The sequence below is a fragment of the Gastrolobium bilobum genome, unplaced genomic scaffold, assembly GCF_033153095.1.
Source record: "Gastrolobium bilobum isolate Gb01-03AN ecotype WA unplaced genomic scaffold, APGP_CSIRO_Gbil_v1 utg2530, whole genome shotgun sequence".
NCBI lineage: Eukaryota > Viridiplantae > Streptophyta > Magnoliopsida > Fabales > Fabaceae > Gastrolobium > Gastrolobium bilobum.
Genome location: NW_026899712.1, coordinates 722,846 through 794,201, shown reverse-complemented (window position 1 = coordinate 794,201; position 71,356 = coordinate 722,846). Strand labels below are relative to the sequence as shown.

Genomic DNA, 71,356 nt, shown 5'->3' with positions numbered 1-71,356 from the left:
CCAATTTTTTTCGATTTGGATTAGATCAGTTTTTTGAAAATTATAAAATTTATTTTATTACTATTGTGCAAATAACGTCTTTTTGTATATACTGGCTTTGTAAAAAAAAATTGAAATACAAAAGCATCAATAAACTATAATATAATTTATTTTTTTGGGCAATGACATACAAAGCTCTACACATGGAATTTTGTTGATGATATGTGACTAAGTTTTTTCTTGGGTTTAGTTGATGGGTTAATGGATCTTGAGTTTAGAAATTTTTGGGCTATGATCGGGTTTGAGGAAAGGCCCAGTAAATAGAGGGGAATTAATATATTGGATCGGTTTGAATTGAATCGGTTTTCATCAACCAATCCGAAATCCGATCCAATTCAATTAAAATTTGCAGTTTTTTTTTAGTTTTCGATTTATTCAATTATCGGTTTTTCGGTTTTTTCAGTTATCGATTTTTCGGTTCTGCCACTGCGGTTTGAATCGGTTGTTGAACACCCCTAGTTTTAACTAAATAGAAAAAATAGATTAATTGGAGCAACGCGCAAGGTGATTAAGACATTATTAATTTAATCACAATATTTAAAAGAAGAAAACAACTTTAAGTTAAGTTTAATACTATGGAATGATATTTATATAAGAATCCACCACTAAATTTAAAGCATACAAATACACACTAAGTTACAAGGATATATTTAGAGAATGTTATACTTACTACTTTTACTATCTGATTAGTTATTGTTGGAGCAATTTGGAATCAACTATAGTTAATTTTTGTTTTATTTTTTAATCGTTGATTTCAAATTGATCTAACGGTAACCAATCAAATAATAAGAGTAGTAAATCTAAGTATAACCGCCCTTACATTTGGAGGGGATAGTTTTTTATTTCAGAAACAAATTTCTGTTACTTATAATTTTTTTTAAAAAGTAATAAGTTACGTTGTTAAAATAACTGTCATCTGTCGTACGAATGAAATGATGAGCATGAGCACTGTGAGCGGTCAAGGTGAGCGACGTCTGGGTTCTTTACTGGAAAATTCCGTGGAAGAGGAAGACTTGCTTCGTAGGAGTATTAAGAGGAATAAAGAGGGAGATGAGAGATTCTCCAACTCCATGTCGAGAGTTCCACGTCAGGAACCATGGATGAGGGAGAGACTCGTCCACAAAATAAATCATGGAGAGAAATGCTACTGGAGCATAACAGGGAACAAGATTGTGATGAGGAGTTTGGGATGGAGGAAGAGGAGTGTGATTTTAATGAGGGTGATACGGAAGATGGAGCGAACGAATGGGGAATAAAATGTATGGTGGAAGAGGATGGAATGCTCCATTTCTCTTGTACTCAGAAAGCACGCCAGAGGATGAGAAGTGTCTGGAAGTTAGCCCTGATAGTTAAACTTCTAGGAAAGAAGGCAGGAGTGACTTTCATGAAGAGAAAACTGGAGACGCTCTGGGCGCAGCTAGGTTCCATCACAGTGTGTGATATAGGGAACGATTGCTATGCGGTGCAATTCACAGCAAATGAGGATATGGTTGTTGCATTAAAAGGTGACCCATGGATTATTCTAGGGCATTATCTAGCCGTTAGAACTTGGGTTCCTGATTTTAACCCATATGCAGATACCATTACTAAGATTGCAGCATGGATTCGATTGCCTGACATTCCGATAGAGTACTATGAAGGTCCATTTCTGAAGGAGGTTGGGGATAAGTTAGGGAGGACCTTCCAAATTGATAGAACTACAACTAATCTGTCTAGAGGGAGATATGCTAGATTATATCTGGAGTTAGATCTTTCTCAACCTTTGAGAGCGAGTTACAGATTAGAAGGGAGGCTTAAACAGATTGAATATTAAGGATTATATTTAATATGTTTTGCGTGTGGTCGCTATGGGCATAGTAAAGAGCAGTGTCCATCTAATTGTGGGGATACTGTATTGGATAAGCGTCAGGATGAGGAGGTGAATTCAGATAATCCACAAGGAGGAGGGAAGGCGAAAGAGGTAGATAAGGCACCACCGTCACTTGGGCCTTGGATGGTGGTTCAGAGGCAAAGAAGGGCACGACCTCAACCAGCAGTTTCGTCGAATTTGAAGGGAAAGGCAGTTACAAGTGCTAATACTGTAGCGGTTTCATGGAAAGGAAAGACGGGTACGAATGCAATTGATGCAATGATTTCATTAAAGGGTAAGGCAGTTACACATTCTGATACAAAGACAGATGGAAAGACAAATGGCAAGGCTAGCCACGTGGTAATGAATAGAGCAAGAGGAGGCATTTCAAAAATTTTAAACTCGGAAGCAACTGATAATAGTGTTATTGTTAGTATGGGGCCCACGTATGTTAAAAAATTTGAGGCAAGTACAGCATTAGCGCAGAAGGTTCATGGAAGAGGTAAGAGAGAGAAAATACAACTAGTTGAGGATGAGAACCGTTTTACGCTTCTAGGGGACAAGGATATCCAACATGGAAGGGAGGATGAGATAAATGAGAATGGTGATTGTGAGAAACTGAACTACACCATGGAAGTAAATGAGCCTGTGTTTGATAATATATCCAAAGGTGGGATGATGAATGAGAAGGTGGTGGAAGAGGTATCCCAAAGCCTAGAGCATTTTGGGATGGATGTAGATAAGACTAAGGAAACTCTAGAGAGAGCAAGGAATACAAAGGACCAGCCTTTGGCTAATCTTCATGAGATTGGTATTCCCAAAGTTCCAGATTCTTTGTCAGAGTTCCAGATGGTAGAAGAAACTCAGTATAATCAAAAGATGATGATAGACTCAGGCCAGCAACAGATTGAGGGTTGTGCAGAGGAAGGTTCAGGTACCCAGCAAACCTGAAATATCCACACTAGTTTTTAATGAATTTTTTCGTTTGGAATTGCCGAGGAGCGGCAAAGAAACATTTTCGAAGCACTGTCAACTTTTATTAGAAAATATAGTATGGATTGTGTTGTCATATTAGAGCCTAGAGTTAGCGATGTCAAGGCTGCTATAATTATCAAATCAATGGGGTTTTCAAACCATTACATTGAGGAAACATCTGGGTTTTCTGGGGGTTTATGGTTACTTTGGAACATGAGAAGCTCTCTTTGGGGGTATGATAGCAGTTACCAACATATTCATTGTAAGGTGGAGTTGCCTGAACAAGTTCCATTCCTGTTTACAGCAGTATATGCTAATCCTCGTATTGATAAAAGGAAGGAGCAGTGGGATAAATTTCGTCTCATTAGTCAGCAGCATTCTAATCCGTGGCTTATTGCTGGTGACTTTAATGAGATGTTCGAGTGAAGAGAAGCGTGGTGGGGCTCCAGTGGATACTAGTCGCATTGCCTCTTTTGTCGAGGTCTTGAATGATTGTAGCATGATTGATCTAGGGAGTTCTGGTCCTTTTTTTACTTGGAGAGGGCCTAAGTTTCTACACTTGGATCGAGTCTTTAAGCGCCTTGACCGTGCATGTGCAAATGGGCAATGGCGAATAGCGTAGGAAGAAGCAGTGGTAAAGTTGCTGCCTAGAGTTACATCGGATTATAATCCTCTTTTAATCTCGCTCTTCAGTAAACGAGATAAGTGAGAGGAATGACCTTTCAGATTTTTTCCAGCTTGGCTTGATCATCCAGGTTTTATTCAAGTTCTGTCAAAACAATGGAAGAATGATGCGCACACCAATTGTAATTTGATGGAACTTACTCCGATCCTTAAGGATTGGAATAGGAAATCTTTTGGTAATATTGAGTATAGGAAGAACAAAGTTCTCAATCGGTTGCATATTATCCAAATGAGGTTAGATGCTTGTCCCAACCGTTTCTTAGAGAGACTTGAGCAGAAGCTAAGGAGAGAGCTTGAAATTATCTTGGAGCAAGAAGAGCAGTTGTGGTATCAGAAGGACAGAACTGCTTGGATTGTTGATGGAGATCGAAATACGAAATATTACCATGCTTTAACAGTAACGAGGAGGCGTAAGAGCAGAGTTACAGCTCTTAAAAATGAAGCAGGTGTGTGGTTAAGGGATGAAAAGGCTATCCGTAGAATGGTGACTCGATTCTACCAAGTTCTTTTTTCAGAAGAGGTGCAGGAAAGGCCTTGGGAACAAACTTTGGTTACTTGGCCGAAACTGGAGGATCATGAAGTCAGAGCATTAGGAAGACCATTTGTACATGTTGATATTAAAGCAACATTTTTTTCAAATGGGAGCCCACAAAGCACCTGGTCCTGATGGATACCCAGTGGCGTTCTTCCAGAAGAGTTGGAGTTTGGTGGGTAATAGAGTGTGTGAAGATATTCAAGATTGTATTCGCCATACTGATAAAATTAGGAGTATGAATGAGGCCTTTATTGTGCTTATTCCGAAGGTACTAAAGCCAGAAAAAATGGGGCAACTAAGACCGATTTCTCTCTGCAATGTGTTCTATAAGGCAATAACTAAGATGCTTGTCAACAGATTGAAACCTATCATGAGTAAGGTAATTTCTCCGTTTCAATCTAGTTTTGTTCCGGGTCGTGTTATACATGACAATGTGATTGTTGCCAGTGAAATGACTCAATCCATGAGAAGATTAATAGGGAAGAAAACGTACCTGTCTATAAAGATTGACCTAGAAAAGGATTATGATAGGCTTAGTTGGCAATTCATTTGCAGTTTCCTTCAGGAAACTGGCCTTCCGAGCTGGATTGTGGATATTATCATAACTTGTATCTCTTCCACTCAGTTTCAAGTTTTGTGGAATGGATCAAAATCAGATAAGTTTGTGCCATCGAGGGGCATCAGACAAGGGGACCTTGTAAGAACCCGCACCGTTAATTAAGGAAGTTAATTAATTAATTAAGAGAAATTAGGAAATAATTCCATAATTGACCCTAATAATTATTATGATGCTTTAATAATTATAGTAAGTGAGTAATAATGCTGAAAGTCGCTTTTCTGACGAAAAGTGCAGAGACCGGTTCTGCTACTCGGTATAAATGCGTACCGATAAGTATCCCGGAAAATTATAATAAGTGTATGAATATTCCTAGAATATTATATTATATAGGACTAGTAAAACAAGTTTCAGGTCAAAATAATGAGAACTGGTGCCAAAACTGATATTGGCTATGGAAAAGCGCGTACCGAAAAGGTGTTGCGAAAAAAAAATAAAAATATGATAAATCTTAGAAAAATGAGTAGGTTCAGAACCCTAAGTTTGGGATTAAAATGGTAAGCATAGCTATTATTGCTAATACAGTTTGATTTATCTTAAACCGCCTATATAAGCTAAGTGGCACAAAGACCTAGGTCAATTCTGATTGTTCCTACGTGGGTTTTGGAGGCTCAGCTGCTGCCTCCCTTATTCTTCACCATCTCATAGCTTTCTTCCTCCTTTAACCCTCCAAGTTATCATCTTTATGCATAGTTCCTTTACCAAAATAGTTTAGGTGTGTGAAACCTAGTCTTGTGAGGGTGTGAAGTCACTCACTTCTGAGTTTAGGCTGCTGAGTGGAGGGTTTTTGTGGTTGAGTTTGAGAGTTGGGTTGGTTGAGGCAATTGTCATAGCATCTTAGGCTTCAAGAAGCCACCTTTGAGTGTAAAAGACCTACCTTGTGTTGCATTTTCGTGGTTCCTTAAAGTCAGTACCTTGGAGCTGTGTTGGAGGCTCCAAGTCAGTGCCATTTTTGGAGTTTTGAGCCTTGGAAGGTATACCATGATCACTCTTTGTCTTTTGATGATTTTAAGCTTGTTTAATCGGTTAAAAAGTAAAACTTTGATCATTTGAATAAAGGAATGTGTTTCTGAGTCCTAAGCATGTTAATAAACATCTGTTTAAGGAGTTCTTGGACTCCAGATGGAGTTTGGATCATTAGAGGTCAATTATACCTTAAAAACTCAGTTTTTTGCATTCTGTCGAAGAAATATTCGAATACTTTTCGGGCAGTATTCGAATACTTTCTGAAAAAATGCAATAATCGAATACTTCGCGAGATAGCAACGACCTAGTTTAGTAAAATTGCGATATATCGAGCTACAAAGCTCTAAATTGAGTGAGGTTTAGACCTATGTGAAGCTAACACATAGGGATAACACCATGTAAATTTTCAGATCCATTGGATAAGTGGATTGCTCTCAGTTTATGTGTGAAGTTGCGACCCTATTGTTGGAAATTCAGTTTGTTGTAGGAACTTTGCAAAATTCATAACCGAAGTTATACAACTTCGATTGAGACATAAAATATGTTGTTGGAAAGCTTGAGATGTCTAGTTTAACATATTAAAATCTTAGAGTATTTTCTAAATAGTTTGCAACTGTAGTTTTAAACTGGTAGTCGAATACTCCTTGCAGGAGTATTGGAATACTTTTCTGGGAAGAAAAGTATTCGGATACCGTTGAAGAAGTATTGGAATACTGGAAAGTATTCGAATACAGTGGTTTGGTATTCGGATACTGTGGTATTCGGATACTGGGGGGAAAAGTATTCGGATACTTGGTAGTATTCGAATACTTAAATGAAAGTAATTGAATACTTTCTGGAGAGCTGGAGTTTTCGAATACTACTCGTGGAGTAACCGAATGCCTCCTGCAGAAACAACATGATATGAGTTAAAATGAGTATGAAAACCTTAATCACTTAGTGTAATCTTGAGTAATGATTATTAATGATTAAGTATTGTATTAACAGATTGTGATTGTGCTGTTTGTGAGCCTTGAGCGTGTGTGGACTCTTGGTTTGGATAGCTAGCTTACAAGGTAAGCTTTCGTGTCCTCGGTTTAGCCATTGTTGGTTCCACCATGTCCCATGGGGGGATGATTATATGCATGATGTTGTTTTCATGATATACTCATTTGTTGAAATGCTATTGAACTGTTATATGCGAGTGCCCTTATGATATGCATGTGGTGTTCCACCTATACGGTAAGCCTGATTATGTGATGACATACGAGACGGTGAGGCTGTGGGTGAGGTGCAAGCGTTGTTGCTTGTACTATTGTAGGTTGTAAGCGTATGTACATCCTGCATTTCTCTAGCCAGTAGAATAGTTATACACACATGGCATGAATATCTGTTGCATTGCATAGTTTTGGAACTTATATTGAATCACTGCTTTTAGAACTTATATTGCACATGTAAGTGAGCTTGGGTTGGAAGATCCTTGAGGACCCCTTGTCTTACTGAGATTTCTTGTTTAGAGATCTCACCCCACGTTTGGGACGCTTATTTCAGGTTCAGGTAACTTGGGGGCTGATGCCTCTGGCGGTAGGAGGCCGGAGCTTAGTTGATATATTTATGCTGTATGCTGACATGACTGGATTTGGGTGCTGTTTATGTTTTCTGTCTTTTATGATTATTGAGCTGAGACTCTTGTTGGATGTGTTGTCTTATTTGGTGAGCATTGGGTTTATCCATGCTGCTTTGATGTTAGTACTGGTTAGCTTGAGTTGCATAAACTATCAGGGTTGCCCGGTCTACGTGTTGTAGTTCCGGGACTAGAGACATATTTATGTTATTTATTTAATTGAGGTATTTCAGTTAGTTGTCTTTTGCAATTTACATACAGGCGATATTTTGAAAATGGTTAAGTAATCAAGTTGGTAATGAATAATGACGTCATAATTGAAAAGAAAAAGATATTTCGCATTCCTAAATTAAGCGTGGCTTAATATGATGATATGATAACAAACCGAATATATACGGGGTGTTACAGACCCCATCTCACCCTATGTCTTTGTGCTATGTATGAAAAAACTTACTCATCTTATTGCTGAGGAAGTTAGAAGTAGGAGGTGGAAACCCATGAAGGCAGGGAGACATGGCCTATGTGTCTCACATCTCATGTTTGCAGACGACTTGTGCTTTTCGGAGAAGCATCACTGTCTCAACTAGAGGTGATTCAGAGTTGTCTCAGCAAGTTTTGTGTTATGTCCGGACAAAAGGTTAGCATGGAAAAAATAATTATTTATTTCTCCAAGAATACAGGTGAAGGAATTAAGCAAGATATTCTCAAAGCTAGTGGGTTTCACCAGGCTAACTCTTTGGGTAGGTATCTTGGTGCTATGCTGAATCATGGGCGTGGAAGAAAGCATAATTATGATGGAGTTTTAGATAAAGTTAGACAACGCCTTGCAGGATGGAAACGTCAATATCTTTCCTTTGCAGGGAGGGTTACATTAGCAAATTCTGTGTTGAGTACGATCCCCATGTATCATATGCAACATGATGTGATTCCTTCTTCAATTTGTAATGAATTAGAGAAGATTCAAATAGGTTTTATTTGGGGAGGTTATGATCTTAAGAAGAAAAGCTCATCTTGTGTCTTGGGGGCAGATTTGTCGTGCTAAGAGTTTGGGGGGACTAGGTGTGCGTAAGATTCAAGTTCAGAATGAAGCTTTCCTCATGAAGTTAGTTTGGAGAATGTTGAGTCAACAAGATAACTTATGGGCTCAGGTCTTGGTTGGTAAGAGGGGCTTGGACTTAAAGTGGCAGGCTTGTAGTAAGCAAAGTGATTCATCTCTTTGGAAGGGATTAGTTAAAATATGGAATGATGTTTTACATGGTATGCGATGGAGGATTGGTAATGGTAGAGACATTCTTTTCTGGAAGGATCGTTGGACATATTTAGATCAACCTCTACAGAACTTAGTTGATGGTAGATTGGATCAAGCTGAGATTAGTGCCAAACTTGCTGACTTGATGGATGAAAGCACGAGCATGTGGAATTGAGAATATCTTAACTCGAAGTTTCCTAAGGAAGCTCTCAACCAAATAAGACCGTTCATCACTCCTTCTCCTGAAAAAGGGTCGGATGTCTTGGCCTCGGGTAGGAAAGGTTGTGAGAAGTCAATTGTTAGTGCTGCCTACTATAAGAAAATGGAATTTGTCGGCATGATTAATGATCCTATTTGGAAATTTATTTGGAGCTGGATTGGCCCGCCTCGAATAAGCTCTTTCATGTGGTAACTGGTGCATGAGCGTTTGCCTACAAATGAGCTTATCTCGAAGTGGGGCGGGGCTCCCTTCTGTCCAAATTACCCTAATGAAGTGGAAGATGCTTTACATGTTATGCGTGATTGTTTACACGCTAAAAATCTCTGGACGGATTGGTTGGGGCATGGGGACACTAATGAGTGTTACTCCTCATCACTACAACAGTGGATTAGGAGTGATCTGGAAAGAAAATGGTATCATGTACAAGCGCATGACTGGAGAGACATATTTATGGTTTCTTGCTGGTTTCTCTGGAAGTGGAGGAATAACTCTATTCATGATAATGATTTTGTCCGTCCTTCTAATCCAGGTATGGTGATTTCTTTGTATATTTCCCAGATAAAATCGGCGTTCCTTTTAAATACCAGAGGAAAGCCTACTCGTGTGACACACAACCCATTTTGAAAACCTCCTCAGATAGGGTGGTGGAAGTTGAATGTGGATGCTGCAGTGTGTCTTCATTCCAATAGTGCTGCTTGTGGTGGTTTGATTAGAGATGAGAAGGGTAATTGGATTATAGGATTCACCTACCACAGCTGAGTGCTGGGCTATTATTAAAGGCCTGGAGGTAGCTTGGCGGATGAAGGCTACGCAGGTTGAGGTTGAAAGTGATTCTAGTATGTTACAGTGCTGTGTGTTACTTTTCTTTAAGGGTAGTTTTGGTATTTTTTAAAAAGACTAACTCTGTTAACTTTAACTTTGGATGGAAAATCAAATTAGGGGAGTAAGTGATAAATTTTTTTTAAGTAGAAGTGTAAATGATTAAATTTTTTGGGAAGGGGGGTAAATGATTCTAAAGAAACGTATGGGGTTTTTTTTTGAAGTTTTTCCTTATTATTATATATTTATTTATTTTCTGCTACATTATTTCATGTTAAAATTAACATCTCATACACTTTTTGAGTAAATGAAAATATATACTACCCAACCATATATTTGTAATTTTTTAAATTTTATAAAATTAAATTTATGCTAAATCAACTAGATGATTGAGTTTAAATTTTTATTTAATAATTCTAACATCATTATTTTGAATATATTAAAATATGAAATATTTGATTAACATGATATAAAAGATCAACATGATATATGGTTAAAATTTAATGATTAGATCAATAAAAGTTATTCATTAGTGTAATTGTGTCAAATCTTGCACCAGTATGAATTCATCTATCTATACCCAATTATAGGATTTCATCCACAGTATGAGAAAAATGGAATGCGTTCGTTATCTCTTGTTGGATAAACCCTTGCAAAACTAGTTGCTGAATGTACAAGTTGTTCAACTTTTAGAGCATAGTCTGAAGAAGACATGTTCATTGTAATTATTATTGCTAACTACACGTGGTTACCCAAAGACAATTTTAGAGATACTTGTTTGAAGGGAACGGTGGCAAATTTGAAGTAAAATGGCATATATCCAAGATATGTGCATTGGCATCTGATCAAAACCTAAATACCGAAAGAAAGTACTAACTATACAAATGAGGCATTTAAATTCTGTAAAACTCGCTCCATCAACAAAAACAACATTTGTAACCTGTACAAGAAGGCTTGCATGTACAAGAAGGCTTGCTGCATGTACAAGAAGGACAAGAAAAACAATGGAACCAATTGCAACAATTGCCACTCGAGTTGTAAGTCAATTCAGATGCTTGTTTAGATTGGAAACAACAGAAACAACTGGAAGTAGAGTTGCTACTCGCTTCTGATTGCTCTTTGTATGATTGCTGTCGAGGAGTATCTGTCTTCACAGAACTAGTTCTTTCTGCTTCTGTCAAACTACAATAATTCCAAACAGATCAAAATCAATGTGCTAGTTCATTTTAAGCTGAAATTTAAAGGACATTTTTGAGAATCTCAGGACAATTATAATGTCTTAAAGCATGCGCAAAAATCATGATAGATAAGAAGGACATACTTAACATCAAAAGGAGCTGGAATGTATAAGGAAAATTGAAGGGAAAAGGAGCTATATATGTAGCATTAGCCCAAAGAGAACAGCTATAGGTTTTTTAACTTGATGCCTAAATATGTGACACAGATGAAGAGAAGGAAACATACATAGGGGAGGAATTTGTATGGCTATAGTTCCAACAGTAGCAGAACGCCAAGCCACAATTGGAACACTTAGAGCTTGGCCACATATGGCAGCAGGTTGGTGATATAGAGTAGCAGAATGGCCAGCTACAATTAGAACAGCAGCACAATGGGCGAGAACGTTTCTTTCTGCAATGAACAAAGGGGATATTCCTCATTGACTGGATATTAGTTCTGAGATTTTATATACCTATACATGCATGTCCTTGTAAGTTACCATGCTCAGAAGATAGTGAATATATACTTGTCTATAAGTGAGTTGCAAAGGACATGAGAGAGCAGAACCTAATTATGAACAGACATAAGCATGTCCAAATTAACATATGCATATTTTCTTCCTCAGTTAGTTCATATTGAAAAACTAGCATTGACTTGTAGGAAAAGAATGTACAAGCACTAAAGAATAAAATGGACTCACGTTGGGAAAGCAAAAGACTGTGTGCTGGCTCCACTCCTATGGGAAAGGCTAGACACATCGGAACTGGACAACTTGCAACTTGCAGCTTGAGATAAAGTCTTTATTTCGTTTTGGTCATCAGTGAACCTTTCTTCTAACTTGAAAGCTTCTTCTGATGTTTCTGTTGTTTGCAGGTTCTCTACGTCAAGACTCTTTCTGGCAGTGTCTATCTCCTCTACAATAACTGCTGGGGTTCGGCTAAACAGACTCAAATCACCAGACTTGGTCAATTCATCTGATATGCCTAAGCCACCAATCATGAACGAATTTTCTCTGGAGAAACTATTCTGTCCTACATGAATGCTAAATAATGACTCATTAGAAGCAATACTCCATCCCAGAGGACTAGAACTTCTTTCGAAGACTGAAGATGGAATCCTGGAATGATCATATCCTCCAGATCGATCCATCACTTGGATAGGAGGCCTTACAGTTGGTGACATATCATTTTGGTTGAGGATCACATTATAAACATCATATGTTGATGCGGGAGCTGGAGGCCTGTTGCCAACTTCAGATTTGGGAGAGCTCTCATTACTATAAACATAATTTTTTCCAGAGTTTGATGAAACTTCAGATGCACCAGACTTGGAGAACTTCAATGTATCCATTCCAAAGAAATCATATGATGATGATTCTGATGAAGAGGAAGAGCTTGACCTTCTAGCTGAGGCAGATATGTTTATAGTGCCATTGATATGGGTGTCAGAGTAATTATTATTCTTATCACTTTCATCTATAGTGAAGAAATCTATTTGCCTTTCTGAACCAATACTGCTTCCACTTCTATCAATTACCTCAGGGTTTGAACTTTTACTACTTGGACAGCCATCAGTAGTTTCTGAACATATTTTTGCTTGCTTATCTTTTCTGCTATGATCAAATGTCTCTGTATACATTTATGAACACTCTCAGCTTCCCCTACTTTCAATGACCCTGCATGAGTTTTTGAATGCTTAGAACTTTGTCTTCCTTGTCCCAAATCAATTACTGAATTTACTTGACTTTTAGAAGGTCATAGTATAGCATCACATTTCAGTGTCAGGAAAGTAAAATGTAAACTTGAAGTAAATTTCCAAGTTAATTCCATGAGTGAAGGGTTGCTAAGTGTTGTAAATATTAGGTCTTTTATTATTATTAGTATTTATTGTATTGGGTCAAGCCCATTAGGTCAAGAATTAGGTTTTTTAGTCTCTATAAATAGAGACCCCTTTGTATCAGATTAATACACAATTCAACAATATTTCAAATACCCTTTTCTTTCAAGTTGGTATCAGAGCTCTCGATCCTGAGGGCTCTGCTTCCGCGCCTATTGTCTTTAGAACAAGAACCTTTTATTCTTTTTGTCTCTCGCTGCCATCAGCCGCCACCGGATTTTTTCCGGGGACCTCTTGGACCGAGAAGATCTCTGTTATACTGGATCTCTGTTACTGTTCATCGTCTTTGTTACTGCTCATCGTCTCCATTATTCTTCATCACAAGACAACATCTGTTCATCACGATTGGACCCTTTCCCGGTGGTTTTTCAACTCCGAACAGACCCAGAAAGAACCGCGCTCACCGGACGACCACCGCACGCGCCCACACGAGCCGCCCCTTCAACCGCGAGTGAAGCCCACGCGCAGCCAATCTCACCGGCGCGTGAGACCATTTTTCCGGATCGGACCACCGCGATCTAGATCGTCCCTTCATCCTCTTTCTGGATCTGTGCTCCTCTTTTTGATCAGACATCGTTTGGTATTTATTTGTGATTTTTTGGCTTCTTGGAGCTTTTCTTTGACCATTTTCTGTGCAGTATGGCCTCTTCTCAAAGGAGTTCTTTTTTAAAATTTTATGATGGTACCTCTTCTAGACCTAAGAGAGATGATCGATGGTGTTCTTATTGTAAAAGAACAGGTCATATCAAGGATTTATGCTTTCGCCTTTATGGAAAGCAAACTATCTTAGAAAAGATGGCAAGGATGCGTGGTCAAGCGCATTTTACTTCTTCTGAAATAACCCCTGCACCTAATGAGACCCAATCTGCATTTCGTCCAGATGAGTTGGAACGACTCCGAACCATTCTTGATTATCTGAGTAAGCCATCTGATACTAGTGCTTTGGCTATGACTGGTATGAGCTCCAAAACTTATTCTTTCATTTCTTTATGTAATGATTTTAAACATTCTTGGGTTGTTGATTCTGGTGCTACTGATCATATGGCTTGTTGTGCTGACTCATTTATTTCTTATCATCCTACCATTGGAACTCATACAATATCCATAGCTGATGGCTCACATACATCAGTTGCGGGTTCTGGTGACATAAACTTACAGCAGTCCTTACATCTTAAGGATGTTCTTCATGTTCCTAAACTCTCCACGAATCTTCTTTCTATTCACAAAATTACAAAAGATTTGAATTGTACTGTAACCTTCTTCACTACCCATTGTGTTTTTCAGGATCTCGCCACGGGGAAGACGATTGGTAGTGCTACAGAGCAAGGTGGGCTGTACTATCTGGTGTCACAATCTCCCGCAAATAAAGTAACAGATCACACCTTCATGTCTCATGGTCAATCAACTGCTGATTCTTTAATTTGGCTGCATCATAAGCGTTTGGGTCATCCTCCATTTAGTTTACTCAAATCTTTATTTCCGTCATTGTTTTTGTCTAAGTCTGTTGAGTCTTTTTATTGTGATGTTTGTGAATTTGCTAAGCATCATCGTGTGTCTTTTCCTTCTAGTATTACTAAGAGTGTTGAACCTTTTGATCTTATTCATTCTGATGTTTGGGGTCCTTCTAAGGTCCCTCATTTTTCTGGAAATAAATGGTTTGTTTCTTTTATTGATGATTGCACTCGTGTAACTTGGGTTTACTTGATGCGTGAAAAGTCTGAGGTACCACAACTGTTCTTTCAATTTTATAAAATGATTGAGACTCAATTTTGTAAAAAAATCAAAAGACTAAGGACAGATAATGGTACTGAATATGTCAATCACTCTTTTTCCCAATTTATACAAAATCAAGGTATGATTCATGAACTTACTTGTGTAGACACCCCTCAACAAAATGGGATTGCTGAAAGGAAAAATCGTCACCTTCTTGAAGTTGCTCGTGCCTTACTGTTTCAAACACATGTACCCAAATGCTATTGGGGAGATGCCATTCTTACAGCAGCGTTCTTGATCAATCGTCTACCCACTCGGGTTCTCGATCATGTAAGTCCTATTCACTCCATGACTTCTTTTTTTCCTTCTGTTCCAACTTTGCAAAGTCTTCCTCCTCGAGTGTTTGGGTGTATTGTCTTTGTTCATATTCATAAACAGCATCGCAGTAAGTTGGATCCTAGGGCTCTTAAATGTGTCTTCCTTGGATATGCTCCTGATAAGAAGGGCTACAAGTGCTATCACCCTGGAAGTCGGATTTTTTTTGTTTCTATGGATGTTACATTTCAGGAATCTGAGTCCTTTTTCCAAGGTCCTCATCTTCAGGGGGAGAATAATTCACCAGAAGACTCATCACCTTCCTTCTTTGAATCTTCAGTGTCTACTCCTTCACCTGTGTCAGTGTGTCTCTTCCTCTTGTTCCTGTTCCTAATGTGTCTATGTCTGATCCTCCTGTGTCTGATCCTCCTATGACTGATACATCAAGTACACCAGAGATACGGAAGATTGTAACACCTGAATTGGTATATCAAAGAAGGAAACAACCCACATTGCCTCAACATCAACCTCAATCGTCTGAACCACTGGTAAGTCCTGAATCCTGATCATGATGTTAATACTTCTGATGACTTACCCATTACTACTGCTTCTGATGATTTACCCATTGCTTTAAGAAAAGGAAAAAGATATTGTTCCAAGAAAACTTGTTCTTCCTGTCCCTCTTGTACTCAATACCCTATCTCCCATTTTGTTTCCTCTGCTAATCTTTCTGTGCAGCGCAAAAGCTTTGTTTCAGCACTAAATTCTACTTCAATCCCAAAATCAGTACATGAAGCTTTGAAAGATGGGAATTGGGCTCAAGCCATGCAAGAGGAGATGAATGCGTTGGAGAAAAATAAAACATGGGAGGTTATTGATAGACCCAACGGAAAGAAAGCAGTAGGGTGCAGATGGGTTTATGCCCTGAAATATAATTCTGATGGCACTCTTGAGAGATACAAGGCTCGATTAGTCGCCAAAGGTTACACTCAAACCTATGGCATTGATTATGAAGAAACCTTTGCTCCAGTTGCAAAGATGAATACAGTGAGAATCTTGTTGTCCCTTGCTTCCCATTACAATTGAGATATAAATCAATTTGATGTGAAAAATGCTTTCCTCAATGGTGAGTTAGAAGAAGAAGTCTACATGGAAATCCCGCCTGGTTTTGATTCTGTGAAGGGGAAAATAAAGTTTGTCGATTAAAAAAGGCCTTATATGGATTGAAACAGTCACCTCGTGCTTGGTTTGGAAGGTTTACTAAGGTTATGATGTGACCTTAGGATATAGACAGAGTCAAGGAGATCACACTCTTTTCTTCAAGCACTCCCAAAATGGGAAGCTTACTGTGCTCCTTGTATATGTTGATGATATTATTATCACAGGTGATGATTTTGTGGAGAGATAGATTCTGCAGACACGACTTGCCTATGAGTTCGAAGTCAAAGACCTTGGGAAACTGAAATATTTCCTAGGGATAGAAGTAGCTCATTCAAGCAAGGGAATTTTTATCAGTCAGAGGAAATATGTTTTGGATCTTCTCAAAGAAGCAGGGAAGCTCGGGTGTAAACCCTCTAATACTCCTATTGAGCAGAATCACAAGATAGGCTTTGAAGAGGAGAGTCCTCCAGTTGATAAGGACAATATCAACGGTTAGTTGGAAAACTGATATATCTGGCTCATACTAGGCCAGACCTAGCTTACGCTGTTAGTGTTGTCAGTCAGTTTATGCACGATCCAAAGGAGAAACACATGCAGGCAGTAGAGAGAATTCTCCAGTATCTTAAAGCTACTCCTGGTAAAGGATTGTTATTCCGACGTGATGGTAATCTCTCTTTAGAAGTCTACACTGATGCTGATTATGCTGGATCCGTGACTGACCGTCGTTCTACCACTGGTTATTGCATGTTTCTTTGCGGTAACTTGGTGACATGGAGAAGTAAGAAACAAGATGTGGTTGCCAGATCAAGTGCAGAAGCTGAATTTCCTGCTATGGCTTAAGGCATTTGTGAGTTACTGTGGCTGAAAATTGTACTTGATGATCTCAAAATAAAATGTGAGGGACCTATGAAGCTGCTATGTGATAATAAGTCCGCTATTTGTATAGCTCATAATCCAGTTCAACATGATCGGACTAAACAAATTGAGGTCGACCGCCATTTCATCAAAGAGAAACTTGATAGCGGGTTGATTATCACTCCATACATTCCCACTGGGCGTCAATTAGCTGATCTATTGACAAAGGGACTTCCTTCAGACAGATTTCAAGAACTTACTAGCAAGCTGGGAATGATAAATATCTATTCCTCAGCTTGAGGGGGAGTGTTGTAAATATTAGGTCTTTTATTATTAGTATTTGTTGTATTGGGCCAAGCCCATTAGGTCAAGAATTAGGTTTTTTAGTCTCTATAAATAGAGACCTCTTTGTATCAGATTAATACACAATTCAATAATATTTCAAATACCCTTTTCTTTCATGTCTAAGTCATATATATATGTTTTTTTTTCTTTTTGCTAAAAAAGAAGAAGTAAGAAGACAAATACAGAAAAAGAGGAAAGGGAAAATGGTGTTACAGGATTGTTATATCATACAGGCTCTATTAATATTCAATGAAGGACAAATGAATTCTACAAAAAATACAACACTGAAAATCTGGAATGTCATATTAGGCTCAACTCTAAGAAAACACAGAAGACCTTAAAACTAACATATCTGTTCAGCCTAATGCTAAATCTTGTCATTTACATATCAGCAAACTATATATGAAAATTTTCCCATGTAGACCCACCCCTCTTTCTGGTTTGAAAATCACAATAATAATAAAAAAAAAACTTTGAAAATCTATAAGTTAATGCAGAGTCCAGAGCTTCATAGCTAAACCCTGAATGTCATTCAAGTATCCATTTTCAACATACATTTCAACAACGCAAGAACATAAAATGTCATAATATTTTATGTTATCCCATTATGTTTCCTTCTTGGTTTCTTTCTCACATTGCTCATACCCAGGATGAAATCTGTTCAATTTTCCCCCGCCTTGTTGATTCATTCATGTGCCACACAAAATCAGAACCAACTCCAAACACAACAACACCCATAAATAATAGAGAAAAAATAAAATAAAAATTCTCAACGTTAAATACATAAAAATATAAGATAAAATCAAAAAAATTGTAAAAACCATGTGATTTAAAAGTAACCAAAAAAAAAAAATCTAGTAAGAATTAGAAGGATTTTCTTAATTGGATCAGGAAGGTACCTGAGAAATCATATGACTGAGAAAACCATTTTGTGACAGGAAATTTTTGTTTTTATTTTTTTATTTTTGGACGTTGAAGATTGCACTTTAACGATAATAATCGGTTGAATTTGAAGGTGGCGAAGAGATGAAACGAAATCGGGGACAAGAAAACAAAGGGAAATAAGAGATTAGGGTTTTGTGGGAGAATCGAAGTAACGAGAAGTGCTGCGATGTTATCGGAGATTTCCGATTCCATTCTGTTAATAACTATTTGTCCGTTTCGCGCCATCTCTGTGTCAATCGTTACACGTCCAACGGCCAAAGCAGGGTCACGTGATTTCCAGCCTATGGATAGGATATTTTCATTAATTTTAATTTCTTTTAGTAACTCATTAATTTTAATTTATTTACTTTTATGAATGTTTTAAGGCTTTAATGCTTCTTCTGCTGTGTAGATGAAAATTTTTATAACAACATAAAAAGTCAGGAAGGATATGTATGTGAATCATAGTTTTTTTGTTTTTTGTTTTTTTTTTTAAATATCAGGATCCGCATGGCATGCAATGTTTGATGCAAAAAATTTCATAATCGCTGCAGAAATGACGAATCCATGTTTTGTTTTTAAAATTTTGCATGTTTTTAAAAATTAAAAAAGAAAATGATTATTTAAAATTTTATTTTATTTCCTTTTTGAGGATGTTTTGAATCAAATATTTTATAATCGATCGATCTGATTCATGAATAAAATCTTTATTTCAAAAGTTATATAAAATGTTAGTTTGATTGATACGAAAATTGATTTTATATTAATTTAAAGGTTATCATTTATTATGAATTAATAATTAATTAATGAGTTTGATTTGAAAAATGATAACCGTTGATTGACAGAAATCAACGGTTAAGATGTGGTCGTAACATTGTGCGTAACATTATTTATGTGTCACAATATCCTATCCCTTTAATATAATAGAATGATATCATTTAATTTATGTCACTGGTCGTATATGCAGTGATGGAACCAACGAGATTAATGAGTCGTGGCAAAAAAGTTTAGTTGCCGTCAATTAATAAATTTGAGCTGATGTGCCCCCGCCATTACCCATATAATTTATTTATTATATGAATTTAAATCATAATTATTCTCTACGAAAAGTAATTTTGTTCGAGCTGAAACATTAATATTATGATGGGACTAACTGTTTCAAAGGAGATTTTTTGTACTGATAAGGACTTGAACCCAAAATTTTACTTAAATAGAATCAAGTATGTACCAGTTGAACCAATCCCATTAATTAATAAGAAAATTTATTAATTAATGTGATTACTGAAATTGTATGCCATAGAGCTCGTATGCTATATTGCACACCCCAAACTTCCTTTTAGGGTTTTTTGTGCAGTTTCGTGTCGTTCATCATTTTATTTATTTATTTATAGTTCTCTTTTATTAAATTATTCAAATCTCTCCTAATTAACCCATTCCTAGTAACGTGATAATTCTCTTTTAGTTTTATAAAAACGACATCAAAATAGTTTAGGGTTGGAGTTGACAATCAGTTTTAATTAAAACAATAGACCTTTACTTCAGGATGGATGACAATAGCTGACTTTTGCAGTTCAATAAAGTAACTTCTTATGTGTACCAAAAAATAGTGTTTTAAAAAACAATAGACCAAAATAGTTGAAGACCTAAATTTTCAGATTTAGTAAAAAAAAGACAAAGATAGTTGGACTTAAAAAACAAAAATAATTTTATTTATTTATTTATTATATTTTTATAATTTAACCTAATTAAATTTTAAATATATTTGAAATTGACTAAAATGAAATTTATTTTATTGTACTTAAATATATATTTTTATTTAATTCTTAATTCTAATTCTATTTTATCTTATTTATTTATTATATATTAATATTTAGAAAATATCAAATTTATTTAATATTGACTAGAAAATAAAACTGATTTTATCATGTTTAAATCTATTTTCTATCTAATTTTTGAATTCTAATTCTTTTCTTTGTCTCTTATTTTGTTATTTCTTAATTTATTATATTTATTAAAATTTATTTCAAATCTATTTGAAATTGATTAAAAAAATAAAATAAAATAATTATATTTAAATATTTTTTAATTTTAAATCTAAATTTTTTATTCTTATTTATTTATTATATACATGTATATTTAAGAAAAAGATAGCCCTATTGTTAGTGTAATTTTTTTTATTTTTTTTGCAGTAACACATAGAAATGTAGGATACATATTTGAATTTAACTTTTATACATGTGGCCATGTGGGAAACACAAAATTAGCTTTATAGACCCAAGACAATATTATATATTACAGAAAATCATTTCTGGATCTGTGTCAGAAATTATTTTTCTAAACATAAACATTTGAAAGACAGACATTAACATGGAGTCCTATCTTATTTTGTGTTTGTGGAAGAAAATATGCAAAAAATTGGTCCTATATACTATGTTGGAAATTCAACTCAAGTATCCAACAAAATAGACCAAAACTGTGCGTTTTGAAGTCAAAACCATATTTAAATTTCAGGCTTATAAAACTAAAATGTAGTGGAAGACCACATATGCCATGTGAAAAGAAGCTCTGGCTTGGAAGGTCAAAGTCCTTCATAACCATTTATTTCCATAGCCTCAACTCTCATTGGGCCTATAGAAATATGTGGCTCGTGTTATTCATAAAGTAGAATGATAAATACCCCACAGGTACAGTACCGCTCCGTGCACGTATACGCAAACGACCAACTCATTTGGCTGACTACGTCGTGGGCACAACATCTAGGAATAGTTAATGTTTTGTATTTTATTCCTTCAGTTACTTTTGTTCAGTTTATTTGTAACCTCCCTTGTAGTTATGAATGAAAGAGGAGATTATTTTGCAGTAACGTTTATTTCTTTTAAATTTAAACAAGCTTATCCTTTTTGCTAAAAAGGAGACCTACCATTTGGTGCTTTCATTGAGCACAGTACTCCATCTTCATCCATGGCAGAAGGTACCCGTTTTCGAAAACTGGAGGAGGCACAAGAAACACATACTACTCAGATTACCCATCTCACACAACAATCCAACCAAACCGTAACACAACTGAATGAAATCCAAACCACTCTCACTGCCTTAATGGGTCGTTTTGATCAAATTCAACTTCAACATTCCAACAACCCACCACCACCACCACCCCCTCCTCCACCTCCACCACACTTTCCTCCGGTTATGCAGCCTCGTCCCTTCCGCCTAGATTTTCCCCGCTTCGATGGCGATAATCCAACTGGTTGGATATTCAAAGCATCACAATTTTTCCAGTTTCACCAAACTCCTCCATGCCAGCGCCTTCAAATTTCCTCCTTCCATATGGATGGACCAGCACTCGCCTGGTTCCAGTGGATGACCCGTAACTCACCCTTCCAAAGCTGGGACAATTTTACCCAGACTTTAGAGACCCGTTTTGGTGACTCCCCTTACACAGATCACATGGGATCCCTTGATAAACTGCAACAATCCAGTTCAGTTGCTGCTTACATTTCCAAATATGAATCTCTAGCCAACCGCACTGATAATTTAATGCCAGCCTTCCTTCTCAACAACTTCATCTCTGGTCTAAAACCCAATATCCGACGTGAAGTCCAAGCCCTTAAGCCACAAACCATTATCGAGGCACAATGCCTCGCAAAGTTTCAGGAAGATAAACTTTCAGATCATGCTTCCTGTCCACACATGTCCTCCTCTTCTCACCAACCAGCCCCTGCATCATCCTCCAACCTTACTCCGCGACCTCCTCCCCCTGGTGTTCGCAAGTTAACTTCCGAAGAGATGAAGGTGCGTCGTGAACAAAACCTATGTTTCAACTGTGACGAGAAGTTCTCTCGTGGCCACAAATGCAAGACTCCTTCTACTCTCCTTCTCCTTGATGATGACACATGTAACACAACTGATGCCCTTGATACTCCACTACCCGAACCAGAAATACAACCAGCCACTGAACCCGAAACGTTAGACATCTCCCTTCATGCATTTTCTGGACAGAACTCTCCTCGTACACTTCGCTTAGTGGGCTGTATCACAGGGATATCCGTTCAAGTTCTCGTTGATGGTGGTTCAACACACAATTTCATCCAACAACGATTGGCACACCACCTTCATCTACCCGTGGACACCACCAACTCCTTCCATGTTACAGTTGGGAATGGTGAAACACTACTATGTTCTGGTGTTTGTCTCTCTGTGCCACTCTATCTTTCCAACCACTTGTTTCCAACCGACCTTTATGTTCTTCCCCTGCATGGTGCCGACATCGTTTTAGGGGTACAATGGCTTCGCTATCTTAGCCCAGTCACATTTGATTACCGCCACCTTACCCTTTCCTTTAGCCTCCACTCATCTCCTATCACCCTCACTGGCTCCACTAATTCCCCATCTACTCAAGTTTGTACACCCACTATCCGTCGTGATCTAGCCACCTCCTTCATTGCCTCCGTTTACAAACTGGATATCTCAACCTGCACTCCATCTCCTACTACCTCGTCTCCTCCATCCGATATCCAAAAGCTACTCCTTCCTTTTAACCATCTCTTTAACCCGCCTACACACCTACCACCCCATAGGCCCCAAGATCATCAAATCTTGCTTCACCCAGATTCAAACCCAGTAAATGTCAAACCCTATCATTACCCATATTTTCAGAAACAAGAGATTGAACGCCAGGTACGTGCTATGCTGCATGATGGCCTTATTCAACCAAGTGTGAGTCCTTTTAGTTCTCCTGTTCTCCTTGTCCGCAAAAAAGACGACACTTGGCGTTTTTGTGTTGATTTTAGAGCACTCAATGCAATAACCGTCAAAGATAGGTTCCCTATCCCCACCATTGATGAATTGTTTGATGAACTTCATGGCTCTCGCTTTTTCTCCAAGTTGGACCTTCGTTCCGGATTCCATCAAATCCGCATGCATACTGACTCCGTTACTGCCACAGCCTTCCGCACACATGAAGGCCATTATGAGTTCCGTGTTATGCCATTTGGGCTTTGCAACACCCCCTCCACATTTCAGTCCACCATGAATTCAGTTTACCGAATTCTTACGTTGATTTGTTCTTGTTTTCTTCAACGATATCCTGGTTTACAGTCCAACCTGGGAGGCACATTTAAATCATCTCCAACAAGTTTTCTCTGTGTTAGAAAAAAATAGCCTCCATATCAAGCTTGCAAAATGCTCTTTTGGTCAGAATGCTATACATTATTTGGGCCACATTGTCTCGGCACAGGTTATTTCTGTGGACCAAGATAAGATCCAAGCTATTTTAGATTGGCCTACTCCACGTACCACAACAAAACTTCGATCTTTCCTTGGTTTGGCCGGTTACTACCGCCGTTTAATAAAGAGGTATGCTTCCTTAGCCGCCCCACTAAGATCTTTGCTTTGCAGCAACGCATTTCTTTGGACTGATAAACAAGATAAAGCTTTTCAATCTCTGAAGAATGCACTCGCCAACGCCCCTGTATTACAAATGCCAAATTTTATAGCACCCTTCTGCCTTGATACAGATGCTTCAGGTGTCGCTCTTGGCGCGGTTTTAAGCCAAAATGGCCACCCACTTGCATACTACAGCAAGCTTTTCTCTCCTCGCATTCGAGCTGCCTCTACATACATCCGCGAGCTTTGTGCCATAACCGAAGCTGTCCACAAGTGGCGCCACTACTTGCTAGGACGCGAGTTCATCATCCATACTGATCATTATAGCCTGCAACACCTCCTTACCCAATCCATCCATACACCTGAACAAGAAAAATGGCTATACAAATTACTGGGCTTCCATTACCGTATCGTTTACAAGCCAGGGAAGACCAATGGTGCAGCTGATGCGCTCTCACGCTGCCACGACTCCTCCCTTCTTGCCTTATCAGTGCCAATCCCTGCCATATCTGCCCAAGTCATCACGGCTTTAGCACACGACGCCACTGCTGGCAATTTGATGGCTACCGTAAGCAAAAATCCTTCCCAATATCCCCATTACCATATTACTAATGGTTTGTTGTTCTATAAAAACAGAATTTACTTGCCTTCCAGTTCACCTCTATGCAAAGATATGTTTCATGAGCATCACACTAGTCCTTTTGGTGGACATTCCGGTTATTACAGAACTCTTCGACGCTTAAGCCAGGGTTTTTATTGGCCGAAAATGAAGCTGGATGTGAAGCGCTGGGTAAGAAGTTGTCTTGTTTGCCAACAAACAAAGTATACTACTTCTTCACCAAATGGTCTCCTCCAACCTCTTCCCATACCAGAGCGCGTTTGGGATGATGTTACTATGGACTTCATCACTGGTCTTCCACCTTCGTATGGGAAGTCATCCATCATGGTTGTGGTTGATCGCCTTTCCAAATATGCTCATTTTATCCCAATGCCATCTCATTTCACAACACAATCCGCCGCTGCAGCATATGTCCTTCATGTTGGCAAACTTCATGGCATCCCAAAGACTATCACAACCGATCGTGGATCAGTTTTCCTCAGTTCCTTCTGGCAAGAGGTCTTCATTCACCAAGGAACCAAGCTCCAAATGAGTTCCGCATATCATCCACAAACGGATGGACAAAGTGAGGTTGTCAACCGGTGCCTCGAGCAATATCTCCGGAGTTTCACCATGGATCAACCATCATCTTGGTCCAAATATATCCACTGGGCTGAATATTGGTACAATACATCCTTCCACTCTTCGGCTAAAATGACACCTTTTGAGGCTCTATATGGCCGCAGCCCTCCTACTATCCCTGATTATATTTCTGGTGGTTCATCCGACTCCAACGTTGACCGTGTTCTCCGTAACAGGGATGCTCTTTTATGCTTACTTAAAGATAACCTCTGACGTGCTCAACAACGCATGAAAGCTTTTGCGGACACCAGTCGCACAGATCGCGCATTTAATGTTGGTGATTGGGTACTGGTGAAACTCCATGCTTACAGGCAACATTCATTAGCTTAGCGCAAGTCCTACAAACTGTCCAGAAGATACTACGGGCCATTTCAGGTGCAAGTCCATATTGGGCAGGTTGCTTACAAGCTGTCTTTACCATCCACTTCAAAAATACATCCTGTATTTCACATTTCTTTGCTCAAACCATTTCATGGTGAACCAACAGACGCTGCCCTCCCAAGTCTTCCTGACGACGAGCTGGAGAACCTTGGGGACAAGGTTCAGCTTGAAGAGCGAGGGGATGATAAATACCCCACAGCTACAGTACCGCTCCGTGCACGTATACGCAAACGACCAACTCACTTGGCTGACTACGTCGTGGGCACAACATCTAGGAATAGTTAATGTTTTGTATTTTATTCCTTCAGTTACTTTTGTTCAGTTTATTTGTAACCTCCCTAGTAGTTATTTGCTTTCATTGCACGTTCTGATTGTGATCCTTATTTCATGGGATTTAGTTAGTGGGTCTTTGGTTGTTTTAGAGCATAAATAGGAACCGTATTATGAATGAAAGAGAAGATTATTTTGCAGTAACGTTTATTTCTTTTAAATTTAAACAAGCTTATCCTTTTTGCTAAAAAGGAGACCTACCATAGAACAACACAATAAAGGCCTTATTAACTAAAACAAATTCGTTAAAACCTTATTTTCAATCCTAAAGTTTGACCAAAGTTTCAATTTAGTCCCAATTTTTTTGTCAATTATTTCAATGTCATCCTTTTTACTAATTATAATATCCATTTGATTAACGAAAAATGACGGTTTGGATATCACGTGATTAACTGGGATCGTAATATTGTTTCATATTGTAGATTTTTGTTCAATTATATTAACATAATCTTTTATGTTTATGTCAATCATATTCATCTTCTTCTTTTTCCCCAAAATCAGGAAATCGAGTTTTCAATGGATGGAGGTCTCTTTGTAAAATAGTGTCTCAAATATGAATTTCGGTTGTAAAATAGTGGCTTAGTTATTGGTCTACTGTGATTAAAAAGCACCCAAGTAGGGTTTTTTTGATTTTTTTATCCTTCATTACTTAATTAATAATTATTTTGTCCTTTATCCAAAAATATCTACTAATCTGTCCTCTTTAATCGATTAAGTTGAAGATTTAATCGATTAAATGGTCAAAACTGACAAAAATAATTAACTTGAAAATTTAATCGATTAAATCTTAGTCGCATATTTGGCAAAAATGACAAAAGGAAACCGTTTCAGTGACACACTTGCACTGATCCATTTCTCTCTATCTCTGGCTTGGTTTGTCGGTATTTGTGTGTTTTTATGTGTATGCATCCATGATACCAGCTTATCGCCATTCAGTATCTTCTCTTATGCCTCTGGATCTTAATGAAGATCAAAACCATGAGCTCTTCACTCCAAACCATCAAGTTTCTTCTTCATTTTCTTCTCTCACATATCTTATTTTCTATAACCCGCCGGATCAAGATAAAAAAGGATCTTACAACGAGGAACCAAAGCACTTACAAAGTGATGAAGAGGTGATACATATATATTAATTAACTAATTAAGATTTTTCTAGATAGTATTATTATATAGTAGCAGAATTAATCTCTTTTATTTTGATACCTTTGATCATGTACTCTTTAGGGTGAGAAGATTATTCCTTCTAGCGGATCATGGGATCATCACTCAGTGGCTGAAAAGCATGAGAGTAGCAGTGAACACAAGATGACAATTTGGAAGAAATAAGAAAGAGATGAAAATCTTCAGTTTGGATGTCTATTTGCTATCAGAAGTCATATATACAAAAAAGGCAAAGTAGTCTGTGAAAGCCATTTAGTGGCTTGCATACGGATATTAACAAGAAAGAATTGGTCCATCAATTATCATCATGTTGCAAGAAAATTTAATCGATTAAAAATCTTCAAAGTCAACCTTTTTTTTTTTTTTGTCTGTTTTGACCATTTAATCGATTAAATCTTTAAGTTAATCGATTAAAGATGGACAAATTGATAGATAGTTTTAAACAAGGGACAAAATAATTATTAATTAATTAATGAAAGACAAAAAAAATCAAAAAGTCATCAAAGTAGTGTGGTTAAACTTCTGCAATTGAATAGTTTATAAATTTTAAAAAGAAGACGGAGAAGCATATGATTGATATAAACTTTAAGGAATATTTTGAAATAATTAAACAAATATCTAGAACTAATATGATACAATATGATCCCAATTAATCATATGATATCTAAGTTATCGTATTTTATTAATCAAATAGACATCGTTAGTAAAAAAAGATAATATTGAAACATTTCATTAACATTTATAACGAAATTAAAACATTTATAACATACTCATTAATTGCTAATCATATTAAGTATCTTGCAACACTTTTAAAATTTTATAAGGGGTTCGCTTTTTATGCAGTTACTGCAGATAAGTTATCTGCAGTAAGTCAATACGACATCGTTTTGGGACAGAAATTATGGTATTTTTGTAATTTTAATTTATTTCAAAGTTATAATAGACTTTATATTTATAATTTTTTAAGATTTCAATACCAAAACGACGTCGTTTTGAGAATAAATGCAGATAACTTATCTGCATTAACTGCAGAAACATTTTTTTCCTTTTATAAATCAGTTAAAACAAGTTATAATGATTATCTACATAATTAATAGGGAAATAATTTTCTTATGATGTAGGAAAATAATTATCTTATGTTATAGAAACAAGATTGCAAGATTGATAGTCTGTATGGTGACACTATAGGTGTTCACTGGTCTAGGCTTTGTGCCTAGTTTCTTTTTGTTGTGTTTTTGTTTTAATTTCCTATTATTTCCAAAAAAAAAAAAAAAAAAAAAAAGAGGAGAGGAAAAAAAGAAAAAGTGAAACCCACTCATCTTTTGTGCGTAGAAAATTTAATTATCTCATGCAAAATGAGATAAATATAACCCTAATTAATATGATACATGTTGATGAAGTAGTGCGTTTGAATTATACTTTACAAATGACGGTTTTGGATTTGAATTATATTAGTTGTTGTGACTTGTGAGGAGTTGGTTGAATAATTTTACAAGATTTCATATAATCAAACTCTCTTTTTTTCTTCAATAAACTTACGATGTCTAACACCAAACATTTTTAAATATTCAGAAAAAAAAGAAAAAAGAAAAAAGGAAAAAAAAACTGTCTTTAGAAACAGGTTCACGGTGATTCACAGTGTACATAGTTATATTGATTTTCTTCTACATTTCTACTATCAGAGAAGGGAAATGCTTTTCGTGCAATCTTACGTTAACCACCTTCCACACCTACGAAACATAGTCTACATTCACACGTGCCAATCTGATCATCCAAACCTCAGGTAAACTACACTCACAACTTTACTGATTTTTTTTTTTTTTTTCTGGGGTTTCATTTTTTTCCCATTGTTTGCTGGTTTTGCATCTTATTTGATAGAAATCACAAATGGGGTGGTGGTATATATGCAAAAGATGAAATCTTGTTTGAAACTCGGGGAAATGGTTGATGCTGTTAGTAGAAAATTAAGGAGGGAAGATGAGTATTGTTGCTATTAAAGTTAGGATTTTGAGTGTGAGATTTACTTCAACTGTGGAGAATTGAACTAATTCACTTTGTTTATGAGTTGGGTTGAAGTCGTTGATCTGAATTGTTACTTTGACTCAGCGCTAGCAATAAACAGTTTACTCATGGAAAATGTTTTGCCAACAAACTCAACCAGATACCAATAGCTGAATTTCATGATTTTTCCGTTTTATTTGGGAAGAGGAAAAGCTCACACGAGTGGACCAAGCTTCTACGGACACAAGAACCCATATTCATTTTCCCCCTTTAAAAGGGTATTGGGTTTTTCCCCCCCTTTAATTATACTTTCCTTTTCTTTGATTGTTTCCCTTTTTTTTTTTTTATTGATTATTATCTAGGTTAAGGTTTTGTTTTATTATATTCAATTCACCTATTAGAAAAAGCATATGACCTTATTTTTTTCTCTCTCTTTCCATTGTCCCTGATGTCTCATCTTCAGTGATTTTCTTTTGGGATATATGCTTCTTCAACTAACTAGCACATTTGTTCATCTTATCTTCCAATTTTAGGTTTTAATTCAAGACATGCACAAAGTCAAAATCACATCAGGTGGTAGACATGGTTCCTTATTCCAGTTATCACCGGCATATCAAGGTTGTGGTGGAAATGAAAGCTGAATTGTGAATAATGATGAAGACTACATCAGCTAAAAATAAAACTGTATCAGCACTGCAAGTCTGAAAAGTTTAAAGCAATGGACGAAACACAAGGCCAGTATTGTTCTTCTTCCAGTTTACCTGAATCTGCTTTATATCATGGCAGTGGTGGGAGGTCTTATTTCAATGGACAAGTGAATCTCGGGGCTGGTTTATCAGGCCTGAAGAAGAGAGGTCATGGAAGTCGCTCTTGGATAAAAATTGGTCAGGATGGAAATTCTCAGACTTTGACACTTGACAAGGCTACTATTATGAGACATTGTTCTTTGCCTCCCAGAGATCTGCGACTATTGGATCCAATGTTCATTTATCCTTCCACCATATTAGGACGGGAGAAGGCCATTGTAGTCAACCTTGAGCAAATCCGGTGTATAATCACTGCTGATGAGGTCATCCTCATGAATTCATTGGATGGCAGTGTTGGTCAGTACAGGTCAGAATTATGCAATCGGCTTCAGAAAGAAAATTCTGGTAAGGATTGCAGCTTTTATTGCTGTAACATATGCTTTAGGAGCTAGAAAGACTGGTAGGAAAAATGTCTAATAAGTATCTAGGTTCGTTATGACTATATTAACATACCTAACGGTTTTTTCTGTTGTATTATAGCACTGTTAGGAAATAGGAATGGATGAAGAATAATGAGGGAAAGACATTGAGTGTTGTGAACTGTGATGTCTTTTCTTTTAAAAATTTGAAAGCCCAAATTGAATATAGTACTTCTTCTTCAGCTTTCAGTAGCTATTGTCACGTCTTTCTTAAAAGCAATGTTTATATTTGCTATACTTCCAAGGTTTTCTGAGTTTTTTTAATGCTTTTTGATGGAGGTAACTACTGCAAGAATTGCTTACTGTGTCTACCATTTTTGAACAGATGATCTACCTTTTGAATTTAGGGCATTAGAGTTGGCTCTAGAATTGACATGCACATCTTTAGATGCTCAGGTATGAATTGACCAGTAACTCTATTTCTTGGGGAATTCTCCACATTTTTGGCTGTGAATCTGTGATAGTATATTTTCTAGCTCTGTATTTTTTTTACATTAAAAGTGGTAGCAATGAGCTTATATGCTTGCCAGTATTTTGGTTAAATTACTACGGGATATATAAAAAAACCACTCTCCATTAAACCCCAAATAGCGAGGGCGGGGGTGAGAGTAATCTTTGTATGCAGTTTTATCCTTATATATTTGCAAATAATCTGTTTTCCGGATTTGAAACCGTGACCTTTTAGCCACAAAAGAGCAGTACTACAACATATATAATGTATTTAAAATTATTTATTTGCTCAATTTCATTAACCATCCTATGTCCATCATGAACATATAATTATAATTGACTCCCCTTTTTCCTACATCACTTTCTACTCTCATTGTTTATGCTCACTTGAAAAAGGGATCAAACATATTGGGGGATATTGTAGCCAATGATCTTTGATTGTCTGGATAACAAACATAAATACAGGTTGTGGTTGCTCTCACTGCTCCCCTATCTTAATCTTATCTTTGGACCATGTAAAGAACCAATTCAACCAAAAATCTTAAGTTATTGGGTGAGGCTACATTAATGGTTTTATATATCTCTAACACGCCCTCTCACACGAGAGCTCATTGGGCTTGAAGGGTGGATGATGCATCAGGCCTAGCCTACCTATGCTAAGAAACTTCACAATGCTTAATTAATTATTAATTAAATGGGGAGTGGTGAGGATCGAATCCGTGACACCAAGACTCTGATACCATGTAAAAAATCAATTCAACCCAAAAACTTAAGCTATTGGGTGAGGCTACATTAATGATTTTTTATATCTCTAACAGACCAAGAATTGTGGCATAAAATTCAATGTCTCAAGACTATGTATAACTTGGGTTTTAAATTTTTTATTCGGTGTTTGAATTTAGGTAATTGTGTATTTATGTTTCGAAATGCCACATTATATAGCTTGCTAAAATCATAAGGAAAAGTCCTTGGATAAGCTACCAGCCATATATGTAAGTAATAAAGTTGTCAACTCAAATCACTTATATTAGTAAGGATCTTGATTTGATAGGTAAAAGAACTTGGAATGGAAATATATCCCGTGCTAGATGAACTAGCCTCATCTATCAATACTCTCAATCTGGAACGTGTTCGAAGATTTAAAGGTCATCTCCTTGCTTTGACTCAGCGAGTTCAGAAGGTTGATCAACGTAGAATTCTAATCCTTCATTATCATTCTTATTTTTCTAGCTTACTATCACATGCAACTAGTAACTTATATTTAAATCCCAGGTACGTGATGAAATAGAACATCTCATGGATGATGATGGTGACATGGCTGAGATGTGCCTGACCGAGAAAAAGGGAAGATCAGATACTTACCCTTTAAATGATTGTTTTCAAACTCTTACATCATGTAGTGGTAGAGTTATTTCAAAATCAGCTCCTGCTTCACCAGAGCGGTCAGTTAGTGGCATCCACATGTTGCAAAGGGCTTTCAGCAGCATTGGAAATTCTAGTAAACATGGTAGTTTAATTGGTTCATCTGATAATGGGGAAAGGATTGAGCCGCTGGAAATGTTGCTTGAAGCCTACTTTATCGTCAGTGATAATACTCTTAACACATTATTGTCGGTATGAGAATCTTGACTCACTCAGAGCTGTAGTATTAGAATTTACCCACTTTGCTTATAAATTACAGTATAGTTATGTTGGATACCTTAGTATTTGCTAATATAACCAAGGTACTTATATAACATTAGCTTAGCACAGGCATGCCTTCAGTCAATCAGCTACTGTGTAGGAAAACTACTTATGTGACAACCCTAGTTCTGATTTTTGCTAATGAGTAGTAGCCATGATGACTTTATGCATAAATTAGTAGCATCCGCTTTTATTATTTAGGTGCGGTGCTTTGTGCAGTCGCTAAGTATATTTTCCTTTTGCTGGTAATGCAGCTCAAAGAATACATTGATGACACGGAAGATTTTATCAACATAAAATTGGTGAGCTATGATTAACAACTTGCAACATTCTGCTGTCCATTCCTTTGTTTCTTTGATGTTCTAAATTGTGTAAACCAGGGAGCGTTACTTTTTACTCTATCTATTGCAGGGAAATATTCAAAACCGCCTAATACAGTTTGAGTTGCTCCTTACAGCAGCTACATTGATAGCTGCAGTATTTGCTGCCGTGGCAGGAGTATTTGGAATGAACTTTGAAACCACAGTTTTTGACTATCCATCTGGATTCAATTGGGTTTTGGTAATTACAGGAATTGCTTGTGCATCGTTGTATTTGGCCTTCCTATTCTATTTTAGGTACAAGAAAGTTCTTCCAGCATAAAATTCAACAGCAGTAAATTGATAGTGCATTCTATGAAAGCCGTATTGGTCTTAGATTCAAGGCGACTGGGCCGTATACACATCTACTTGTTTGTGAAAGATAATCTACCCACTGCTTCAGCATGGCTAGATACATTGAAGTTTTGGCTATCTCATCAATCAAGATGCCATAGTTATACTTGGGCAACTATCCATGGTGCAGGCCAAGATGTCTCTATAATCCCGTGTTATTTTGAAGGAGTCATAAACCTTCCCATCTCTGCTCTTCTTGTACTCAAACAACAAATTTGAATGATCAAATGCAGTTAGTTTTACAAATCCGTGATCATAGTCTTTAAAGATACTCCATTTGGTTTTGAGGGAAGTAAAAGTTGAAAGACTTGCCCCAGCACCACCAGCAACAATATGTATTGTCCCATTTAATGTTCCCTTACAGTGATGTTTCTCTTCATTGGTGCAGATATTCTGTTACAACATGTAAAAACAAATAGTAGTTAGTAGAGAATATGCATATTCACACCTAGTTGCAGGTTTAAATGATGCTATTTGTGGCATGTGAAATGGTAATTGAAGAAAGGCCGTGATAATGTGCATAGTAGGAAAACTAACTGTCCATTAAATTTATTTCATTTTTCTCAAGAAGAGCATAGTAGAGAAATGAAATTGGCATTTTAAATACTTAATTATGGGTGTTGTGTTATTAATGTACATGGTAGCCCTATATTCACCAAAATTTGTAAGTTTGGATAAGTGGAAAAGGTTGAAGGGACCTGGTATATGGGGCATGTCCTCTCATAATTGTGCACGTGGCCATAGATGGCAATGTCCACCTTGTATTTTTGCCAGAGCCCTTGAAGGCTCTCTCTCCCCATTGGTTCAGCAAATGATCCCTCTTCTGCATAACAGATACAAGAAGAGTAACCAAGCACCCTATGTGCAAGGAATATTAGCCATGGCTGTTTTTGTCTGTCAACTGTTGCCAAACAATGCTCAATGAACTTGTATTGTTCTGTTCCTTCTCTCCAATCATGTTCAGTGTCAGCAATACAGAAGCGGAACATACCATAGTCAATTGAATACCTGGTAAAAGAGTATAGAAATGTTACATGTTCCGGACACGTGATGAAGTATGTTGAGCATTGTCAGCCTAAAGCTTTGATTCCAAAAGCATTGGTGGGCTTTATTAGAACGTAAAAATGAGTAAAACCTTAATTTAGTTCCTGAAAGATAGAACATCTGATCATATTAGACACTGAAAGATGAAAATTATAATATGAATTTTGTTGGTTCAAATAATTCTTGATGCCTTTAACTCATGGACTAATTGACCGACAAAATGCATATTTTAGGGACTTCTATGTGATAATTTTTAGCTTTTGAGGGCTAATATGATTTATGTTATATCTTTCAAGCACTAGTTTGGCTATTTACTCTTCTTGAATGAAACCCTTACTCCTTATCATATATTTAGTTGTATTAAGCATTATTCACTTCAATAACCTTCTTTCTGCAAGGGAGAAACCCTAACATGTACTAAATTAATTGATTATCATCCAAAATGCTTAGAGGTGAATTGTATCATACAGAACTGCTTAATTATAATCAGGATGGAATTACAAACCGCTACATTGCCATACCAGAACTTAGCCCTGTTTGAAGCAGGGACATAGAACATAGTCTCTGCCAACACACCACATTCTCCTCCAGAATCCATGTTCTGATAAAAGGATCCTGTCCCAGGCCAGTCTCGCTCATGGTTTCCACTGTAAGGACAACAGCAGCATAAGATTTCAATGTCATTTAAAAAGAAAAAAAGATGAAGCACTACTTCCTTGACTAATTTTTGGGTTAAGCTATTAAAAACCTTGCAATCATGTAAGGCACAGTTGATGCAATTGGCTCCACCTGTGCTGTAAATTGATCCCACTGGGAAATGTATCCATTTGCATAAGATATATCTCCAATATGGAAAACCATGTCAATGTTTTCTAAGTCCTGGATAAGCTGCTTGGTAGTGTTAATGGAGCCACGTTGGAAATTGTTGTATTCATTGGAACCATCCACTTCATCCTGCATGTTGAAATATGTATCAAATACTCAAAGAGAATTGCAAAATAAAAGGGTTATGGTTCACATTGAGGACACAATAGGGTCTCAAACCTTCCCCATATCACCAAATATGACTACACGTTGTAAAGACTTCTGCCCAGGAAAGGGAGCTGATCTAAACTGATAGGTTTCGCTCCAAATGTATGTACCATTGTTTAATTTGTGTCCTATCTTGTACTCATATCTGCACAATCCACAGCAAGCACAATCAACATTGATTCTATTTAATTGAACAACAATCATGACATCATTATAACAGACTCACTAATTTTAAATAGAAAAGATGACGCAACACAATAGGTTTCATTCTAGTTAGGAACTCAATAACAACAAAAATAGTTTATTTATTTTTACAACTATTGTTAAGGCCTAGAAGAAACCTATAGCAGATAATGACAATTCAAAAAAATAAAAAATAAGCACTATCCCACTAGGGGGAGTTGACCCATAATACATAATATCAGAGAAAAAAACTGTTAGGAGAAGAGTAAAACAAAGGATTTTTACTAAGGCAGAAGTCGTAACTTTTACATTCAAACAATAGATTTTTAAATTACAAAACTTGTAACTCTACAATAAAGACACTTAACATCACAATAAACTCCCATAATTTCAGAAACTTAAAAACATAAAACTGACATTTAACGTTTGCTGAATTAAACCCATTAAAAACTAAATTGATTGCTGAATTAAACCCATTAAAAATTAAACTGACACATAACTCCACATTTAACGTTTATTCAACAAAACTCCCACGTAAACTTAAATGCTTCTGCCATCCTTCATGCCGATCAATTTCTTGTAGTTGTCAAGGAGTACCGTCGGTAGTGGTTTCGTGAAGATATCCGCGACTTGCTCTTGACTGGTCACGTGTGTTAGCTCCACATTTCCTTCCTTTACTTGATCCCGGATGAAGTGAAATCGGACGTCAATATGCTTGCTTCTTTCATGATTTACCGGGTTCTTGGCTAGCTCTATAGCCGACTTATTGTCAATTCGGATCACAGTTTGGCCGACTTGTTTTTCCTCCAGCTTGCTTAGCAAAAAATTCCTGAGCCACATTGCATGACAAACACACCAAGATGCAGCTACATATTCAGCTTCACATGTCGACAGTGTCACAATAGGTTGCTTCTTTGAAATCCAAGTGAATGCCGTGTTGCCCATGAAAAACACATAACCAGCCGTGCTCTTTCGATCATCTACGTCTCCACACCAATCACTGTCAGAATATCCAATCAACTTGTATTTTGCCGAGCTCGAGTAGTGTAACCCGTGTGAAACTGTACCTTGAACATACCTCAGAATTCTCTTTACCGCCTTCCAATGTGTGTATCTTGGCTCCTCCATGAACCGACTTACTATGCCGACACTCAACGAGATATCCGGCCTCGTGCACGTGAGATAGCTTAGGCTTTCCACCAAACTTCTGTACTTGCTTGCATCAACACGGTCTCCTCCATCAAACTTAGAAAGTTTTGAACCGGGTTCCATTGGTGTTGAAACCGGGTTGCAATCTTCCATCTTGTACTTTTTCAAAATCTTTTTTGCATAAGCCTCCTGTGACACGAAAATTCCCTTCTCATTTTGTTTTACTTCCAAACCGAGAAAGAACTTCATAAAACCGAGATCTGTCATTTCGAACTCTCTTGTCATTGTGCTCTTGAACTCTTGTATCATCTTGGCATTGTTTCCCATAAAAATGAGGTCGTCAACATAAAGAGCCACAATTAACAAGTCTCCTCCATTTTTCTTGACATAAACAACATGTTCATATGGACATTGTTCAAGTCCATTCTCCTTGAAATATTTGTCAATACAAGCATTCCATGCTCGTGGTGCTTGCTTCAACCCGTAAAGTGCTTTCTTCAATCTCAGCACCTTCTTCTCTTCTCCTGCCTTCATGTAGCCCGACGGTTGTTCCACATAAACTTCTTCTTCAAGAACACCATTCAGGAATGCCGACTTTACATCCATTTGATGTATTGGCCATCTGTATTGAGCAGCCTGTGAGATGAGTAGCCGAATTGTCTCCATCCTTGTAACAGGGGCAAACACCTCGTCATAGTCAATTCCAGCCTTATGCTTATAACCTTTTGCAACTAGCCGAGCTTTATATCGTTCTATCTCCCCTTGAGCATTCATCTTCTTCTTGAACACCCACTTCACTCCAATGGGCCGACTTCCTTTTGGTAGCTCGGCTAACTCCCATGTGTTATTTCGGTCAATGGCTTCTATCTCCTCATCCATGGCGTCTTGCCATTTCTTATCTCGGATGGCTTCTTCAAAGCTTATATTTTCAGAATCTGCAAGAAGACAAACAAAATGTACCTCACTTGTTGACTCATATATGTCTTGTATGCTCCGCATCCTGGGTTGTCGTACCTCGTCTTCATCATCAGAAGCTTCAGGACTTGCCGGGTTGATAATTTGTGTTGTGATTCCGTCTTCAAAGTTTATCTCAGATGAATTGCTCCAGTCCCACTCATTTGCTTCATTGAGCTTTACATCTCTGCTCACTATGACTTTCTTGTTGACGGGGTCAAACAACTTATACCCCTTTGTTTTTTCATCATATCCAATAAAAACATATTTCTTGCTTTTATCCTCGAGCTTGGTTCTGAGCTGGTCCGGTATGTGTGCATAGGCCACACTACCAAAAACTCTGAGATGAGCCACTGAAGGCTTTTGACCGCTCCATGCTTCCTGTGGTGTTTTGTCATCCAAGCTTGAATGTGGACATCGGTTCCGCACATACACAACACACTGCACAGCTTCCGCCCAAAACTCCTTCGGCATCCTTTTGTTCTTCAGCATTGACCGAACCATGTCAAGAATAGTCCGGTTCTTCCTTTCAGCCACGCCATTCTGTTGTGGTGAGTATGGTGCTGTTAGAAACCTCCTTATCCCCTGTTCCTCACAGAACGACATAAACGCTGTTGAGGTATATTCCCCACCTCTGTCAGACCGCACCGATTTGATATAGCTTCCTGTTGCTTTCTCAATCATCACCTTGAACTTTTTGAACACATCAAACACCTCAGACTTCTCCTTCAGAAAGTAAACCCAAGTTTTCCGTGAGAAATCATCAATAAAGGAAATAAAATACTTCTTACCGCTGAAGGAACCCGGATTGATGGGTCCACACAAGTCGGTATGTATTAGTTCCAGAGGTTGATTAGCCCGGAATCTTGCCATCTTCTGAAACGTGGTCCTGGCATGCTTGCCAAGTACACAACTCTCACAAAACTTTCCTTCAAAGTTTATGTCAGGTAACCCGTCCACCATCTTTTTCTCTGCCAACTTGGTTAGACCACCATAATGTAGGTGACCAAACCGGAGATGCCAAAGTGACGCCTTATCTTCTACCTCGGCTTGTAAACATTCAACCTGTACACATTTCAAATTCAGTTTATACATACGATTCTTACCCATTTGAACTCGGACTATCATTCGACCTTGCTCATCTTTCAAATACAATACCCGGTCTTTCATAATAACCGAGTAACCTTTCTCCATCAGTTGACCCATGCTTAAAATATTGCTTTTTAGGTCGGGTACATAGTACACATCTCGAATTGAGCCAATTAACCCGTCATTTTGTAGGAAACAGATCGTACCTCGGCCTTTTACCTCAACCTTTGAGGCATCCCCGAACGAAACATGTCTGGTTTCCACTTTTATCATCTCCTTGAAGAAGTGTTTATGTCCGCACATGTGGTTGCTCGCACCCGTGTCAAGATACCACTCCATGTCATCGTCAGGACTTCCTTCACTGTGTGTCATTAACAAGACACCATCCTTCATCTCGCCTTCTGTGGCTAGGTTGGACGTCTCCTCCACCTTTTTCTCCTCTCTGCATTCTCTTGCGAAATGTCCGACTTTGCCACAGTTGTAACACTTGTCCGAGTTACAATCTTTCGCATAGTGACCAAACTTTCCACATTTGTGACACTCGATGTTTGAATAATGTGACCGACCTCCTCGTCGACCTCGTCCTCGTCCTCTCCAGTTTTGTTGATTTGACTGTCCTACCTCATCACCATACACTTCTTGACTTCGGCCTCGACCTCTACCACCACGGCTAGTACCTCGTCCACTGCGGCCACGTCCTCTACCTCAGAAACTTTGAGAATAGAGCATCTTCTCATCTTTAATTGTTGCTTTGGTCTGAAGTACCTGCTCAAGAGTTTCCTCCTTCTTCTTCTTTCTTTGTTCATGCGCTTCAAGGGAACCCGCCAACTCGTCAATGGTGAGTGTAGACAGATCCTTGGACTCCTCTATCGCACAAACCACGTTTTCGAACTGGTCTGTCAAAGATCTCAAGATTTTCTCTACCACTCTGGTGTCAGGTATATCTTCTCCATTCCGTTTCAACTGGTTCACAATTCCTTGAACCCGGGCAACGAACCCGGATACTCCTTCTGTGTCCTTCATCTTCATTCCCTCCAACTCGGCACGAAGGGTTTGAAGCCGGACTTGTTTAACCCGGTTAGCTCCTCTATAGACATTTGCCAAGATGTCCCAGGCTGCCTTTGAGGTCTCACAATTTGCTATCTTCTCGAACCCGGATTCGTCTACAGCTCGGAAGAGCATGAATAACGCCAGCTTGTCTTTTGCACGTGTCTCTTTCAACGCTTTAGTTTGAGCCGCCGAATAGCCTCCAGTATCCTGTGGTTCTACAAAACCTGCTTGAACATTCTCCCAAGCGTCCTGGGATCCGAGAAGAGCCTTCATCTGGATGCTCCAATTCTCGTAGTTCTCCTTCGTCAACTTAGGTAGTGCCATATCACTCCCCCTTTCCATAGCTCTGATACCAATTTGTTAGGAGAAGAGTAAAACAAAGGATTTTTACTAAGGCAGAAGTCGTAACTTTTACATTCAAACAATAGATTTTTAAATTACAAAACTTGTAACTCTACAATAAAGACACTTAACATCACAATAAAAACTGATGGCTTCAGAGTGAAGTTCTCACAATATTAATGAAAAGGTAACCTGCGGTTAAGAAAGTAAAACAAAATTGGAATTGGAATATAAGATTCGTGTAATTGTTGGCATATACCTTGAGAGGTGAGCATAAAATAAGGAAATGTATACAACTAGGCCATTATAAGCTAGAAATAACATACATTCTGTTGGGCCACAATTCTTTCAGATAACTGGTGTGTATGTATCCTGGGTCACGCCATCCCACTGTTCTTGCTGGTGCACCTGTTCATAAATTGTTAATGTTAGTGTGCCATGAATTTAGGTTTAGAAATAAGAATATACATTTTAAGACAGGTACACTAGAAAGTAGAAAGTATGCCTTATTTAAGTTCTTCTAAAAACAAAATTATATAAACAATTTCTACACTCCCCCCATTTTTTTTTTAAGTTTTTATCATGAATATTCATATATCTAGAAATTATGCCCAAAATTCTTAAATGTGATGTGCCAACATTGTTGATTCCAAATCCTAGGGTCAAATACTTCGTAATGCAGAAGTTCCAATTACAAGATAAATCTCAACTGTAAAAAATTCAAAGGTAAGACGTTAGCTTACCACACAAGCTATCACGAGTGAAAGTCAGTGTGCCAGCAGGTGAATGTATATGATCCTCTCCTTTTGGACCCCATTGAACAAAAGGTTCAGCATCACTGATCCCATATCCACTTGTCCATGTTACAGTCATCTGTTTTGAGTTCAAAATGGTACTGTTTCAATTTGATAAAATGAAAGAAGAATTTAAAGAAAATAAGTAAATGGAACACAAATAAATTAATAAATAACGTAAAAAAGATAATAGAAACATGCTGAATGCTTTCTTTCTTCGTACACCATTTGCTCATGTAGGAAACTTCCTTATCCTTGTTATGTCGTGTGTGTAAGTTTTATGCTGTCTGGGACAGAAGAAATTGAACTTACCTCGTTCCATAACTTTCCCAGTGCCAGGCGAGGGTAAACTGGTGCATTTGGATTTGCAAAAGCTATTTTATCTGACACTGCCACCAGCTTTGGCTATCATGCGGTATATAGATACAAAGAAGAGATTGCATTTAGCTATATCATGATAGAGGTTAAAATAAAAAGTTTCAGAGGGGCATAAAAGCATTACTGAATTTATAGAATTGGAAAATCTGATCCAAATTACTGGTCAGAGGATTATTACATAAATATACTAAAATCCAAAAGAAACGTATGCCAGCGATAATACTAGCATTGAAGGGTGGCAATCTGGTGAATCAGTGAGTTCAAATGTCTATGAGCATGGCATGTCTGTGACAGTGTGTGTACAATGATAACATCGTTCTTATCCAGTTCAAAGTAAGAAGTAATGTATAACAAAATTCATCTGGTGATAGTTTCCATAATAAGAATCCTTTTCTTCTAGGTAAGGGAGGGGTGGTCTAGCAGTAGTAATTCAATCCATACTGTTGAGATATATAGTCCCACATTGGTTGTATGTGCAACTAATGTGGAGTTTATAAGGCCTTGGACACTCTCATCCTTTAAGCTTAAGTTTTTGGGTTGAATTGGTTTTTTAACATGGTATTAGAGCCTCGCCGCCCCCCACTTTCTCTTGTGGCGTTTCTTAGCACAGGTAGGCTGGGCCTGTTGCATTGTCCACTCTTCAAGCCCAATGGACTCTTGTGTGAGGGGACGTGTTGAGATATATAGTCCCACATTGGTTGTATGTGCAACTAATGTGGAGTTTATAAGGCCTTGGGCACTCCCACCCTTTGAGCTAGCTTTTGGGGTGGTGACCTCAAGGTTCTTAACACATACTATCTATACAGTAAATTACTGGATCAGTAATCCGAACATATATATGGATCAGTAATCTGATCAAAATAAGCTTGGTGCAATATTGCCTTATGAATAACAAACAGAAAAAGGGAAAAGAAAGGGATAGTTCTCAATCAGCCCACAAAGTAGCCAGAAAAAAGATATGTTAACTTGTATCCATTGTTTAAAGAAAGAAAAGAAAAAAAAGAAAAGAGGCAAGTATTATATCATGGACCAAGAACACTTCAAAATCATTAGCTCATAAAATTTGGTTTGTGATAGAATCATAGAATATTGTTGAGATATATAGTCCCACATTGATTGGATGGGCAACTAATATGACCTTTATAAGGCCTTGGGCACTCCCACCCTTTGAGCTAGCTTTTGGGGTGGTGTATCCCAAGGTTCTTTACATGGTATCAGAGCCTCACCGTCTCCCGCTTTATATAGCCCATAGAGTTACCTGCCCTCACACTTCTCACCAAAATGGTGTAGTTGAGAGAAAACATCGTCATGTTGTAGAAACTGGCTTAGCTCTTCTAGCCCATTCATCACTCCCAATGAAATATTGGGACTATGCCTTTACAACTGCATGTTATCTCATAAACAGACTCCCTTCATCTGCTATTAATTTTGATATCCCATACACCAGATTGCTCAAACAGCAACCAGATTACAAGTTTCTTAAAAAATTTGGGTGTGCATGTTTCCCTTTCCTTAGACCTTACAACAAACACAAGTTGGAATTTCGATCAAAAGAGTGCATCTTTGTTGGTTACTCACCAATTCACAAGGGATATATCTGTTTAAGCCCAGAAGACAGAATCTTTATATCCAAGGATGTATTATTTCATGAGTTTCGTTTTCCCTATAAGGAATGGCACAACACTACCCCACCTTCACAGTCACCTCCTTCTACTTCTTTTCCATTAAATATTCTACCTCATCCTATTCATCCTACACCAACCGACACCTATTCTCCTCACACTAGTACATCAGCTTCTGTCAGTTCAGCATCTGCCCACAATAGTGTCCAGTCCAATTCCCCAACTTCAAGTCCTTCCAGTTCACCTGTCTTATCTCCTCATGAGTCATTCCACACTGAACTTTCTCATCACACTGAGTCCAGTATTTCTCCTACTCCTAGTAGCTCCTCTTCAAATAACTCCAACTCACTCTCGAGTCCAGAATCATCACATTCTGAATATGTACCTTCTGGTTCACTAAGCTCACCCTCTTCTGCACATTCTACCAATACCAGATCAAAAACACTGGCCAGAAATACAGCTTTGCTTACATATGCTGAACCCACATCTGTTAAACAGGCCCTAGCTAGCTCATGCTGGCACCAAGCCATGCAATTGGAATATTCTGCTTTACAACATATAACACTTGGTCCCTTGTCCCTTTACCTCATGATAGAAAGGCTATTGGGTGTAAATGGGTGTTCAAGATTAAAGAAAATCCTGATGGCAGTGTGAACAGATACAAGGCAAGGCTAGTGGCAAAGGGGTTCCATCAAAGACCAGGGTTTGATTACAATGAGACATTTTCTCCTGTTGTCAAACCAGTTACTGTTAGAGCTGTCCTTTCTATTGCTCTCACCTATGGCTGGCCTCTAAGACAATTGGATGTAAACAATGCTTTTCTCAATGGAGTCCTTGAAGAAGAAGTGTATATGGTTCAGCCTCCTGGTTTTGAAACTGAAGATAAATCACTGGTTTGTAGACTTCACAAGTCTTTGTATGGCCTTAAACAGGCCCCTAGAGCTTGGTTTGATAAACTCAAAGGCTCGGTTATGTCTCTTGGATTTTGTGCAAGTAAGTGTGATCCTTCATTATTCATTTACAAGACTGGTACAATGAGAGTATACATGCTTGTCTATGTGGATGACATAATTGTCACAGGGAACAATTCTGCCTTCATGCAGCAGATTATTTCTCAGCTTAACTCCACATTTGCCTTAAAGGATCTAGGAGAATTAGACTATTTCCTTGGCATTGAAGTCAAGAGGGATTCTTCTGGTTCTCTCTCTCTCAATCAGTCTAAATATATAAGGGATCTGCTCTCCCGAGTTAATATGTCTGATGCTAAGCCCATCTCAACTCCCATGCCTTCTAGCTGCAAATTATCCAAAATTGGCAGCAATCATTTTGAAGATCCACACCTCTACAGATCTGTTGTAGGTGCCTTGCAGTATGCTACAGTTACCAGGCCAAATATATCCTTTGCTGTTAATAAAGTCTGTCAATTTATGAGCCAACCGTGTTTGGAGCATTGGAAAGTTGTTAAACGGATCTTGAGATATCTCCAGGGAACCCTCACTCATGGTCTTCACTTTCAAACAATCAAGTCAGCTTCTGGTTCCTTTGGACTTACAGCATTTTGTGATGCTGATTGGGGTGGGGATCCTGATGATAGAAGGTCCACTTCAGGGGCTTGCATCTTCCTTGGTCCCAATCTGATTTCATGGTGGTCAAAGAAGCAATCCATTGTAGCCAGATCATCTGCAGAAGCAGAGTACAGAAGCATGGCCCTTGTTTGTGCAGAAATTTTGTGAATTAAGTCTCTTTTTCATGAGCTACATCTGCCCCTTTCTGTTCCTTAGGTTCTTTGTGATAATTTGAGTGTTGTTGCTATAGCTCATAATCCCATCTTACATGCCAAAACAAAGCATCTAGAACTTGACCTACACTTTCTTCGTGAAAAAGTTGTGGCCAAAGATATCTTGGTCAATCATATTCCTGCTACTGATCAGATAGCTGACTCTTTCACCAAGCCATTGCCTTTGATGTCCTTCTGTAACTTCAGGAACAAGCTTAGAGTCTTGAACTCAGCATTGACTCGTCAATCCTCCTAAGCTTGAGGGGGAATATTAGTGATACTGATTAGCTGTAGTGTAGGATACACTGTACATGTCACACACCATATTATTTCTCTGTAAGTTTGTTGAGTTTGTTAGACTTGCTGAGTCATCAGTGTAATGCCTTAGTCCTATATATAGAGCACAGTGTGATGTACAAATCAATCAACTATTCATTTTCTCAATATTAATTACAAATGTTCATCTCTCTGAACTTTCCCTACTTCTCTCCTCTCTCTACTTTCTCTCTCGTCACTCCTATGATGGAACTCTGATATGGTATCAGAGCCTCACCGTCTCCCGCTTTAAAGTGAAATTAAAAACAAAAATAAAAAAGCACAAAAGGTAAACCAAAAATGGGCCTGTGCAATTTCCACCCTTCTAGCCTAAAGGGCTCTTGTGTGAGGGGGCGTGTTGAGATATATAGTCCCACATTGATTGGATGGGCAACTAATATGACCTTTATAAGGCCTTGGGCACTCCCACCCTTTGAGCTAGCTTTTGGGGTGGTGTATCCCAAGGTTCTTTACAAATATTAACATCCACTAGCTAAAGCAAGTTCAAACTAAAGATGGGCTTACGTTTGACAAGCCACCAGAAAACAGTGCAAATGAGAAATCTGATCTCTGATTAATCAGCTGAAGCTTCAATAACCCTTTTCCAGTTACATTGTAGTTGGGATTTGAATAACTTGCATATTGATACTGCACAATAGAGGAAACATCACTTCAATTTTTTCTTTCATAATTTCTCTGGCTTCAAGAAAATGAACTGAAAGAAATGATTTTGGTAAAGTCATTATCATTACAAGAATATAGTACAGGTTAGTGGTTACATCCACACATGTACCTTAATAGGCGCAGAACACAATACTGGTGGATAAACCCTAGGATTTTCTTTAGGACACGTAGAAGCACTGAAATGTACAAAACAGAAACAACTTTAGTCGGTGAAAACTAAACAATCAAGTTTGATTGTACAAGACAAGAAATTAATTATGACAGTTAAATAGAACTAATAAAGAACCCCAAATTGTGGAGACAATACTTAGGATATGACCTTATAATGAATTTTACCTAAAGTTGGCAGGAGAGAATACTCCAATCCAATCATCAATTGATGGAATTGGAGAACTGTACTCCAGGGTTACCCATTCTGCAGTTTGCCCCTATAAAAGGATCAAGTAAAACTTGCATCAGCAACAAGAAAATATGCAAGACGGCAAGTAGAAAAATAATATAGAAGCAAAAAAAAAAAAAACTAGAGAATTTACAAATTACACCAGTGATGAACTTACATTGGACAACATTGTTAAAACTTACTTGTAGTCCAAGAACTGAAGGAGATGCTTCGATGTAAGCAAGGTCAAGAAGGGATACCGTTGCTTTATGAACAGCAACTTTTGACAGAGGCTGATCTCCATGTGAACACACCTTCTGGAGCACTAAACAAACCAGTAGAAATGCCAAGAAGATAAACTTGGATTCTCCCATTTCAGTTTGCTGTTTCAGCACGATCTCTGATTAATTACAGTAGCCCACCACACCATATGTATGTCGTTATAACCAAAGTTATACAGCAGTGAAGATAGACTATACTCATATAGTAAATGCTAACTCCAGTTCCAGAAAACTTGCCTAAACTATATCAAATTTCTTGTATATTATATACTACTTAGCTTTCCACCAACCCACCCAAAAAGTAAAAATTACAAAAACAGAAAAAAAAGGTGGCAAAATAGAATATGCAAAGCAGGTGCAGGATAATAACAACTACATGTGGTTAAGTTCACCTGTTAATAATCTGAATTTGTTTGTTGAAAGCTAGAAAGAGGTTGTGATTTGTTGAGGGAGGGAGATATTTCATAGGATATTAGTTTAGTTCACAGGATAATAGTTTACAAGAGGAATCTTGGGAACAAAAATAAAGATGCCATTCTAACCCTTTTTTTTTTTTTTAGTAAAAGCCACTCTCCGTAGCTGAGTTGTGTCAGCTACAGTACATTGTTCATTTCTCCGTTGCCTAGAAGTGTTAATGTTGACTACGTAGTTTTATATAAATGATCAAAATTAATTTATTTATATCTAATTTCATTTATTCATATATGATTACATTTGTAAATATTTCTCTCAAACTATATCATAAACAAACTCTCTTGTAAACTTTTATAATAAGCCTTTGTTTTCTTCCTTTTAATAATAGAGAAATATTTTTCTTATGTCGTTGGAGATAACTATACCATGTTATACACTCATCAAAATTTGTGCCAGCTTGTTATCAAAAAAAAAAAATTTGTGCCAGCTTTTTTCTTTTCTTTTTTCTTTTGTTTTAAAGTGTGAACCCCACATATTTATCTTACACATGAAAAAACTATCTCAACCAACATGAGATTAGTGTCATGCGTGACGTGAATGAATAGCAACGCGGTGCTGCTCTACTTCTAAACCTTAAAGTTAACCGGCAAGATCAACGTATGTCAACACAACACTAAGGGGCCGTTTGGTTCGGGTTTTCTCAAGATAATCCCAGGCAATACAAATTGGAAATTTACGAAGCCAACATTTGGTTCAACTTTTTTTAAAATTTCCCCAGCAAAGTGAGTTGCCTAGCTTTCACAATTCTTTGTAAAAAAAAACGAGAAACACAGACGAAGATTTCCACTTTAAATATAGTATTGTGTGATAACCAGGCAAATAGGATACAGAGAACTTCATATATGACTGAACTACCCTTCTGATAAATCAGAACAAGACTGTTGAAGGTTGCATATAATGACTTTATAATTATTAAGGGGTTAGTTTTGTAATTTAAATCATTTATCCATCAATATTTTATCCTCAACCAAACATAGACTTCAATAACTTTAATCAATTTGCTTGGTAATATTTTTCCCAACCAAACAACTTTTTTTTAACTTTCCTACCCAACTCACTTTCCAACCATTTCCCTCATTTCCCTAGTAATCACATTTCCCTAGTATTCAAAAAATTTCACCTGAACCAAACAACCCCTAAGTAAAATAAAATTTTAATCGTTTCATATTCACGATTGTATATATAACTTTGTCTAAATTTAACAACAAAATATTTAAGTATCTAAGCTTAGAAAATAGCCATTCAATATATCCATTAAATAATATATAAAACATGAAATACGCATGCAATATTATACAAAAACATAGTAGAAATTTATATGGAAAAAATACGTATCATTTTAAATGATGTAAAATTATGTCATTTTAAGTGAGAGAAAAAGATAAATAAAAAAAGAGAGAAAGTGGACAAAAAAATATAAAAGTGTAGATCCCACCTCTTTGTGAAAGTGAAATGATATAAATTGTGTCATTTAAAAGGACAAACACTTTTCCCAGTTTATATTCATCTTTAAGAGCTTTTGGAATGCTGCACAACAACGTGACTCTATAACGAGTTATAGATAATTGAAAATAAAAGAACCGTGCAAATAAAGGCTGAAGACTGAAATGAGATGGAAAAAGAACCAACAAATGGTAAACAGTTGATAAATAAAGGCTGTAAATAACGATGATTCTAACAAATACTCTCAGTTGTCGCATCTGTTGCATTATATATTCAAAAATTTCAAAGACACTTGCCCAAAAAAAGGAAGTGACTCATAACTCCACTTGGCAAAGATATTCTCCAGCTGATACTTCAATCACAGCATCTCTCACCACTTCTATTGACAGCAACTTGATTGCTTTAAGTGAAACATATAGTTATTGACCTTAGTACAAAGTCACTAGAACCTTATCACTGGAACATCAACATAATTGGTGTTTATCTTCTGCCAAACTCTGATTCAAGGGAGAGGACATACAAAAAACAGTGACCATTTATTGATGCACGTTAACAGTTTCTCATATCCTAGAGAACCTCGGTGACATTGAATGGCATAGCACACCCGAACTAAGCCTTAGATATTATAAGTATAGATGTATGTATATCCATTCTGCCCGTGAAGCCCATGAATTCAAACCAGCATCAACTCTGAAAATGTGAGAGCAAAAACAACACCTTAAATTAGGAGAGTCATGGAAAACCAGAGTTAACACTGATGGTTTCAGACTGAAGTTCTCACAGCATTGATGAAAAGGTAATTCATGATGATGAAAGTAAAACAAAATCAGAATATCAGATTTGTGTGAATTTGTTAGCATATACCTAAAAAGGGAAATACAGAATTAGAAAATACATGCATGATAGGCCATGAGCTAGAAATGACATACATTCTGTTGGGCCACAGTTCATTCTGTTTGAGAAAATTTATGATCCCAATGGTAGACTAAGCACTTGTTGAAGGATACGAAGCACAGACTCTTAAGGAAGGGGCCATGTCTATGTTGGACACCTGTTTGCCGCGACTTTGGACATGCGTCAAACAAAATCCAACACTTAATAATGCATGTGGAGTGGACACAACTAATTTTGTTGAGTTACTGTTTCTGTGTCCATATCATGTCTCATATTTGTGTCAGTTTTCTTGTTTTTTACATGAAAGGCATTAGATGAACTTGCACTTTGAAGGGATTAAGTTTGATGTCCAGTGATTGGCTCCCTTTGGCCAACGGGAGTTCTGAGAGATAGTAATGCAACCAACACTTCAAATTTTATACTTGAAAAGAAAAATATCGTAGAAAGGGGTATGCCTCATTTCCTTCTGTTCTATTGGCATGGGTGTATGAGACTTGTAAGAGGTAATAAAACCAATTCCTATGCATGCAGCCTGCAACTAACAAGTTAAGCTTTCAGAATGCATTGATTCTCACCAGGGCAACAATGCATCTTTGACCAAGTTGCCAAGATTTTGATCTTTGTCACTATTTATATTACAGCATTAGGTAAGGTTGGTCTGTGCTTTGTATGCACTTCAAGCCAAACTTACAGGGCTTTTATGTGAGAGGACATCTTGGAGATAAAAGCTGGCCTGCACCTAACAACTAAAGATTTTGGAATGAATTAATTCTTGACAAGAACAATTTAGAAACAAGGTAATACAATTTAAGACTGGTATGGTACAAAGTATGCATTTTTAAAAATAAATAAATAAATTATATAAACTATTTTTCTCTACTTTTCCATTTTTTTTTTTTTAAAGTTTTTATCATGACCATCCCTATATCTAAAAGTAAATAATCTCTTTTATGTGTTGTGCTAAAATTGTTGATTTCAAATCCTAAGGTTGAATACTTAAATGCGGAAGTTCCAATTACAAGAGATCTCAACTGTGTAAATTCAAAGGTAAGACTTTGCTTTACCACCCAAGCTATCACAAGTGAAAGTCAGTGTCCAAGTGGGTGAATATATATATGACCCCATCCTTTGGACCCAATTGAACAAAAGGTTCAACATCATTGGTCCCATATCCACTTGTCCATGTTACATTCATCTGATTTTTAGTTCAAAATGAGACTTTTAAAACAAACAAAGCATTTAAGAAAAAAGAAAAGAAAAGTAAATGGAACAGCAGCGTTATGATGATTTCTTTCTTCCCATACATTTGCTTATGTAGGAACTTCCTTATCATTGTTATGTCATGTATCTGAGTTTTATGCACTAGAACAGAAGAAATTGAACTTACCTCATTCCATAACTTTTCCAGTGCCAGGTGAGAGTAAACTTGTGCATTTGGATTTTCAAAAGCTATTTTATTAAACATTGTCACTCGCTTTGGTATCATGCAATAAATGGAAACAAGTAAGTAATTGCATTGTGTTAGGAACTGGAGTCAAGAATTAGGAATTGAGAGTGAACAAATTGAATCTTTATTGCTTGTAACTCTACTATGTCTGATGGTATTTAATATGCCTTAGGGTTACCGGTCACTTGAACCTTCATAAATGGTTAGGAAGAAAGCAGTCAACCTATAACTATGTTTTTCATCTTTGGAGAATATTGAAATTATGTATGTATAAGCAGTTCATAGATCCAGTGTGCTTAGACTTCCTATGTACAAGAAGACAGCTGAGGACAACAACCAACAACAAAAAAAGGAAGAAAAAAATGATTTACATTAGCCCAAAATGCAATAATTATCTGGATAAACTTATTAAAAGAGTGTCAATTAATTGCTTTGCATAACATCAGAAAGAAGAGAATATGACCTTGTTGAGCAGGACCCACCAAGCCCAAATTGAATGTTGTTATCCAAGAAAATAAAAAATTGAAGTGCTTCAAAGTTTGTGAAATTGAGACTCACTTCTTGAAAGAACATGTAATGTTGAATCCTTCCTCAACCGTTGTTTTGAGTTGTTTCTTCCAGACGTGATGGTTTAATCCTTGAGATAAGAAGTAGCCAGTGTTTAAAGTTCATGCATTTAAGCCAACCCAATTTTTGAAAGCAATAAGTGATTCCATTTTTCTGAAACTTCTTTTTCTTAACTTTGCCACTTTGAGCTTTTTATGGGTCTCCATGAATGCTTGTTTGTATCTCCACTTATCAACAAAAATTTTCATCTCATTAGATTTCTCCACAACTTGCATAACAGCATCAAAGAAACCTCCCTTGACCATAGCATACAGGAATGCATCAACCAGATTGTGGTCAAATTTGATCCCCTTCTGCCCATCTGCTGATAGCTTTCGCTTAACCTCATTCCACAACATCAGTACAACAAAATATTTCTCTGCCAACACATACCCATTAATCAGGGACAAGTATGTCTGGTCATTTGGCTCAAATTGCAGGAATATCATCCTTCTGAAAGTCCTTCTTGCATCTTCTAGCCTCCCAGCTTTACAGAAAGCATGGATGATAGAATTCCAATCATGAGTACCTACTTCAATCCGAGGATCCTCAACTACCTCATCCAAGAAAGCTGCCATCAACTCAGGTCGATGATTCTCCATCAAACCCGTCATTATAGTTAAGTAACTCCCTTTCAAGTCAGGAATCCTTGCCTCTCTCATGTCCCTAAACAGCGAAAATGCTGACTGAAAATCTTGGCTAGACATGGATGCTTCTACCAGAGCATCATAGGTTTCCGCATCCAACTGAAGACCTGAACTACTGATCTCCATCACCAATTGAGTAGCCTCAGCAGTTCGATTTTCTTTGCAGTAAGCCTTCAAGATTGGTACATAGACCCCAAGACCCACAGAGCCTCCCAGAGCATTTATTTCATCAAGAATGCTATGAGCTTTGTCTGATAGCCCAATACTAACACATGCATTAACAATACCATAACCTATAGAGTTATCAACTATGATATTTGAAGGCTCTAGCTTCTGAGCTTCAATAATCAAATTAGCTAATCCTTTTATATTTCCCTTCTGAAGACATTCCTTAACTACTGCACTGAAAGTTTCTCCACAAAAATTCCAATCTTTGCCATCCCCATCATTCAAACTACTGAGAATAGTTGACTCCACGGAAGCTAAATTGCCTGACTTAACATACCCATTAATCAAATTAGTATAGAAACCCTTCTTATTTGAGCAACCAAACCCAGCCATTAAAACTTCTAACTCATTTATCTTTTCTTGTAACCCCTTCAATGCATACAAATAACCAAGAAATCCAAAACTCAATTCATCTGGTCTAACACCCAGATTTGACATGGCTCCAACAACTCTCTCAGCATCACTCAATGATTCAAGCTCACAACAGCAACCTTCCAGTGCTGCATTACAAGCAGAAACATCAGGTTTCATGAATTCCAGCTTCTCATCCAAAGCAACCCTACAGCACTCTTCAAAAACCCTCAAGAAAGCAGCAAGGTTACCATTCTTCCTGCAAATCTCAACAAGAACATTGCCCCAAACAGAAAAAGGAACAAAAAACCTGTTCTTGAACATGCACCTGACAAGGGCAAAAGCAGGGGCAGCAGTGTTGGCACACCTCATGGAATCAAGCATGACATGAACAGTATCAAAATCAAGAACCATAGGGTTCCTCTCCATGAGGTAGACCACAGAGGCAAAAGCTCTCTTGAGGTTGTGAATGTCACCATGAGAGGACAAGTGGGTGATGAGGGAATTTGTGAGGGGCTTAGTGGGGAAGGCTTGGTGAGTGGTGAGGGCCTTGAAGGACTTCCAAGCCTCATCAGTGTCACTTGTGATTAGGGATTTGTGAAGGGTGGTTTGCAAGGTGGCTACTTGGTCATTGGTGAGGGATTGTGGTGGGCAAGTTGGAAGCTTGTGGGGTTCTTCTTCACAAATGGGTTGGTTCTTGTTCTTATTCTTGTTCCTGCTGAGGGCAAACACTGAAGGTTGAAGAAAGGAGTAAAGGCTCGGGATTTCAGGTGTGGATGACAATGGTCTTTGGGGAATAAAGCACAAAACTTTTTTGGCCATTCTTGATAAAGCATCTACCTTGATCCAATGGGTTTTCTCAGTTTTCGTTTTCCATTTGTTTTTTTTCTCCCTGTTTGCAATTGATCAGCAGGTTAGAGATTGTCGAGAGTTCATGTCCTTCTTGTGTCGTTTTAATATTTGTGATTTCAAAATTATATAATTTTCTTTCATTTTAATGTAACATGTGTATTGCATAGGGTTTTTGACATACGGTCGATGTACCCACAAAAATACGTGTAGTGTTTATATTGAAAATAAAATATACAAAAAAAAAAATCTTTGTCGTATCATATATGGTGTTGTGTTAATACAAATTTGATTCATATTTTTTTATTTTTTTAAATTTGACCTATTTTTGTTGTCAATTACCATTTTGACCTATGGTTTACATGTTATTCGTGTTGTATTATATCAATCTATAAAAAATTAATATCGCATTCATATTAAAGATTCTCACATGAATAAAAATTTATGTCGTGTTTATGTTATGCATTTATATCATATCAAATTCGTATTATGCGGATCTATTTTGATATCTTTTTGCATAACTGAGGAGAGAGAAAAAAATTGTACATAAAAAAGAAGGTAATCAAATATAAAAATATAATTATTTTATTTAAAATAGCATAAAATTATGTCTTTTAAAATTATAAATATTTTTCCTTTAAATGATTTAGATTTTCACTAACATGTACGTTACTTTTTTTTGTTTTTATTAAACAAATATAATTTAAATATCCAATATCGTCTCATCTTAATTAGACCAATAAATTTAAAATTATGTAAATGATAGTTATAAATTTTGTTTTTAAATAAAAAATTATATTAAGGAAGGATAGAGAGGTTTACCAAAAAAAAAAGGAAGGATAGGAGACCTCATTAAAAATTCATGATTAGATTATATATTACCTGGAGGAGACATGTGAATTGAGCTCAATTCACATCAAAATGGATAAAAAGTTTGATAAGTGTATTAACCTTCATTGGCATCCTTTGACTTTCTTTTCCGAAGAAATGTCATTGAACATATTGTTATATATTTAGTAATAAAAATATTAATGGAGAAATCACAAATGATATTATAATTCTAAGGAAAGAAAAAAGGGGTGATATTTTAGTTATGTTAATTACTGACATGATATTTTTTCCTTAGATCTTATTATTCACGTGAGTTTTTTTTTTTTTTTTAAACATAGTATTTTTAAAGTTAACTATACACATTTTTTGGTGCTTTGTTTTACTAAGTTTGACCTTATGTTTGGATTTTCTTATTAATGAAATGGAATGGAACAAGAGAAAAAAAATTGAATGGTGCAGGGGAGGAATGACAAAATGTTGTTCTCTTATTTGAAAGATTAATGAGGGAATTGAACCAAACTGAATTACCTTATTTGAGATTTTTTTTTTGATACATTGAGAATTAATTATAAATTAACGGAATAAAATATAAAATACTTATATTTGACTTGTAAAAGTTTGCTTTTCTATTTAGGAAACAAAACTTGGTTTTTGAAAGGAAGAGAATGAGACTATATAAAAAGGCCTCTTTGATTTCTGTTTTATAGTTTTTATTTTTATTTTTTAAAAAAAATTTATTTAATAGTGAATGTTTTGCGACAACAATTCTAAAAGCAATATTTTCTTTGTAATTTTTAGAATAGAAATTAGATAAATTATAAAGGAAAAAAATTTCAAACCATCCTTCCTAAGTAACAACTAGAGGTGTTCATTAACGGATCTAAACCAATTCAAATCGCGGTGACCGAACCGAAAAATCAATAACTGAATAAATCGAAAACTGAAAAACCGAAAAAAAAATCGGTAAATTTTAATTGGATTGAATCGATTGATGAAAACTGATCCAATCCAAACTATTCCAATATATTAATTTCCCTCTACCTACTTGGGTATTTCTCCAATTATAGCCAAAAAATTTCTAAACCCAAGACCCATTAACCCATCAACTAAATCCAAGAAAAAATATAGTCACATCTCATCAACAAAATTTTATCTTTGTAGAGCTTCATATTTCATTGTCTAAAAAAAAACTATATTATAGTTTACTAATGCTTTTGTATTTCAAAAAAAATAAAATACAAAGTCAATATATACAAAAGATGTTATTTGCACAATAATCATGAAATAAATTTAGGATTTAAAAAAAATAAAAAATCGATCCAATCCAAACCGAAAAAATTGGATTAGATCGGATCGGATCGGATTTGAAAAAAAACTCAAACCGAATGGATGATTATACGATCAAACCGAAGGAATTGGATCAGATGATTTTTGCTTCCAAAACCGATCCAATCCAGACCGCGAACACCCCTAATAGCGACATAGAAATTATATATTACATACTTATGTTTATCTTGCATACTAATTTCTAAATGATAGATGTTATACATCTTGTATAATGGACAAAATTGTCGTGGGATATTTACCAAACTGACACCCCTTTAATAAAAATTTACCGGATTGTCACGTCAAGAATTTTTTTTGCTAAAATGCCATGTCACAATCCCGCTAGTCTAACAAGCGGGAATGAATTGGACACGGGGCAACGTCTGAATGGTGAACCATTCTAGCTAAGCAGCCCAGCTCGAATGACAGAATGCAGACACGTGGCAAAAGTACAGTCATTCTATGCAAAAGTACAAAACACCCGTACTTTTATCATGTGTTAGCATTTTGTCATTCGCGTTGGGCTGTCCAGCTAGAATGGTTGACCATTCAGACGTTGCCACGTGTCCAGTTCATTTCCGTTTGTCGGACCAGCGGAATTATGACGTGGCTTTTTTTCAAAAAAAATTTCTGACATAGCAATTCGGTAAATTTTTACATAAAAAGTGACAATATGGTCATTGTCCCAGAAAGTCTGTGCCAGCAGCCGCGGTAAGACAGAGGATGCAAGCGTTATCCGGAATGATTGGGCGTAAAGCGTCTGTAGGTGGCTTTTTAAGTTCGCCGTCAAATCCCAGGGCTCAACCCTGGACTATAATGGGTTCAATATTGTTCAAATCATATTAGTTAGATAATTAATAAATCAATGAATATATATATAAAAAATATCTTAAGTACGCCATAAATAAGATGGTCGTATTGGGCCTTCTTTGTTTTGGCATTGACTTCAAGGCAATGTCAACTTATACGAAGGTTCTTAGAAGTTTTGTTTTTATGTAGAATATAAGGTAATATGAATGAACATTATAATTGTTGTAGGTAAATAAGTGTATGCAATTGCTTACGATAGCATTTATGCAGTTTAAGGGCTCGTTTAAATAAAATTAATTTGGGTGATGCAATTTGCCCAGTTTGCAACCAAGAAGTTGAAAGCACTTTATATTTGTTAAGAGAATGCTCGTTAATCAAAAATGTCTGGTTAAAGTTGTCCCCTCAATTGGCTGTTCTTTTTTCTTTGATCTTAACTTGCAGGATTGGGTAATGTCAAATTTAAAGAACTTCTCTACATGTTATTTTAACTTATAATGGACGTTGTTATTTGGTGTAATGTGTTGGAAAGCTTGGTCATGGAGAAATGAGATTCTTCACATTGCAGGAGGAATAGAAAACAGGTATAAAATAGAGATTATAATTTCATATGCTAAGGAGGTGCTTTTAGTTTGTGAATCGGATAACAAAGGGATTTGTGATAGATCTATTCCACTAAACATGATTAGGTGGGAGCCTCCTGAGTCCTGAGTATGGGTGGATAAAAATAAATATCGATGGGGCTTCCAGAGGTAACTCGGGTAGAACTGCTTGTGGTGGTCTGATTCGTGGTTCAGACGGTAAGTGGTTGGAAGCTTTCTCTTACAGGGTGGGTTACTGCAATGTAATTACTGTTGAATTGTGGGGTATCCTAAAAGGGATGGAGAGAGCTTGGGTAGGTGGATGGAGGAAGATTATTATTGAAAGTGATTCAATTTATGCTATCACTCTGCTCACCAAATCAGGTGATGCATCCTATGAGTCTCATTTAGTGACTCGTATACGGGAATGACTTTTAAAAAATTGGTCGGTTCGATTGTTACATTCTTATAGAGAAGGTAATGTTTGTGTGGAATAGTTAGCTAATCTTCTGCTGGAGAATTCGGATTAAGAAGATTTTATTTTATTTCAATTTCCCCCTCGTAAGATTAGATGGTTGTATTTTTTTGATTTTAACTCTGTTCACAGGGTTAGACATTCCCTTATGTAATTTTTACTTTTGTGTTTTGTTTTGGGGCATAGCCCCTCACAAAAAGGGGCTCGTTTTGTGAATAAAATATAGATGATATGATATGATAGATTATCATATTTGACTCTTATGCTCGATAAGTTAAAAGGACATGATAAACTTATCATGTAAACTCATTTTATCATACTCACAATCTGAGAGGCAATCATAATGAATGCTTGGGGTTATGTTTGAATATGGTAGGATATGAACATAGCTATCACTATTTAGCCCCCGCAATCGAGCACCATTAACAATGATGCCATCGCCACTACCATTGTCATGAACCACTATCACCATCGTCCCACACCCACTATCAGTATCATTGTTACCACCATCATCACAACCACCTAACAATCAATTCAAAACATTTTTAAAAATTTAATTGGTCAAGGTATATATTTTTTAGTTTGGAAAAATTTAATAAGTTCTTTTATGTATTTTAATATATTTTATTTAAAATTATGATTTTTATTTTTTTAATAATTTAAATAGAAACTAATGTATAAAATAAGTTAAAAGAAGAAATAGTTTAAAAATTAATTATAAAAATAAACTATATAAAATTTTGTTACAAAGAATATTTTTCTTCATTTATATAATTTTGTACATTATTTTTTTCACGTCAAACTTAGGATAAGGTGGCGTTATATTATTAGATTGTTTATGACTTTATGGAATGTACATGAGACACGGAACATGGTATAAACTCAAAAAAACCCATGTTATTTCCTATTCTTATAATATTCTATTCCCCTAAAATCTAAATGTTAAAAGAAAAATAACTTCAAATGATAAAATCAATATCATTCTCGTGCCAAAAAATTGCTTATTATTTTATTTCCTCTTAAAAGGATAAAATCATCATTCCTCTTATAACATTGTATTAATTACAAGTATAATAAAATTATGGTCAAAATTCACAATAAAAAGAACAAGCCTGAAAAAACCTCTTATTCATTAAGCCCCATAAACCATTATTTTCCATGTACACTGGTATTATAAGTGGAAATAGAGCTTTCCACTTTTCAAAATGACTAGTGATAAGAATTGTTACAATTTAGTAAATAGCTAAATGCTTCTTTAGCCACCGCAATTCCATTGATAATACTGGCAACTACAATTGATATCAGAGAAAATATTAATCAAAGCTCTCATGAATGTACTTAAAAATCACAAAAGGAGTGTGATATGAGCTTGATTCATATATAAAAGAATTATGTCATCGGATTCGATCACATTAAATTACTTGGCTATTCCTATTTTCCCACGTTTGAAAATCATATTAGCCACATTAAATTATTTTCGGTTAAATTACTTAAATTTATTTGAATTTACAATCAAATGAAAGATAATTATATTTTGATATTAAACTAATTTTTTTAATTTTTAATTTATTTTCCCACGTTTTTTTAAAGCATGGTATTTTTTTAATTTAAAGTTAACTATATATTTGTTTTTTGGATACTGTGTTTTACTCAACTTGTGTTTGGATTTTTTTCATCAATAAATTGGAATGAAACAAGTTGAAAAAAAAGGGCTTGAACTCTTACCAAAAAAAGAAAAGAAAAGGGCTTGAACAAACTCAATTCCATTATTTTAGAGTTAATAGTAGGCAAAAAAAAGTTTATGATGTTACTTTAGATAACTTTATCTAATGTTCATTGAAACGATATCGTTTTGGATTGAAAAATTAAAAAATTAGAATTATAAAGACTATTATAACGCTGAAATAAATTAAAATTACAAAAATACCATGATTTTTGTCCCAAAACAATGTCGTTTTGATGAACATTAGATAAAGTTATCTAAAGTAATTTTAGGAAAAACAAACCCTTAGTAATAAGGGAAAAATGTTTGTACACACAATTTATATTCTTTTATTATCACAAAGAGGTGGGACCCACACCTTTATATTTTTTTGTCCACTCTCTCCTCCTTTATCTATCACTTTCTTTCACTTAAAATGATACAAATTTACATCCTTTAAAATAATACACATTTTTCCCTAATAATAAATCAACAAAATAAAATATAAAATACTTACATTTGACTTAAAAAGTTTACTTGTACGACGTGTGAAGTAAGGTGTACAAATTTACCTGTCAAAGTCACTTGAGTTTTTAAGATTCCATAACAACCTCCGAAGTCATCATAGGTTTGGAACTTCACCGATCCTTCATTGTCTCTTCTAACTCCTTTAGTTCACTTCATCTGGGAATGAAACCATTGCCCCAAAAATCATCATCTTATTCTAGAAAGACCATAACATTGGAAGAATGGAATGGTTCATCATCCGCAAAGCTCTCAAAAACTTTCACCATCAAGGCTTCATCTTCCTCTGTCTCTATTCAAAGGTTCTTCCTTCCCTTTTTCCCATCATCATCACCCAATTTTCTCTTTCTCTCTATTCACACTTCTCTTGTTTTTATTTCTCCTTTTACACAGATCTGGTGCCCGCTTCACACATGTTTGGAGACGATTACTTCAGGCATTTGTCCCTGAGGCAAGTTTCTATTTTTAACTCGAAATTGTGTAAACCACTACTATATCAGTATGTGCTTGTTCTTTTGGTTCATCATTGTAAAAAAGGGTTTATGTTTTTTCTTGTTATTTGATTACATACAGGGTTTTCCTAGCAGTGTGACTGCAGATTATGTTCCTTTTCAAATATGGGATTCGTTGCAGGTAACTGTACTATGAAGAAAAATGGTGATTAAGTTATTATTATATCAAAACAATGTTATTGTTCTCGAGTTAATTATGGATTCAATATGGCAGGGCCTTTCAACGTATATAAGGACCATGCTTTCTACCCAGGTAAGGCATTGTTTCACTGTAATTTTGTAGTATTTTTTGTCATGCACAGATCAGAATAGTACATGATGAGTGGTCAACAAAATCCCTTTCAGGCTCTACTGAGTGCTATTGGGGTTGGCGAGAAATCAGCTACAGTCCTTGGTGCTACTTTTCAGGTACCTACTAGTTATATTCTGTATTTACTTGATTAATGACTGAACCCTGGTTTGTAAGATCGGGCTTGGGAGACGAAGCCTCAAGCCTTTTGTGTGCGGCGCGTTCGTGCTTTGTTTATTTATTTATTTACTTTGGTGCATAGCCTTTTGTGTTTCTTAGGCTGCAATGTATTGACAATATGATATTGAACATTGAACTATTTCCAGTGGTTTTTAAGGGATCTAACTGGCATGCTTGGAGGAATCTTATTCACATTCTACCAGGTCTGCATCTCTCATGCAAAAATATTTCTTCTTCCATATTAATTTTGAACTGAAATATGCATTACTAACTTTATCTGGATCATCCTACACTTGGTTGTATACATATGCCGATTCACTCCTCTCAAAATGATTCTATAATCATGTTCTTTTAACTGTATTTCAATTTTTCCATTTTTCCCATATGCTGCAGGGATCAAATCTTGATAGCAATGCAAAAATGTGGCGTTTGGTTGCAGATTTTATGAATGATCTTGGTAGATTACTTTCATCTTAATCTTTAAATAAAAAATTACACAACCATTTTCTTTATGCAGTCTCTCTCTGAAGTATAGACACTGGCCTATAATAATTCTACACAGTCGAGTCCTAGTTTAATAGTATGTAAATTGAAGGATTGAGATTGGGAATAACTAAAGGGGTGGAAAAGGAAGGGAGCTTGTTTTAGGACTTTTATGGATAGAATCATCTACAAATTCTTCAAAAGAGTATTTTTTTTTCTACCTTAAATCATTTGGGTTCAATATTTACTGGTATATTTTAATTGCTTCCACATAGACCAACATTGAGGCTAAGATGTGCTTCATTCTCTACTTACAACAGAATAACATTGTGCTTAAGCTATTGGGTGAGGCTATATTAATGGATTTATATATCTCTAACATATCCTTTCACACGAGAGCCTATTGGGCTTGAACGGTGGATGATGCATCAGGTCCAGCCTACCTGTGCTAAGAAACTTCACAAGACTTAATTAATTATTAATTAAATGGGGGGGGGGGGGGAAATCAAACCCGTGACACCGAGGCTCTGACACCATAGAAAGAACCAATTCAGCCCAATAGCTTAAGCTTTTGGTGAGGCTATATTAATGGTTTTATATATCTCTAACAATTACAACTAATACCGGATATGTAATTCTATTCCATATTTCCTGCCCTGCCACATTGGAGGAGATTTGTCAATTATATAGTACTAATCAATATACTAATGTTATAATTGGGCTATATTAATGGTAGACGTCATTGCTGCATTGTTGATTATTTAAATGGAAATTTTTGTATTAGCAGGATATAACAGTTGTCATAATGGAGTTAGTATCTTCTTCCCCTAGGAGAGTTAAGGAAGAGAGAGAGACTTCCTCTAGTTTCTGCCAACTGTTACAGTTTAATTTCACAAATTGAAAAAGAAAGAAAAGTCTTTGAAGAAAGCAATATGATCATATATTTGTTTTTTCTTTTTAAAGCTTTATTGAGAACTGCTCATTTTTGGGTGGAATAATGTTTCATGGAAACATTCTTCTGATTATGCATTTGCAATGTCTTCCAAAGCCATTGACTTTGTTGAGTATGATTTATTTGCTGTTCTCAACTGATTTGAATACTGATGCAGATTTGCATATATGAAAGCTTTGATTTTGCATATTGTATGCGGAGCTCATGATATGCACATCTTGTTGGTATATTGATATATTGAGACTATATGCAGAGAAGTTCTATTTGGAATGCTTTACTTGGGAACTAATGTCTAAATCTCTAGTTGTTTGTTTCGTTAAGCTATAACGGAAGCTCATTAGTATCTTTCACTGATGCTGCTCTGTGTTAAATCTGATCTTTCTTATTGCCTTCTTCATATCCGATATTGATTTGATTAGGTTTTTGCATTGATTACAGGAATGCTAATGGACCTCATTTCCCCATTGTTTCCATCAGCTTTTGTGTATATTGTTTGCCTAGGAAGCATATCAAGATCATTCAGTAAGTTCTAACATTTCTGGAAGTACAAAAATACATTAATAACATGATTTGAAATTAATTACTAGCTGTATATTTTTTCGCTTTTTGTTTTGCATGTAAGTAATTTTGTAAGGAGTATAAGTTAATGTCACATTAGATGATCTGACATTTCCTAACAGATTAAGCGGTTTGGCAGAAGTATATGTTTTGATTTATCCAAGATTAGGACATTTTTTATTTATTTTATATCCTGATTGATATTTTATTTGTATCCTAATTTTTTATTTTAATATATTGTCTCTCAAAATATGATTTTGAACTAGCTGGTGTTGCAAGTGGAGCGACTAGAGCAGCTTTGACTCAGCATTTTGCTCTTCAGGATAATGCTGCAGATATATCTGCTAAGGTATAACTTGCATTCATTCTAACTGTTTAGATTATTTGCTGAGAATTAAGTTTTTTGTTCAGTAGGGTGTGTTTTCTTTTTTAAAAAAATTGACTTATAAACATGTATCTATAGGAAGGAAGTCAAGAAACTGTGGCCACAATGATTGGCATGGCTTTGGGAATGCTTGTTGCTCGCATTACCATTGGACACCCACTAGTCATCTGGCTTTCTTTTTTATCTCTGACCCTGTTTCATGTTTATGGTAAATTTATAAATTGCAATTTGTTTTATGCATATCCTTTACGTTATAGAATTGTGAAGAAAAATATGATATTAGGTATAAACCTGTCTCTTGCGTATTGCTTTTGTTGTACAAGCTATAACTAAAAGAAAGAGGGAATCCTTGGGCATATGTACCTTATCAATTAGTAAAAGGAGGTCATAGATTGATGGTATTAGCATGCTGAAAGTGATATAGTTGGTCCATTTCGTCACCAGTGTGTCTGGGACAAATAGATAATCCATTTTTTCCTGGTCACTTCATAGGTAATCTTTGCTTGTTTATACCAACAAATGTTTTAATCTTGTGGAATATTTGTTGGTGGTTTGTGATAGAATGAAGAAGGATTGAATTTCTATTGTCTCATTACATGCTTAAACTTTATAGTTATCACAATTGAAAGCATTGTCTGCTCTCCTTAATTTGATCCCATTTCCTTTGTGAAGTTGAGAGCTCATAATTTTAATCTGAAGTGGATGGATGCCTTTTCCTACGCATATCTTTTTTATTTTCTAAATACACATGTTAAATCTGACCACCAGCATCATATATGAAAACCTGATAATGTAAATGATGTCTCTTTTCCATGCAGCAAACTACCAAGCTGTTCGATGCTTGGCATTGACCTCACTAAACCCTGAAAGGAGCTCTATTCTTTTGCAGCATTTCATGAAGACTGGCCAAGGTATTGTCTGTTATTCTTCTTTGGTTTCTTGTATCCACAATATATCTTTGATGTTAGATATTCCAGTGTGCCATTTTTAATTAGCATAACATTTACCGTATCTTAGAACAAGGTTTTATAACCTCGAGATGATTATACTCTAATTTCAATTGTTTGGAGGTTGTATTTTTAACCCCACCTCCCCAAAACAAGGTTGGCTTGGTAGAGTCAGCATCCTGTCAAGGAAAACGTAATTTCCAACACCTCACGATAGGTACCAGAGAATCAGAGTGAATAAAAAGAAAGTCTGAATGTATATTGGTAATAATTTCTGGGAAATCCAGGTTACAGTATGGTAACTAAAGAAAGAAAATATTACTGGCACACTGGCTCTCCTAATACACCAGAGTTGTCCCAAATTCACTCACCAAATGCCTACCTCCCTGCGTGACCCATTCCCTTTTAATTCTTGACCTCATAACAGAATTCCTATCCCATAACAAAATTCCTTCACGCATTCCCCAATCCTGAGCATAAGTGTCAGCCACCAAGTATAATAGATTGTCTACATCATTGCTTATCCTTCCTAGTGTTGACTCTAGTCACCACATACCTATCAATACCTCCACCTTAAGATTCATCTTGTTCTCAAAGTGAAGGCGACCGGAGATACGGTCTTTCCCCTGGGATCCCATTGTGTGAAATTTAAGGGCCAACTGATGTGTAAAGCATTATAGCTTCCACCGGGATCCCATTTGCTGCCTTCATCTCTCCTACAACAACAAGCGACCACAAAGATGGAATCAAGCCTAAAAACCCCTTGAAGTTTAATAAAATCCAATTAATGATGACAATTCCGCAATTGTCTCACATCAAGTGACTGGGCATGAAAATAATATCTCTTTAACATTAGCCTCAAAAGTACTAATCTTTGAATACAACCTGCAAGCATCATGATAAAGCTGTTCTCCAATGATTCTGTACTTTTGTAGGACTATTGAACTAGTCAATCCCATATATGAATCCATCATATCTTGGATAATGCAATCCCATATATTAATCTTTTTTTCATTATCACTATATATATTAAGGGTTTTATAAGAGTTATGTTGTAGGAAAAATGATTGTGTAATGTTATAGAGATTCGTTTTGTGTGTCGTAATTTTCTTTTTTTCTTTTTTCTTCAAAAATTGTGGGCTCCACAAAATGTTGTGTGTGTAGGAAAGTTTGTTGTATCATGTTAAATGACAAATATAAACCCCATATATTAATGCTTGCGTCTAAACTTTTTGCCAGTTCTCTCCCCTGAACAGGTCTCTTCAAAAGAGCATGTTTTACCCATACAGCTCACTTCATGGAGCTCAAAGAATGCTATTTCTCTGGATACAAAAGTACGTTTAGGCATGAGGATTTCTTCATTTGATAACATGGAAATGTGAGTGGCTTAAATTTGGTCTGTCCCTATTCTTTTAGGAAATAAATCTGTCCTCGGTGCATCAACTATACTTTTGCAACCTTTTCTGATTCACTGCATTATTAGTCTTTTCCTGGATCCCCGGACCAAATGTTATTCGAGGCAATGATCCACTATATTGTGTTATAGCTTGTAATAGCCCAAATCATAATTATACTGTTGTGCTGTGTCATCATTAGCGAACAATGCGCCAAATAGTAACTTGTTCATGATTGAAAACATTAATTAGCTCTTTCCCTGCTATATCATTGGTATTGGCTCAAAGCTTACGCTGTCCATGATTATGGTTTGATTACTGAGCAAATTCTTTTTATATGTGACACTGACAGCCAGGAGCATTTGCTTTCTGCAGTATCTTACTACACAAAAGGTTTACTTCTCCTCGTATTATTTTAACTGCCAACTTTCCCCTCTTCAGCTGAAGGATCAAACCTTACTTCATTCTTTGTTGTTTTTGTGTATAGCCAAGTACTTACTAGTGGAAAGGAAGGGAATCATTAAAGTTATTGTGCATAAAGATTCAAATGCTGCGGATATCCTAAAGTCATTTATTCATGCTCTCGTCCTGGCAAATAATGTTAATAAAAGCAAATCTTTGCACTCAGAAGGCCAAATGTGGATGGATAATCAGTATGAAGTATTTATCCAGAAGGTACTTCTTTAAGCATCTAGTTAAATTCTATTTAGCTTTTTATTTATGTTCTTTGATTTCGTAAAGTTGTGATATACTAATCTTTTCCCTGTTGATGAATATATAAGAATATTTATGATATGGGAATCTGAGTAAATTGATAGAATGCCACCTTCTCTTGCTTGAATTTTATATCCAGTAAGTGGGAGATTAAGTTCACTCTTTTTGTTTGTGCAGCTCAAGTCATTAGGCTGGAAAACAGAACGGCTTCTATCACCTATAATATGGAGGGCAAACTGGATCTATGAACCGTTGGAAGAAAAAGTTGATTAGGGTCATCTCCAGATTTTATACATATAACATTTTTCTAGAGAAGTTGACTAGTGGCAACTCCGGTTGGATTGAGGTTATTTGATGTGGAGTTGAATTTTGATGCTTTTTCCAAAATTGGAGTGGTTATATGGTTGACAATGTTAGCATATGATTTTTTACAAGTTATTTATGATTTCACTGACATTCTGTCAAGATAAAGAAAACTTGACCAGGTTATTCTTGCAATTGCACCCTTATTTCTCTCCTCTACCAGTTTGGAAAGAAAGGAAGGGGAGAGGGTGGTGGTTGGTTGAGTTAGAAGTGCAGTAAAAGCATCGTGGCTTGTGTACATATGCTCTAAGTGAAAAGCTCAGTTAGTGGTTTAAGCCACCGTGTATGACCTTGCTGGAATATCAATTTTTTTTTTTTAAATTATTAAAATTACAGGTTATATTGTTTCAATTTTTCTTATGACTAGTAATCATTTTGGCCGGCTTATTTTCAGCTTCTCTTCTTGAAGAACCGGGCCAAATTATTTTAACCATGGCAAAGTCCAAACAGGCTAATCTCCGGTTGTAGCTTAGAAACAATTGTGTTTTGTATGAAATCAACTTTTAGGGCATTTGGTAGTTGGGATCATTCCATGGTAATTTAATCAAGAAGGATACTAATTGCCATACCAATCATGGTTGCCAATGTTTCTTGTCTTGTTTTTTTAGTTATCAACATGTATCTGTACTATTAATTGCCATACCAATCATGGTTGCCAATGTTTCTTGTCTTGTTTTTTTAGTTATCAACATGTATCTGTACTATTAATTGCCATACCAATCATGGTTGCCAATGTTTCTTGTCTTGTTTTTTTAGTTATCAACATGTATCTGTACTATAGAAGGATGGAACATTGGCAATCATGATTGGTTTTACATTTGGTATGCTTGCTATTTGAATTACCATGGACTGATCCCAAAGTTCAGTCTCCTTTCAGTTTACTTAGTTATGTTCTTGGTGGATACATAGGCACTTCTCTAATTCTTTAGATACCCAATTCAATATACAAACATTCATTTAATAAATCAACAAGGCCTTGGATTGATAAATCCTCATTGAGGCATATGACATATTTTAACTTTGTAAGGAGACTACTCCTTTTTCAAAACTTATAAGTTGAAAAAAAAAAAAACAAAATCTAAGAACTCCGGCTCAAGTGACAACTTGTTTTTCAAATCAAATTCCATCCAAGCCGTTTGGCCTATCTTCATACTTCCATCCTAACCAGAACAAATCAAAAAATTGCCTAATAATCTGATATAAAGTACCAGTGGTTTTACAAAGAGCACCTTCAAGAATCCAAACAACACCAATTGGCAATTTGTCGTGCCCAGCAGTATGAGTACGAGTAGTGGTTTGTCAGCCAAAAAAACAACACAAGATTGAAACTGAATCAGATTGCCAACTCTTACGATAAAGTACGGAAATTTTATGAATATAACAGGCTCTACGGCTGCAACAAACTTTTTCTTAAAAAATAAATAAAAAATAGTGTAGACAAAATGAGTTAGAGAAAAAAGATTTACACGAGTTACAAAGTAATATATGAGGGCTACAGAGCAGCACCAAGGAAAACCATAATCATAATCCAAATCTATCTAAAACATGAATACACATCTATTACTTCATTAATATGTTTCATTTTTGATTGTTTTTCAAATGATGACCACTCCCAATCTCTGCATACAAATATTTTAAATTTTAAACTAGCCCCATCTACCTGAAAAAGAGCTAAATATATTGCTGAATGAAGAAGCTCCTGATGGCATATAGTTAAGGCATATATTGTTTTAAGTTAAAATCAAGAAGCTCCTGATGTCATCCATTTAAAGAAATCAAAAGTGGGTCAAAACTGAATTTACAATTCTTACAGTGCATTGCAGCCTTAACATACTACACATCAATATCAGAACTACCTTGTTTTTACATGTCTTTTCTTGTCCTTCCAGAACTCATCTTTTTTTGTCTTCGCTTTCACAATGCCCATCTTACTATGGATTATACCAGCCAAGGCTCTCCTATCCTTCTTGTTTTTCTTCTTAGCTTTGACATCAAGAATATCCCGAAGCTTCTGGTAAGAATAGGAATCCATCACCTGCCCACTCTTGATCATCTTCTTGTGATAAAAAAATGCTCGCTTAAAATCTCTAACACGAATAAAGGCATATATCATAGTTGAATAAGTTACAGAATCTGGTTTTAATTTAAGAACTGCCATCTCTTTCAACAGCTGTGGCAGCTTTGAGTGTTGCCCTCCTCGTGCATATGCATTCATCAACATATTGTATGTAATCACTGTTGGGTGCAATCCAACCTTCCCAAATTCAGATATTACATCTCTTGCTTCCATGAAGTGACCTTGTTTAGCAAAACCATCAACAAGAGTGTTGAATGTCACCAGTGTTCCTTCAACTTTCTCGCTCCTCATTGACTTCCATATTTTCATCAATGTTTGGGTGTCACCAGCACGCCTAAATGCATCCAGTAAAGCAGTGTAGGTTTCTATAGAAGGTTTAATACCTTCCCTTTGCATGTTTTCAAATGCCGCATAAGCTTTCTCATGCAAGCCACTAACTGAATACGCATGGATCATAGCTGTATAAGAATGTGAAGTAGGCTTTATGCCAACTTTCTTCATCTTCAAGAATGCATCTGCAGCCATGTCACTCATATCTTTCTGCTTCCCATATGCACTGATTAGACAGGTATATGAATGAGCATTTGGCTTCAAGCCAACATCCTGCATTTCTGCCAGCAGCTTCTCTACAATTTTATGTTGCATTCTTCTGCTGTATGCATGCATTAGAATGTTGAAGGTAGCTGCGGTGGGCTTAATCCCTTTAGCTTTCATCTCAACAAAAAGGCCTTCAGCTTCTTCTACATGGTTGGATTTACAATATGCATCCATCAGAGTGTTGTACACAATTGCATTTGAAGAGACCCCTTTCTTCTCCATTTCAGATTGGATGATGAGAGCTTCCCTCATCAGACCCTCAGAACAAAATGACTTTATTAACGCACCTAGGACTTCTTCACTCCATCTGACCCCTTTTCTGTTCATTTTCTCAAAAAATTGCCATGCATCTTTCGCACTACGGCCAATTTTTCTCATAACGGTAACCGTAATCGAGCATGTCACATGATCTGGACGAATATTATCTGTTTCCATTGACTCATACACCTTCCAAGCATCTTCATACCTAAGACAATCAGACAACCTTTAACAATGAACTCTTCCAATATGTGTATTTAAAAGAGGGAGAGAGAGGGGGGGGGGGGGGGGGGGGGATGCTGCCATATACAATGTAAGAACATTTGTCAGAGTAGGGAGAGATGAAAGAACTTTTTCTTTGATGGAGTCCAGAGAAAGGAATTAAATATCTTAATTATGATTATGTTCCTAACTTTTCATAGTTTTAAGTTTGGAAGCAGCACAGGGAACCTAAATAGGTGGGGTTATTTGAAATATCTTAATTCTTTGACAACTACCTACTGAAGTTTTATAAATTTTTTAGTTGTCCATAGGCTACTTAATAACAAACTAACTAAAAGAAAGGACTTCCATCTGCCATAATGGAAAACTAAATTGGTGTGAAGAGACTTGGGTATGGTTTGCTTCAACACCTGGAATAACCAATACCTAGCAAAATCAATCACACCATAACTATTAGCTTCCAATTTTTTTTTTTTTGAAGTTATATTCTATTAAGAAAAGTTATATTTCCACAATTTGGTACCTATAATAAAAAACAGAAACAGACATTTCATAAACAATATACTTCCAGTTCCACTTTTGAAATATAATATACAGAAACAACGGTTTTCCAACACAAAATTAATAATATAGAGCTATGAAACAAAAGTAGAGCCCATTAAGAGAACTAGCAAAGGATGTGAACATCCACCTGACACATCATGCCAAAACTGATGCACGAGTATCAGTACAGTGAATATTCATCTCATAACAATGTCTTGTTTGATCTTTGCTTAACTTTCCAAATGTCATCATTAATCAGAATTCCAGGTAAAGGATGTTGCAGCATGTCATTTCCAGTGTTAAGATTTATAAATGAGAACGAACATGCTTTATACTACTGCTTAGATAACAAGCTTGTAGCACAATGTTCATTTCTTTATTTTTGGAGAGAGGAGAATGATGATTAGAAGAACTACAATGGTGAAACAACTCAACTAGTATACAAGTTAAAATGTGTAATCATCCATCTAAGCAGAAAGAACAAGCTATATGACTTGCATCCTTTGTTGCAACTTATGTCAATCTTCCTAGAACCCACAAAAGCAGCAAGAGAGAAACAAGCAAAGCACATGATTATACAAGAATCTTGTACCTGGCACAAGACAGAAGGCCTGAAATTGCGGCATTATAAACATGAACATCTCTGAACTCCTTGCTAGATGGTAAGTTTCTGAACAAAAGCATCAACTTTTCACCCATCCCTGCTCTTCCCAACAATGGAAACAACAAAGTACAAGCCCGAGGTGTAACAAGTGATGGTTCCTGAAGCCTCATCCACTGAAAGAAGTACAAACAAGACACCAGAAGGTGCTCCTCCCCAAGTAATTCCAAGACCTGCCAACACTCTTTATCACTAACCCTTCCTTCATATTCAGCCAAAGCCTCCTCCAGAGTCAGATTTTGCGGCAAGTTCCTTGCAAGCTGAACAATTTCACCCACTACCCCTTCAGGTAATTCCTTCTTCTGAAACCCCATTTCTTCCTTCTCCTCAACAAACAAGTTGGTTTCCTCCGAACCCATTTCAGCTTCTTCAACAAAGTCGCTGGCTTCCGGAGCAAGATGCCATGAAATGCGACGGTTCTTCTGAATTGTCAATTTTCCTTCTGTTCCAGGGTCTTGGGAGGGAACCCAAGTGCGTGTTTTGAAGAATTTGTAGATTGGATCATCTGGGTCATGTGATTGTTCTTGCTCTTCTTCTTCTTCTTCCTCTTCTTCTATTGCTTCTATGCCTTGTTCTTGTTCTTGTTCTTGTTGTTGGAGATGTTGAAGGAAAATGGGGGTTGTTGAAGAGTGGGTGGCATTAGATGGTGATGCACATAGACAAACGGATAGAGAGAGTGATGAGGTTGGGGTTTTGGAGTGTAAGAGAAAGCAGGGTTTTGAAAGACCAAGAGGGTGAGTGTGGTGTGAAATGGAAGGGTGAAGGAAGAAGATGTTGGAAGAAGAAAGAGGGAGTTTGTGGTGTATGAGGCTCAGAGCCATGCTTTTCTATCTGCAAATGCAAAGGTTACCTTGTTAGTTCAGTCTGGTTCATGTCTTGTGTAACTAATTACTTCTATAAATTTGTGAAATTTGGGGGAAAATGATAATTGTTCTTGTCATGTGTGAATGAAATATGTGTTTTGTACAATGTTCAATGAAATATCTTTTATTTTTTTAGTGTGTAATTAGACCATGGGTGTGTTTGAATTTTGTTCTCAAAAACAAATTTTGAATTTTTTTCTAAAAAAAATAATAATAAAAACTTATTTAATAATATCTATTTTGTAAAAATAATTCTAAAATTATAATTATTTTTTAATTTTTAAAATCAAATTTAAATATTATATTTGAGTTTTTTCTTTATTTTATGTTTTGACTTTTAACTTTGAAAATAAAAAAAATACATAAAATATCTATTTCATTAAATATTCTACAGTTTTAAAAATAGAAAAACCTGAATACAATTAAACAAGTTATGTTCTCAAATAAAAACTAAAAAAATAGTTATAATTTTTAAAATTATTTTTATAAAACAGATCTTATTAAACAAGTTTTTTTGTTTTGAAAATCAGAAAATTATTTTCGAAAAC

General features: G+C 36.4%; 5 protein-coding genes across 12 annotated transcripts; 2 read left to right on the top strand and 3 right to left on the bottom strand.

Annotated features, from left to right (window-relative positions):
• The first annotated feature begins 28,147 nt into the window (after positions 1–28,147).
• LOC133292815 (magnesium transporter MRS2-5) lies at positions 28,148–32,485 on the top strand. Of its 2 annotated transcripts, none has more exons than XM_061491264.1 (7): positions 28,148–28,262; positions 29,014–29,631; positions 30,031–30,101; positions 31,207–31,335; positions 31,428–31,769; positions 32,093–32,140; positions 32,250–32,485. In XM_061491264.1, the coding sequence occupies exons 2-7, from the start codon at positions 29,199–29,201 to the stop codon at positions 32,478–32,480; spliced, it is 1,254 nt and encodes a 417-aa protein (XP_061347248.1). In that variant the 5' UTR covers positions 28,148–28,262; positions 29,014–29,198; the 3' UTR covers positions 32,481–32,485. The 2 variants fall into 2 exon arrangements, with proteins under 2 accessions (XP_061347248.1, XP_061347249.1); XM_061491265.1 differs by lacking the exon at positions 28,148–28,262 and adding an exon at positions 28,703–28,758.
• Positions 32,486–32,638: 153 nt separating this feature from the next.
• On the bottom strand, positions 32,639–46,128 carry LOC133292851 (probable inactive purple acid phosphatase 1). 3 transcript variants are annotated; one of them, XM_061491325.1, is made up of 13 exons: positions 46,017–46,128; positions 45,547–45,743; positions 45,301–45,392; positions 45,074–45,140; positions 44,806–44,928; positions 40,501–40,593; positions 40,138–40,267; positions 39,721–39,802; positions 34,640–34,772; positions 34,344–34,549; positions 34,117–34,242; positions 33,250–33,559; positions 32,639–32,944 (listed from the first exon to the last, which is right to left on the bottom strand). In XM_061491325.1, exons 2-13 carry the CDS (start codon positions 45,715–45,717, stop codon positions 32,639–32,641), a joined length of 1,839 nt encoding a protein of 612 aa, XP_061347309.1. In that variant the 5' UTR covers positions 45,718–45,743; positions 46,017–46,128. The 3 variants fall into 3 exon arrangements, with proteins under 3 accessions (XP_061347309.1, XP_061347310.1, XP_061347308.1); XM_061491326.1 differs by having other exon boundaries at positions 45,547–45,726; positions 46,017–46,105; XM_061491324.1 differs by lacking the exon at positions 40,501–40,593.
• A 1,630-nt stretch (positions 46,129–47,758) lies between these two features.
• LOC133292838 (pentatricopeptide repeat-containing protein At1g69290-like) lies at positions 47,759–52,613 on the bottom strand. Of its 3 annotated transcripts, none has more exons than XM_061491301.1 (3): positions 50,441–52,613; positions 48,471–49,181; positions 47,759–48,231 (listed from the first exon to the last, which is right to left on the bottom strand). In XM_061491301.1, the coding sequence occupies exon 1, from the start codon at positions 52,534–52,536 to the stop codon at positions 50,551–50,553; it is 1,986 nt and encodes a 661-aa protein (XP_061347285.1). In that variant the 5' UTR covers positions 52,537–52,613; the 3' UTR covers positions 47,759–48,231; positions 48,471–49,181; positions 50,441–50,550. The 3 variants fall into 3 exon arrangements, with proteins under 3 accessions (XP_061347285.1, XP_061347284.1, XP_061347283.1); XM_061491300.1 differs by having other exon boundaries at positions 49,011–49,181; XM_061491299.1 differs by lacking the exon at positions 48,471–49,181.
• A 6,301-nt stretch (positions 52,614–58,914) lies between these two features.
• LOC133292852 (protein root UVB sensitive 3-like) lies at positions 58,915–65,916 on the top strand. 3 transcript variants are annotated; one of them, XM_061491327.1, is made up of 15 exons: positions 58,915–59,112; positions 59,204–59,261; positions 59,384–59,443; positions 59,537–59,575; positions 59,668–59,730; positions 59,938–59,994; positions 60,185–60,248; positions 61,665–61,748; positions 62,051–62,133; positions 62,248–62,377; positions 62,988–63,080; positions 64,356–64,494; positions 64,863–64,903; positions 64,998–65,185; positions 65,402–65,916. In XM_061491327.1, the coding sequence occupies exons 1-15, from the start codon at positions 58,976–58,978 to the stop codon at positions 65,495–65,497; spliced, it is 1,332 nt and encodes a 443-aa protein (XP_061347311.1). In that variant the 5' UTR covers positions 58,915–58,975; the 3' UTR covers positions 65,498–65,916. The 3 variants fall into 3 exon arrangements, 2 of the variants coding, with proteins under 2 accessions (XP_061347311.1, XP_061347312.1); XR_009748981.1 differs by lacking the exon at positions 65,402–65,916 and having other exon boundaries at positions 64,373–64,494; positions 64,998–65,078; XM_061491328.1 differs by lacking the exons at positions 64,356–64,494; positions 65,402–65,916 and having other exon boundaries at positions 64,998–65,158.
• Positions 65,917–67,159: 1,243 nt separating this feature from the next.
• LOC133292842 (pentatricopeptide repeat-containing protein At5g50280, chloroplastic) lies at positions 67,160–70,796 on the bottom strand. The gene is made up of 2 exons (XM_061491304.1): positions 69,877–70,796; positions 67,160–68,727 (listed from the first exon to the last, which is right to left on the bottom strand). The coding sequence occupies exons 1-2, from the start codon at positions 70,764–70,766 to the stop codon at positions 67,440–67,442; spliced, it is 2,178 nt and encodes a 725-aa protein (XP_061347288.1). The 5' UTR covers positions 70,767–70,796; the 3' UTR covers positions 67,160–67,439.
• Between the last annotated feature and the right edge of the window lie 560 nt (positions 70,797–71,356).

Excerpts from the sequence above, each read along its gene's own strand:
- LOC133292815 (XM_061491264.1), top strand. The coding sequence starts at position 29,199 with ATGGACGAAACACAAGGCCAGTATTGTTCTTCTTCCAGTTTACCTGAA. Across the intron at positions 29,632-30,030 it reads GCTTCAGAAAGAAAATTCTG|ATGATCTACCTTTTGAATTT; the intron begins GTAAGGATTGCA and ends ATTTTTGAACAG. Across the intron at positions 31,770-32,092 it reads CTCTTAACACATTATTGTCG|CTCAAAGAATACATTGATGA; the intron begins GTATGAGAATCT and ends CTGGTAATGCAG.
- LOC133292851 (XM_061491325.1), bottom strand. The coding sequence starts at position 45,717 with ATGGGAGAATCCAAGTTTATCTTCTTGGCATTTCTACTGGTTTGTTTA. Across the intron at positions 40,594-44,805 it reads TTTCTGGTGGCTTGTCAAAC|CCAAAGCTGGTGGCAGTGTC; the intron begins GTAAGCCCATCT and ends ACCGCATGATAG. Across the intron at positions 34,243-34,343 it reads GTGCCTTACATGATTGCAAG|TGGAAACCATGAGCGAGACT; the intron begins GTTTTTAATAGC and ends TTGTCCTTACAG.
- LOC133292838 (XM_061491301.1), bottom strand. The coding sequence starts at position 52,536 with ATGGCCAAAAAAGTTTTGTGCTTTATTCCCCAAAGACCATTGTCATCC.
- LOC133292852 (XM_061491327.1), top strand. The coding sequence starts at position 58,976 with ATGAAACCATTGCCCCAAAAATCATCATCTTATTCTAGAAAGACCATA. Across the intron at positions 60,249-61,664 it reads AGATTTTATGAATGATCTTG|GAATGCTAATGGACCTCATT; the intron begins GTAGATTACTTT and ends CATTGATTACAG. Across the intron at positions 62,378-62,987 it reads GACCCTGTTTCATGTTTATG|CAAACTACCAAGCTGTTCGA; the intron begins GTAAATTTATAA and ends TTTTCCATGCAG.
- LOC133292842 (XM_061491304.1), bottom strand. The coding sequence starts at position 70,766 with ATGGCTCTGAGCCTCATACACCACAAACTCCCTCTTTCTTCTTCCAAC. Across the intron at positions 68,728-69,876 it reads GGCCTTCTGTCTTGTGCCAG|GTATGAAGATGCTTGGAAGG; the intron begins GTACAAGATTCT and ends TGATTGTCTTAG.